Raw genomic sequence first — 72,089 nt, 5'->3', positions numbered from 1 at the left:
AGACCGTAAAAGGGTGGCAATCGGGGTGGTACTACATCACTGAGCCGCGCGGCGCCAACTGGGCGGCGGCCCCCGAGTTCCGATCCGGAGCCCCCATGCGGCTCACCTCCTGGGAAAGGAAGGGCCTAACTTGGGGCGAACCTACAGAGCTGACCGGACTCCAAACCTGCATCAAGAGCATGAAGGACAAGAACATCAAGCTCGTCAACATGATCCAGGTCATGCTCATTCGCCAGATTCTGCCGTGCCAAAGGCGGGCATTCAATCTTTGGGAGTTCGTCCCGGCCGAACACCAGACGCTCCAGAGGCTCTATGGCATGAAGCACAAAGATGCGTGGAAGGAGTTGTTTAAGGCCTCCGAAGTACCTCCTCCCACATCCGAGGACCGCGGACTTCATGCAGCGCGGCCCCCTCGTCCGGTGAGTTTTGGGACTACCACCGGGTTCGGTTTTTTCCAAATACATTCATGGGGGAGCCTTAAGTATTTGTGTATATTTGCCTCAGGATTATGTGGAGACAGCGGAGCAGGTTTACTGTCCGGCTCCGCTGCCAGAGGGCCCAGCTGACGCTCTCCTGACGGAGATGCTGGTCCCGGCACCGTACAAGGTACCGGAGAAGAAGGCCGAGAAGAAGGCCCCGGGGATCCAAAAGGGTCTCCGGCGTAAGGTTGCGCCAGAAGCCTCGTCCGAAGATGACGAGGCAGACTCCTCCCATGAAGGGGAGGAGGAGGAAGAAGAATACGCCCCATCCGAAAAGGATGAGGGGCCCGGAGAGGCGGGCCAAGGGGCCGGAAGAGGCCCTCGGCGCAAGGCCGTTATACCCCTGTCGTCTGATGACGATGAGACAGATTCCTCCCGCGGAGGCGGGGGGAATCAAGAAGAAATTCCGCCTCCCCGCACTAGGGGGGAGAAGAAGAGAAAAGCCGCCCCGGAGGGGGAGGCTGGGGCGTCCAAGAAGGGGAAAACATCCCTTCCGGACTACTCCACCACGGCCGCTCACAGCGATGAAGGGTGGCTGCCCAGGGGGAAGCCCCCGGCGCGATCATACGTGTCCGCGCTCTACCGTGGTTTTACGTCATAGCTGTTTAATAACGCCGAACATATATGCAGTCCGGCCAGGGATAATCCGGAGGTGTCGTCTTCGCATGGGTCTTTGAGCGTTTCAGAGATGAACTCGCTCCTGACGGCCACCACTCCTCCGCCTGCGGATGACATGGAGGTGTTGTCCCGAAGGTTCCCCGAGCAGGGGGAGGTGACCCTGGGGACTCCCAAAGGCGGACTTCCGAATGTCGGACATGCGGGGTTCAAGATCCCCGCGGATCGCGTCGATGAGAGCTGCAACAAGGCGGACTCTCGACCGAACACTGCTCCGGAACCTCCGACGGTTCCGGACTTAGGCGGGCAGCCTCTCGTTAGGGAGGGCGAGCCGCCCGTGCCGAGGACTTCCGTCGCATCAACGGCGCCGCATAGCCTGGTGGAAGCGCTTCAAGGCGCTTCCATGGAAGAAGAGCACCGTACTCTTATGAGTGCGGTGATTCAAAAGGTTTTGTCCGCCAAAAGCGGACTGACCGAAGCCTGCACAAGCCTCCTGACGGGCTTTGATGTAAGTAATAAAAATGTATGAAATTACCACCCGATTGGTAGTAGCCCTTGATACTCTGGTTGGTGTTCGGAAAGAAAAGCCAAACGGAGGGTCAATTGCAATCCGCAGGAGTCTAAAAAGCGTTTATGTGAATAAGCAGGCCGTGCTGCTTGCCGCTGCTGCCCGTACTGCCGAAGTTGCCGAACTGAAGCGGGATCTGGAGTAGGCGCAGGGAGAGCTCGGCCTCACGAAGAGGCAGCTCGAGGAGAATAAAGGTAAGTGATTCCCCGTTCGTATGTGTTTAAAGATAAGCAAAATTGGTCAATCTAATGCCAAAGCGTCGTGGCTGTGTAACAGGGGCCACCGCTGAAGTGGCATCCCTGAAGAAAGCGTTGTCCGAGGCCGAAACCAAAGCGGCCTTGGAATGCAAGGAGCGCGAAAAGCAAAGTGCTAGAGTGGGCGAGGTACATCAAGAGCTCCAGGACCTCGGCAAAAAGTGCGAGTCCGTGGAGCATGATCTAAAGATGAAGCAGGCCGAGCTTGCGAAGGCCCTTGTAAGTTTGAAAGATGCCAAGGCCGAAGCCGAGAAAGCACAGCAGGAGATCCAGGAGGCCAAAAGGATAGCAGCGGGTAAGAAATTCTTTATGCAAAGCAAACATGTGGAGGAGGCGTTTCTTTTACTTACTCGAATGCGGAGCTCTCCAGGGGCATTTGCAGATCTGCCACGCAGTGCCTCAGACGCTGCGGACTTCTACCGTGCCCAGGAGGGGAGCTCAATGGAGAAGCTGTTCTGGTCCCAGTATGCTGGGGCCGATCATCCGATGCCTCTGAGCGACCAACTGAAGCAGTTGATCGAACTCCACAGGGCGGCCGAACTGGCTATGAACGACTTCATAGTCAGGATGTGGCCTGGTGAGCTCCTGCCCAGTAGCTACTTTGGCCTGATCAAGCGGATGGTGGATGCCTGCCCGCGGCTTGAAGTGATCAAGCGATCCGTTTGTATCGAAGGTGCCCGCCGAGCCTTTGCCCGCGTCAAGGTGCATTGGGGCAAGCTGGATGCGGAGAAGCTGGTCAAGGACGGGCTGCCGGAGGGCAAGGCGCATCGCCATCCCGAAATGTACTATGATGGCGTGATGAAGGGTGTTCGTCTTGTCGCTGATGAGTGTACCAAGGACGCCATTTTGGAATGAATTCACTTCTATCATGTTTGTAATTAGAGACGAAGTTACTCGCGCTATGTAGTGCTTTTGTTATTTAAAATATTACCTTATGTGCGGCTGTTTATAAAATTCTGAAAGTAGGCAAGTCGTCGGCTTCCTCCCCCATGTAACTAGTACTGGGGTGTTCGTGGAAAACCCGGACACTCTTTATCCAAATGTTTGGTCCCTTAAGGAGGTGTCCGGCGCAGCGAACAAGGCAATCAGACTATGCGGCTTTATAACTTTCACTTAGCCATAGAAGTCTACAATTTTAAATTTCGGCGAAGCCCCTAGAATCCAGAAGGCCGAATCGGGGCGCTATACACGCCTAGATTGGACGAAGCCGATTTATCGCCTAAAGCGGAAAATCTTTAAGGATTTTATAACCTCTCGAACAGCGACCAGCTCTCGCCACATCATGCCGGCCACTTTCGGCTTTCTCTACTGAGGTGCTCGTCCGGAAGAACCGGGACACAATCGCAGTAGTTCTCCCTGCGCTACCTTAGCCAATATAACGGAACATAAGGCACCAAAACAAGGGAGCCGGGCTATCCCAACTGTAGACCCAAGACATGATTCGGAGCTGATGCATATAGTGCTATAATTTCGGGGTGCCGCACTGTTGAAAGTGTTCGGACTTTATTTGCCATATTACATGGCGCCGTGAGAAGCCCCTGGCAAACTGACCGCACCAAGGTGTACGGATGCAATATCAAATGAACATTTATAAAAGAAAAAATGCTCAAATAAGAATAATAAGCTGACGCTATAGATAATCTCCCATTGACGAAAAATACGTTTAAGCGTACGTTTACAATGAATGCGTTAAGCAGAGATAAAATAGGACTATTTAACATGTCCTATCCAGGAGCAGGCTGTGTTCAGATGATAAAGCAGGTATAATGATCGTAAATAGATTCCACCTGGGTATTTCCTTCTGTGCACAACGTCTGTTGCCTCCTTGGATGTCCCTCCCCTATAAGTCTGGCAATTCGGCTCTTTTGAGGATGCTGCACCAATGCGGTGTCCTGAAAGGTAAGAGGGAAAGAGTATGAAAGTATTTGGCGGTTACCCGCACTATTGACTGAGTCGTTGATGCGCCTCCGCCTATGCCCATGGTATTTTAAGTGCGTAATTGTGTGCACGTGGCACGAATGCTGCTTTGATGGGGCTTAAGCAGAGGCCGGACTGCTAGTCGCACTCTTGGCGTGCCTGATGATCCTATTGCGGGGTGCTCCGGACTCGCTTGACTGTGCTCAGAGTTGTTGTCGCCGGATTCGTTTGTCAGAGAAGGCCGCATTGTACTTCCGCCGCAAGGGTTGCGGTATGTTCTTCTGTTCGTAGAGAGCGGTCCATATTTTCGTTCACCGTTATGACCCCGCGTGGTCCTGGCATCTTGAGCTTGAGGTATGCGTAGTGTGGTACCGCATTGAATCTAGCGAATGCGGTTCGTCCGAGCAATGCATGGTAACCACTGCGGAAAGGGACGATATCGAAGATTAACTCTTCGCTTCGGAAGTTATCCGGAGATCCGAAGACCACTTCCAGTGTTATAGAGCCCGTACAGCGGGCCTCCACTCCAGGAATTACACCTTTAAAGGTGGTTTTAGTGGGCTTGATCCTTGAAGGGTCAATGCCAATTTTGCGCACTGTGTCCTGATAAAGCAGGTTCAGGCTGCTGCCACCATCTATAAGGACGCGTGTGAGGTGGAATCCATTGATGATTGGGTCTAAGACCAATGCGGCTGAGCTGCCATGACGGATGCTAGTAGGATGATCCTTACGATCAAAGGTGATCAGACAAGCTGACCATGGGTTGAATTTGGGGGCGACTGGCTCCATCGCATAGACGTCCCTTAGTGCCCGCTTCCGTTCCCGCTTGGGGATGTGCGTGGCATAGATCATGTTGACCGTTTTCACCTGGGGGGGGGGGATTTCTTCTGTCCCCCCGTGTTCGGACGTCGGGCTCCTCGTCGTCGTCACTGTGTAGCCCCTTGTCCTTGTCTTTGGCGTTTATCTTGCCGGCCTGTTTGAATACCCAGCAATCTCTATTGGTTTGGCTGGCTGGCTTGTCCGGGGTGCCATGAATTTGGCACGAGCGCTCCAGTATGCGGTCCAGACTGGACGGTCCCTGATTATTTCTTTTGAACGTCTTCTTCCGCTGACCGGGCTTGGATCCACTGAATCCGGCATTGACTGCCGTGTCTTCAGTGTTGTCGCCGTTGTTCCGTCGCTTATGTCTGTTATGTCGTGGCTTGCCGTTATTGTTGCGGCCATCCGAATTGCCAGAATGTGGCGTAGTGCTGCTGCGAGCCAACCAACTGTCCTCGCCCGCGCAAAAGCGGGTCATTAGTGTTGTGAGAGCTGCCATGGACTTGGGTTTTTCCTGGCCGAGGTGTCGAGCGAGCCACTCGTCACGGATATTATGCTTGAAAGCCACCAGGGCTTCGGCGTCCGGACAATCGACTATTTGGTTATTTTTAGTTAGGAACCGAGTCCAGAATTTCCTGCCTGACTCTCCGGGCTGTTTAGTAATGTGGCTCAAGTCATCGGCGTCAGGTGGTCGCACATATGTGCCCTAGAAGTTGTCGAGGAATGCGTCTTCCAGGTTTTCCTAACTGTCAATGGAATTTGCTGGCAGGCTGTTTAGCCAGTGCCAGGCTGGTCCTTTGAGCTTAAGGGGAAAATACTTGATGGCGTGTAGATCGTCTCCGCGGGCCATGTGAATGTGGAGAAGAAAATCTTCGATCCATACTACGGGGTCTGTTGTGCCATCGTATGATTCGATGTTTACGGGTTTGAACCCTTCTGGGAATTCATGATCCATTACTTCGTCAGTGAAGCAGAGGGGGTGCGCGGCGCCTCTGTGCCGGGCTATGTGGCTACACAGGTCGAATTGCTCTGGGTGGCTATATTCGTCCCGACTGGATTTGTTGAAGGTGTATCCAGCGTGGCAGTCGTCGTCGCGTGCCGAGGCGCTCCCCCGCGATCCGTAGATCGATCTTGGATGTCCCGTTTTTTTGCCCCGGGTCATAGTATGTTGGCGTGTGGGTGTTGGCTGGTATGCGGACTGGTATGCCGTTTTAGCCCGGCCACGAGGTGGCCGGTCAGCCGTATGGTGCTTGAGTCCGTATTCCTCGGTCGCCAGGACTTCAGTCCATCTGTCTGTGAGCAGGTCTTGATCAGCTTGGAGTTGCTGCTGCTTCTTTTTCAGGCTCCTCGCAGTGGCTATAAGCCGACGCTTGAAGCGCTCCTACTCTACGGGATCCTCAGGCACGCCAAACTCGTCGTCGCCGAGGCTAATCTCGTCTTCGGAGGGGGGCATGTAGCTGTCCTCCTCCGGGTATTCCTCTGTCGCCTGTTCTTCTGGGCTGACCTGCTCATCCTCCTGTTCGGCCTGCTCGAAGGCGGGCTGATCAGGGTTGTATTCTTCTTCGGCACCATTCGGATTATTTTCGTCTCCTGGGCCGGTATTGGTGTGGCGAGGCTTGGAGTGGCGCCGACGCCGCCCATTCTTTGCTTTTTTCCCTGAGGTTTTATCCTCCGTTGCCTCATCACCATTTGTTTCCTTCGGAGTGTCCAGCATATATATATATACATACATACACATATATATATATATATATATATATATATATATATATATATATATATATATATATATATATATCATAAGAAGAGGTGGCTGTCCACCGCCCAGTGAGCGGTGGTTCATGTTCTTCTCCTGCATCGTCGTCCATACCGTCAATGTCTTCGGAGTCGAAGTCCAGTACCTCAGTTAAATCATCGACCGTGGCAAATGAAGTGGGTGGTGGGTGGGCAACGAATTCCTTCATCGCCTGCTTCCCACTCGAGCCGGACATAGTTCGGCCCCGAGCCTCCTGACAAAGAGAGAGACTTTAATGAGTCTAGCATGTCGCCAAAGGGCGAGTGCTGGAAGATATCCGCAGCGGTGAACTCCATTACCGGAGCCCAACCTGGCTCGGCTGGCTCGGGAGTGCGCGGACTGGAACCCTCGTCTGGATACAACTCCAGGGGTCCGGAGTCACAGGTCACCACAGAGGTAAGACCCGTGTTCGGCTCCATCGCCGATGAGTGCGCGACCCGCGGGGCGGGGTCCATCCCTCCGTCCTTAGGCAGTGCAGCCCGCTCCAGATTTAGGTCCGGGGATACTACGGGGCTGATACCCCGAGCTTCGTCTGACGGCAGGTCTAAGCCATGCTCGTCGTGACTGTTCGGTGCTCCTGGCATAGGCCCAAATCCATCGAAGATCATGTCTCCGCGGATGTCCGCCGTATAGTTCAGGTTTCGAACCTGATCTGGTGGCCAGTGGCGTAGCTGTCGATCTGCTCCAGATGGCCAAGCGAGTTGGCCCGCAGTGCGAAGCCGCCGAACACGAAGATCTTTCCGGGGAGGAAAGTCTCGCCCTGGACATCGTCATTGATGATGATTAAAGGAGCCATCGAGCCTGACAGCGATGACACAGAGGAACTCTCAATGAAAGCACCAATGTCAGTGTCAAAACCGACGGATCTCGGGTAGGAGGTCCTGATCTATGCGTCAAGGCTGATGGTAACAGGAAGCAAGGGACACAGATGTTTACCCAGGTTCAGGCCCTCTCGATGGAGGTAAAACCCTATTTCCTGCTTGATTAATATTGATGATATGGGTAGTACAAGAGTAGATCTACCACGAGATCGTAGAGGCTAAACCCTAAGAGCTAGCCTATGATGGTATGATTGTAATTGTGATCGGCCTTCTAAGGACCAACCTCTCCGGTTTATATAGATGCCGGAGAGGGCTAGGGTTTACATGGAGTCAGTTACAAGGAAGGAAATATAATATCCGGATCGCCAAGCTTGCCTTCCACGCCAAGGAAAGTCCCATTTGGACACGGGCCGAAGTCTTGAGTCTTGTATCTTCACGCTTCAATAGTCCGGACATTGCACACAGTCCGGCTGTCCGGATACCCCCTAATCCAGGACTCCCTCACCAGCCCATATTGCTGTTTTCTTGCCTATTTCAGTGTTTCGAAGAAAAGGAATATCAAACGGAGTCCAAACGGAATGAAACATTCGGGAGCGTTATTTTTGGAACGAACATGATCTGGGAGACTTGGAGTACAAGCCAGGGAAGCTTCGAGGAGGCCAGGAGGTAGGAGGGCGTGCCCCCTGTCTCGTGGGCCCCTCGTGGCACCCCTGACCGACTTCTTTTGCCTATATATCTCTATATACCCTAAAAACATCGAAGCGAGAATAGATCGGGAGTTCCACCGCCGCAAGCCTCTATAGCCACCAAAAACCTCTCGGGAGCCCATTCCGACACCCTGCCAGAAGGGGGGGATCCCTCACCGGTGGCCATCTTCATCATCCTGGCGCTCTCCATGACGAGGAGGGAGTAGTTCACCCTCGAGGCTGAGGGTATGTACCAGTAGCTATGTGTTTGATCTCTCTCCCTCTCTCTCTCTCTCTCGTGTTCTTGAGGTGGTACGATCTTGATGTATCGTGAGCTTTGCTATTATAGTTGGATCTTATGACGTTTCTCCCCCTCTACTCTCTTGTAATGGATTGAGTTTCCCCTATGAAGTTATCTTATCGGATTGAGTCTTTTAATGATTTGAGAACACTTGATGTATGTCTTGCGTGGGATAACCGTAGTGACAATGGGTTATTCTATTGATTCACTTGATGTATGTTTTGGTGATCAACTTGCGGGTTCCGCCCATGAACCTATGCATAGGGGTTGGCACACGTTTTCGTCCTGACTCTCCGGTAGAAACTTTGGGGCACTCTTTGAGGTTCTATGTGTTGGTTGAATAGATGAATCTGAGATTGTGTGATGCATATCGCATAATCATACCCACGGATACTTGAGGTGACATTGGAGTATCTAGGTGACATTAGGGTTTTGGTTGATGTGTGTCTTAAGGTGTTATTTTACTACGAACTCTAGGGCTGTTTGTGTCACTTATAGGAATAGCCCAATGGATAGATCGGAAAGAATAACTTTGAGGTGGTTTCGTACCCTACAATAATCTCTTCGATTGTTCTCCGCTATTAGTGACTTTGGAGTGACTCTTTGTTGCATGTTGAGGGATAGTTATATGATCCAATTATGTTATTATTGTTGAGAGAACTTGCACTAGTGAAAGTATGAACCTTAGGCCTTGTTTCCTAGCATTGCAATACCATTTACGCTCACTTTTACCACTTGTTACCTTGCTGTTTTTATATTTTCAGATTACAAAAACCTATATCTGCTATCCATATTGCAGTTGTATCACCATCTCTTCGCCGAACTAGTGCACCTATACAGTTTACCATTGTATTGGGTGTGTTGGGGACACAAGAGACTCTTTGTTATTTGGTTGCATGGTTGCTTGAGAGATACCATCTTCATCCTACGCCTCCCGATTGATAAACCTTAGGTCATCCACTTGAGGGAAATTTGCTACTGTCCTACAAACCTCTACACTTGGAGGCCCAACAACGTCTACAAGAAGAAGGTTGCGTAGTAGACATCAAGCTCTTTTCTGGCGCCGTTGCCAGGGAGGCGAGGAAAGCGACACTCACACCCCGTCAACTAAGCTCTTTTCTGGCGCCTTTGCCGGGGAGGCGAGGAAAGCGGCACTCACACCCCGTCAACTAAGCATTTTCTGGCGCTGTTGCCGGGGAGGCTAGGTAAGCGGCACTCACACCCCATCAACTAAGCTCTTTTCTGGCGCCGTTGCCGGGGAGGTGAGTGCTTGAAGGTATATCTTTAGATCTTGCAATCGAATCTTTTTGTTTCTTGTTTTAGCACTAGTTTAGTTTATAAAAGAAAACTACAAAAAAATGGAATTGAGTTTGCCTCATATGCTTCATCTTTTTAATATCTTTCGTGAGTATGATGGAAAAGAAAATTGTGCCAAAGTATTAGAAGAAGAATGCATTAAAATATTTTGCACTAAATCTTTGAATGATGAGCATGGTTGCAATGTTGTTAGTATGAACTCTTTGAATATCCATAGTACTAATGATGATTGCACTAGTTACGATGAAAATGTCTCCTATAAACATGTCAATTTGTGGAGTGCATTGGGTTTGCAAGTACACACCAAATAGGGAAGATAGACATTGCAAGAGGCATAAGCATTTAGAAACTAAATTGTTGCAAGAAAGGCTAGATGTTTGTGGTGAAAATTTAAATTTTCTTGGCCATACTTGTGAACTTTGCAATGAACAGGGTCATTTAACTATCCGATGCAAATTGTTTCATGATCTAATCGTGCCCAAAAATTGTGATGACTTAATTTCCCTTGCACATTATAATGAACTTAGTTTGCTTATGGGTCACGAAGAAATGAAACGTATAACTAAGCATCTTCCAGAATTTGCCCGTTATAAACTTCTTGGTTTTGATCTAGAAGAAATTTATATGTATTGTGCGGTGAATTGCATTGAAAATCCCTATATTTCCAATTACGTAAAGAAAAGAAAACAAATAGAAGATGAAGAGAATACTAATGAAAGGGAAGAGACTTCCCAATATTCTCCTATTATTTCTTATGATGAATCAGGTAACGAGGAGGAGCCTTCTGTTCAACCAATCTCATTAATAAGGAGCTCCAAAAAGAGGATTGAACCCACACATGATGTGGAGAAGAAGAAGAAAAGAAAAAGTAGGAGAGGTAAAAAGATATCTCTCCAAAATAATGTTTCTGCTATTATTGTTGTGCCTCATGAAAATGAAGATGATGCACTTGATGATGACCTCGTTATGCCTATTGCTTGTTGTGATGATTATGATTGGGAATATAATGATACTTCTTATGATCTTGAAAATCTTTTTGGCACTTGCTTGGAAGAATATGATAATTGCTATACTATTGGTGCTATCCATACTATTAATGATGAGATTGATTATGCTTATGATATGAAAAGGCCCAAGCTTGGGGATGCTATGTTTGATGAAGATGGTGTTTTTGAGGATATATTTTCTGCAATTAATGTTTGTCCCAAGCTTGGGGATGCTATGTTTAGTGAAGATGATACTTTTAGTCTCCCAAGTTTTGATATGCAAAGTTATGATGATAGCATGCCTTCTACCTATGATGATTATATTGATGAAAGTGGGTTTGGAAGAGTGTCAACTTTAGGGAGTAGTGATCCCACTATTTTGGAGGATGTTGAATCTTATAATATTTATGAAAGTGGATTTGGAGAGGTCATGACTTTATTTAGTGATGAGTCCACTATCTTTGAAGAGGTTTCAATCGATTATGATGAGAACAAAGTTGCTACTTATGATGATTATTGTGATGAAACTTATGCTATAAAAAGTAGTGATGATTATATTTATAAAACTTGTCATGATTATGATTACCCTTTTTCTGAACATTACTCTTTTAATATGCAAACAATTTATAGTATTCAAGTCTCTTATGATACTCCCACTATTCCGAATGAGAAGAATTTTGCTTATGTGGGAAGTAGTAAATTTTCTATGCAAGTGGATCATGAAAAGAATGCTTTAGGTGCTGGTTATATTGTTGAATTCATTCATGATGCTACTGAAAATTATTATGATGGAGGAACATATGCTTGTAGGAATTGCAAGAATGTCAAGTTTCCTCTCTATGTGCTTAAAATTTTGAAGTTATGCTTGTTTAGCCTTCCTATGCTAATTGATTATTGTTCCCATAAGTTTTTTGCTCACAAAATACCTATGCATAGGAAGTGGGTTAGACTTAAATATGCTAGTCATATGCTTCATGATGCTCCCATTATGTTTCAATTCTTATCTTTTATGTGAGCATCATTGAAATCATCATGCCTAGCTAGGGGCGTTAAACGATAGCGCTTGTTGGGAGGCAACCCAATTTTATTTTGTTTCTTACTTTTTGGTTCTGTTTAGTAATAAATAATCCATCTAGCTTCTGTTTAGATGTGGTTTTATGCTTTAATTAGTGTTTGTGCCAAGAGAACCTTTGGGAAGACTTGGGTGAAGTTTATATGATCGTGCTGTAAAAAACAGAAACTTTCTATAGACACCAGAGGGGGCTAAGGTTACACAGAGTCGGTTACAAGGGAGGACATCCACACATCCGTATTGCCAAGCTTGCCTTCCATGCCAAGGAGAGTCCCATCCGGACACGGGACGAAGTCTTCAATCTTGTATCTTCATAGTCCAACAGTCCGGCCAAAGGATATAGTCCGGCTGTCCGAGGACCCCCTAATTCAGGACTCCCTCAGAGGGCATCACCATTCTCCAGTGTTCAGAGTGTATCTCCTTTTTTCAAGTTATATAATTTGAGCTCAGTGTCTTTTCGATGATGTACACTTGTTTGGGCCAGTGAGGTGTCGTTGAATATGGGCCGAGTAGTAACGCAATGCCAAACAGGTCAATTATGACTATCAGGCCGGGCTCTCAAAAGATCCTAAAAAAGGCTGGGCTCTCCAAAAAAGAAAAATAAGGACTCTTAGGCAGACATGTGGGTGCCACCGGTGTTTTCGTGCGCTTGCGCGCCGAGAGCATATTGGCGCGTGTTCGAAATTCAAGGTACCTTTTCATCCCCAATTTCCCGCCCCTCCCCCACATCTGGAATCTCGATTCCTACTCGAGTTCCCCCAAATCCCCCTCTTGTACTCCCTGTACTCAAGCTCACTATCATGTCGCCGGTCAATGCGGATCTTCGAGCCGGAGATCCTGAGGTCCGTCCTGCCTTCGGTCGCTGTGTGCCGTCGCTCAACAGTGGCATGGCAGCGTTTGACGACCAGTTTGCCAGCAAAGTGCTGATGGTAACCATCAACGGCGACCAGCCTCCCGTATCAACTGCTTCTTTGGGAGAAGAGGCAGGGCTGGCTGCCTGGATGTGCTCTAATTTGAGGTAATAACTGAATCTTGTCAGATAGTAGTTAAATCCGAGCTATGGGTGTGAAGCACTAATGTGCCAGTACATTTGATTGTGACCTGTTCTAATTTTGTACCTGAACTTTTTTAGAAAGGGTTGTACGTCAACTTAATGTGCTAGCAGAACTTATTGTGTTGTCTGTCTGTTTTCTTTGCACAACATTCAAGATATTTCCCTCTCATTGATAAAGACGATGAACCGTTATGTACGAGTTCGTTGGTTTCAACATAGCCCTACCCGTAGCGATCCACTGCGTCCATCCTGATTGTGCCGCCTGCGTGAAATTTTTGTATGCAAGTTTAGTGTGCTATGATGTTCTATATGATTGTGTCAACTATATAAGTTTTTACTGAGCATCAACAATGCATATGGCTGAAAGATGTATTTACGAGCATCGACCGATGGGTCTCTCTCTCTCTCTCTCTCTCTCTCACACACACACACACACGCAGACACACACACACGCACAAGTGGGACCCGTTGAATTATTTCTTTGCCCGTGACAGCTTTTAATTAGGTTTCACTGTAATCTAACTTTTTTCTTAAGTTATTAATTGAGCTCAGTGACTTCAAAAAGTTGTACAGAAGCCTTGTTTGGGCCTTTCCGGCGTCGCTGAATGTGGGCTGAGTAGCCATGTTAGGTTGTACTGTACTACACAGGCCTTTTTTTCAACATCAGCAATGCAACTGGGCCGACAGTTGTACACAATATCCGGGTCAACTTGTTCTCCGTCCAGCTGGGCTGCAAACTTTCCTAGGAAGTATGCATTAGGCTTAACAAGAAAATGGACTTCAATAAATAATAAATGGGATGTAATTATAATAACTAGGCAGTAACTAAAAAAATGCACTAAACGCGTAATTAGTTTAAAAAATATATTATTTTCGGAATTTGAAAATTTTAATTTCATTACTAGTTGCGCGCGTAATATTTCGTTGGATTTTAACATAATACAACTTTATTTTGAAATTATATTTAATCTGACTAGAAATTTCGGATAAAAATATTTCGGATCCCATAAAAATGTGGGAATTTTTTTTGAATTCTGTTTTGAGCGGTTGGTTGAAATTATTAATCGTTGTCCTAGCTAGAAAATGGGCTGTACTTTTAACAAACTGTAAATGGGCTGTACTAAATTCCATTAGAATTAAAAAATGGGTTGTACATTCTTACAAATCGCAAATGGGCTATATGTTCTCTGCAAGTTGACGCGTCCCCTAAAAAATTAAGTTGACGCGTATGCAAGGCTTTGTCAACAACACACGGTTCTGGCAGCTGTGGCCGTTGGATGTCAATCCAACGGATGTCATGCTTCTTCTTCAATCTCGGATATTCATCCTTCAGCCGCCCAAAAAATGATTCCTCCCCCTGACATCTGGGGCGCACCGTTTCGGAGGCTGGCCTGTGGGCCTACTAAGTTGACGCGTACCAAGGGCTTTGTCAACTTAGTCACGATTCTAGCTCTAGTGACCGTACGATGTCCATCCAACGGCCGTAGTGCTTCTTCAACTTCTGGTCTTCTTGCTCCAGCCGCCCAAAGCAGCACCGGTCGTGCCGAGTGCTCCTGCCTCCCATGGCCGGCTGTGATGCCGCGGAGGCCTCACCGCCCCCTACTACTCCCACCGCTGGCCAGGCCATCCCTCTACTCACCCACACCCCCTGTTATTCCGCGGCGACGACAGTCTCACACCACAGCTGAACCAGTGAACCCTCGTACTCCTCTCCGCGCGGGCTTCCGCTGCCGCATCTTCCCCGACTCCGCGTCGTCCCCTTCCTAGGCCTCGCCGTCGTCCACCGCCCTGGTGCTCTCGGCGCGGCATGGTCAATGTGGTCAAGGAACGACTTCCATCGGACGTGGACTGTACGTGGAGAGGCTGATAGCTGGGTCCACGGCAGCAGCAAGGAAGTGCCTCCTTATCACGCGGAAAATAATGATTCCTCCACTTAACAGCAGGGACCCACCGGACGGGCCACCGTATTTCATGAAAAAAATGTTTCCCCCCTGACTGCTGGGACCCACCGGACGGGCCACCGTATTGCACGAAAAAAACGTTCCCTCCGCTGTCAGCTCGGACCCACCGGAAGTGCCTCCTTATTACGCACAAAAAAATGAATACTCCCCCTGTTGCTTGGGACCCACCTTGGTGGGAGGCTGACTTGTGGGCCTACTAAGTTGACGGGGACGGAGTGCTTTGTCAACTTAGTCAATATGAACGATTCTAGCTCCAGTGACCGTACGATGTCCATCCAACGGCCGTAGTGCATCTTCAACCTCTAGTCTTGTTGCTCCAGCCGCCCAAAGCAGCGCCGGTCGTGCCGCATGCTCCTGCCTCCCGTGGCCGGCTGTGCTGCCGCGGAGGCCTCACCGCCTCCTACTATTCCCACCGCTGGCCATGCCATCCCTCTACTCATCCACACCCCCTGTTATTCTGCGGCGACGGCAGCCTCACACTGCAGCGAACTAGTGAACCCTCGTACTCCTCTATGCATGGGCATCCACTACCGCATCTTCCCTGGCTCCGCGTCGTCCCCTTCCTAGGACTCGCCGTCGTCCACCGCCCTGGTGCTCTTGGCGCGGCATAGTCAACGTGGTCAAGGAACGGCTTCCATCGGACGTGGATTGTACGTGGAGAGGCTGACATCTGGGTCCACGGCCGCAGCAAGGAAGTGCCTCCTTATTACGTGCAAAATAATTATTCCTCCACCTGACAGCGGGGACCCACCGGACGGGCCACCGTATTTCACAAAAAAACGTTTCCCCCTGACTGCTGGGACCCACCAGCTACATCTTTGCACGCAAGGACGTGCGTACGGGCAAAAAAGAGATTCCCCCCTGACTGCTGGGACCCACCAGCTACATCTTCGCATGCAAGGAAGTGCCTGACAGTCGGGACCCACCTGGTCGAAGCGTACGTAGCGTTGTCATTCTGGTCGCGAACGTGTACGTACATACTGTTCGATGTAGAGGCGCGTACGTATCGTAGTAGAGGCGCGCACGTAGCATGTACACATACGTACAACGGCCAGGGTGCAAGAAAGTAAATACGGCCACATACGTACATACGGGCGGGGTCTCGAATGCCTACTCGCGCGTACGTACGTCCAGGGCTCGTGTACATGGCTGGGTCGGAATGGAGAAACAGCGTCGTCGTCGTGTTCATGGGGAGCCAACCGGCTGGGTCGGAACCACTGTTGCAAAAGGCAGTGCCTAGGAGGCGCTTAGACACGCCTAGGCGCTAGGCGATGGCCAAACGCCTCGCTTAGGGCATAAATGGTAGTCTAGGCAGTGCATGCAACAAATTGTTTACCCAAGCGAGAAATCATGTCATATTGCACTGAAATGCCAAACATCACATATTCAAATGGTAGTAGATGGTAGTTAACTTATTTATCTTCCCTAAATTAACATCAATGCACATATAATAACCACAAATATACCCTGATTATAGAATCTACATTACCACCTAGGCTGCGCCTGGGGCGCTTAAGCACCGCCTAGGCACTAGGCGAAGGCCAACCGCCTTGCTTACGCCTAACGCTTTTTCCAACCTTGGTCGGAACGGAATGCGTCGTCGTGTTCATCGGGAGGGCTTGGACGGAACAACCAATGGAAACGAGGCCTGGTGTACTGAAGAGAGGAAATGGCCTTGTGTTCGACCGGCCACATTTAAAACGGGATCCTGTTCATCGGGAGGGGTCTGGTATACCGCACAACGGAGGAAACAGACCTCCTACGGTCGAAACGGGGGTCCTATTGATCGGGAGGGGTGTGGCGTACCGCAAAACGGAGGAAACGGACTTGTGTTGGAGCGCTACGGTCGAAACGGGGGTCCTGTTCATCGGAAGGGGTGTGGCATACCGCAAAATGGGACTCCACGGGATATTGTTCATCTCCACCGTCGACCCCCTCCAGCCTCCGCGGGCTACTGTTCATCCACGAGCTCTTGTTCATCCAGCCTCCACCGTGCGCTACTCCACCGGCTACTGTTCAACCAACCCTCTCCACGGGCTCTTGTTCAACCACCCCTCCACGGGCTACTGTTCATCCAGCCCTCCACCGTCTACTGTTCATCCAGCCCTCCACGGGGTGCTCCTGTTCATCCTGCCATCCACGGGGTCATGTTCATCCAGCCCCAACCGGCTCGATCGATCAGGGTCCTGTTCATCCAGAGGCAACACCACGGGGTCCTATTCATCCACCCCCACCGGGAACTGTTCATCCAAACCCCCAGCAATGCTCACTGTTCATCCAGAGGCAGCATCGATCAGCTTCAGTTAGCAGCAGTAGCGACGGAATCGCTCGATCGGGTTTAGTTAACAGCCATCGATCGATCGCTCGGGTTCAGTAACGCGTAGCCTGTAGTGCAAATGCTCGGGTTCAGTTAGAGCCCAACGCCTCGCACCCACGCGCGTACGTGTATGAGAGAAATGCGCATCGCTCGGCCCCGACAACCCACTGTAACCGGGAACACCTCAATGTTTTCCTCGCCCTCGCTTCTACCACAGTTTTTTCCGTCATGGACGACCCAAAGAATGTCATGCAGCTGCGTATCCGGCCCGCCCAGGACGAAAATCCCATTTTCTGTCATGATTTTTTGTCATATAAGTAGGACCCCACCACATCTATGATGATACCGGGTTTTGTCACAATTATCGTCATAGAAGTGTCATAAGTATGACAGAAAAAAAATTCGTTCGGCCCAAAATGTCACGGATGTGTCTTTTTTTTGTAGTGCCCTCTTCTTCTTTCCCTCCTCAGGGGGAGGGTTGTTCTCCTTCTCCTCCTCCTCTTCCTCGTCGTTGTTCTCAGGGATGGAGGAATGGGTCTCTTCGTCTTCGGACGTCACGTCCGAAGCGCCCTTGCGACGGGGGCCACTCTTGGCCCCTTGGCCTTCTTCTTGGCCTTCTTCTCCGGCGCCTTATAGGGTGCCGGCACCAACATCTTCGCTAAACGCGGGATGACTGGTTCTTCAGGCAGCAGAGCCGCACACTGGATCCGCTTCGCCCTCTCCATCCAGTCTTGAAGAGGCAATGATAAAGGCTCAGACATCATCCTCGAAACAGGCAAGTAGGGGATGCGTTAAAAATAACATACCTCGCTGGTGAGGTGGTTAATGTCGTGCCCACGGTCTGAATCTGTGGCCGGCGGTTTCTCGTTGCCCTTAAAGAGCAACTTCCAAGCACCTTCGTGAGTGGTCTCGAAGAGCCTCTTCAGGGTATGGTGCTTCTTCGGATTGAACTTCCATAGAGGGGGGCTTCGGCTTTGGCACAGGAGAATCCGGCGAACTAGCATCACCTAGATTATGTCAACAAGTTTGACATCCTTGTCCACCATGCTTTGAACGCGCGTCTGTAGCGCTATCAGCTCGTCTGGCGAACACCAGTTCAGTCTCTTCTCGACCTAGGAGGTGAGCCGCATTGGGGCACCGGGGTTGAATTTGGCAGCTGCGGCCCAGTTGGTGCCGCGGGGTTCTGTAATGTAGAACCATTGTTTCTGCCATTCCTTGACGGTCTCCACGAAAGTGCCTTTCGGCCAGGAGACATTGCACAGCTTACTCACCATAGCTCCTCCGCACTCCGCGTGCTGGCCATCCACCACATTCGGCTTCACGTTGAAGACCTTGAGCCACAGCCCGAAGTGGGGTTGGATGCGGAGGAAGGCCTCACACACGATGATGAACGCCGAGATGTTGAGGAAGGAGTTCGGAGATAGATCATGGAAGTCTATCCCGTAATAGTACATCAACCCGCGGACGAAAGGGTGAAGAGGAAACCCTAGCCCACGGAGGAAATGAGGGATGAATACCACCCTCTCGTTGGCTTCAGCATGGGGATGATTTGCCCCTAGGCTAGAAGGCGGTGGGCGATTTCCTTCGCCAAATACCCGGCCGCTCGAAGCTCAGTAATATCCTTCTCCTTAACGGAGGAGACCATCCACTTGCCCTGACATTGGTATCCGGACATGGTTGGGTGCTAGCTTGAGTGAGAAGAAGATGGAAACTTGGGCGCTGGAGCTTAAGATTGGAAGGACGGAGAAAGAGAGAAGGCGTGGAAGAAGAAGGGAATCCTTATCCCCTTATAAAGGCAGTGAATATTGAACGCCTCCCCATTTGCCTCGAACTCGCCTATTTCCAAGGGCTGTGTAAATGGCACGGTTGGGTTACCCACGCCCGTATTGATGAGAGTCCCGCAATAAGGGGACACAATCTCTGCTTTGACAAGACGTGCCAATGGCAACCGCGTCTCAAAACGTGGAGCGGCAGACGAAAACGGTTCAAAGTTTTGACCGGGTGGACATGATGTCATGTTGTAAAAGTTGTCAGCAGATTGGATTCATGAAATATTATATTCTCCCTACGGTTGTGTGGGGGGTGTGTGTTACAGATCCGGACACATCGATACGTCCGAAGACTACTTCGGGTACAGTTCGGAAGGAGGAACCCGCCTTGCAATGCCGAAGACAGATCTACGCGCCGGATACCTTGTCATTGAAGTCAGGTTCAGGGGCTACTGAGGGAGTCCTGGACTAAGGGGTCCTCAAGTGTCCGGTGAAAGGATCGATATGGTTGACTAGAGGGGGGGGGCGGTGAATAGGCAACTAACAATTTTTAAGCTTTTCTTTACCAAATTAAACTTTGCAACAAAATAGGTTGTCTAGATGTGCAACTAGGTGAGCAACCTATATGATGCAATATCAACTAGCACGCAAGCAAGCAAGAGATGTAACAACAAGTAAGCTTGCGAAAGTAAAGGCACAAAATAACCAAGAGTGGAGCCGGTGGAGACGAGGATGTGTTACCGGAGTTCCTTCCTTTTAAAGGGAAGTACGTCTCCGTTAGAGCGGTGTGGAGGCACAATGCTCCCCAAGAAGCCACTAGGGCCACCGTATTCTCCTCACGCCCTCACACGATGCGAGATGCCGTGATTCCACTATTGGTGCCCTTGAAGGTGGCGACCGAACCTTTACAAGCAAGGTTGGGGCAATCTCCACAACGATCGGAGGCTCCCAACAACAACAACACCACGAAGCTTCACCACAATGGAGTATGGCTTCGAGGTGACCTCAACCGTCTAGGGTGCTCAACACCCAAGAGTAACAAGATCCGCAAGGGATAAGTGGGGGGAATCAAATATCCTGTGGTGGAAGTGTAGATCGGGCCCTTGTCACCCAATCCCAAGCAAATCAATAAGTTTGATTGGCTAGGGAGAGAGATCGGGCGAAAATGGAGCTTGGAGCAACAATGGAGCTTAGAGGTGGAAGAGGTAGTCAACTAGAGGTAGAAGACACCCCTTATATAGTCGTGGGAAAAATCCAACCGTTATCCATATGTTCAGCCCGCGACGCACGGTACTACCGCTCCAAGGAAGCGGTACTACCGCGAGGCTGCGTGGTACTACCGTGGCCAACCACGGTACTACCGCGGCAGCAACACAGGCCGGAACTAGCCTGACTACGGGGCAGTACTACCGCTGGCGCGGTACTACCGCTCCCCCTTGCGGTACTACCGCAAGGCAGGAGAGTCACGGCCTGGGAAGGGTGCGGATGAAATAAATTACATCCGTGCCTACTTCCGCTGAAACTGGGGTGGTGTAAAAACCCGGCGCGGTACTACCGCTCACTAGGCGCGGTACTACCGTGGTAGGCGCGGATGTAAAAAATTACATCCGCGCCTACTACCGTGACTCTGCGGTACTAGGTCGAAGGACCACGGTACTACGACTCCAAGGGAGCGGTACTACCGTGTGCCACCGCGGTACTACCGCTCGGGCCGAGCGGTACTACCGTGGTGGGCGCAGATGTAAAAAATTACATCCGCCCCTACTACCGCACCGGAGCGGCACAAGGCCTGGGTGCCACGGTACTACCGCTCTGGAGGGGCGGTACTACCGTGACACCCAGCGGTACTACCGCTTGTACCTGCGGTACTACCGCAAGTACAGTAGTAGTCGCCAAGTTTTCGCACAACCAAGATAACGAAGGGCAGCTCCAAAGTGCATGGAAAGGAGGGACAAGTGTACGTGTTGATTCCACCCAAACCTTTCCGACGCGGACCCCCTCTTAATAGTACGGCTCTCCTACGACTCAACTCCACCAAAGAGAAACGTAGAACAACGCCAGCTTCAACAGTCTCCGAGGGGCACCGAATCGTCTTGTGCCTAATGTTGAAGTATCTGAGGGACTCAAGGCACACGATTAGTCCGCAAAGGCATTGTCATCAATCACCAAAACACTTAGGGATAAATATGCCCTTACAATCTCCCCCTTTTTGGTGGATTGATGACAACACGGGATTTGCACATAGATAAGATAATTTAGAGCAGGGGCAAACCCCACCTCTCTAAAATATAGATGGGCTCCCCCTAGATGTGTGCACTTTAGATGAATGCTTTGGACTACATGGCACACAAATTAGGATCAACACCCCCCCTATATTTTAGAGACCAAGACATGATAATAAGCATAGCATAGCATGAAGGTAGCACAATATAACACAAGCTTGCTAGGATAGATAGAGTGCATATGTCTTACACCATACGAAGTAAGATAACCAAGGTTCAAACGAGAAAAACAGCAAAGAGTTCAACTGAGAAAGCAGCAAACACACGACACACACGATTCACAAACTCGCAAATCCCTACACTCTCTCCCCCTTTGGCATCGAGACGCCAAAAAGGCAGAGAGGGCACCTACACACACAAGAGGTGGCTCAAGCAGAGAAGTCGTCCCAAGCCTCTTCGTCAGACGCCTCTGCAGCTGGAATGGACTCCTCGACATCCTCCTCAGAATCAGTCCACCTGTATCCTTGCTTCTCCATCCACTCGGTCTCAGGAGTGATGTGCTCCTCAGACCCGCCAGACACTTCCTCGCCATAGAGCTGCAAGACCTTGTTGTGCCGGCGACGACTCTCCTTGGACTCCACGTGAGCCCTGTACTGCCCCTTGGCTTGCATGCAGAAAAGAGACTTCATCTTATCCTTCAACTTCTTGGCCCATGATGGCCTAGGGACACTCTGAGAGGGCCTAGCAGAACGGCCCGCAGCAACATCCTCGGCGCCAGCATCCTCCTCATCAATAGCAGCTCTAGCAGCAGTCGCCTCGGCACGAGTAGTGGTGTTGGCCCAGTTAGACTTGATACAAAGACAAATGGGCTCATGGAGAATCCAGCCAGGAGCAAGGAACTCCTCCTCAGGGTACATCTTCTCCCAAGTCTTCGAAATTAGCAGGAACAGATAGGGCCCATAGATGGGCACCTTGCGGTTGAACACTGCAAACCGAAGCTCACACCACATGATGTGTGAGACATCAAGTGGCTGAGACTGAGTCGAACGAGCCTCCTGACAGATGAGCATCATATCCACCATATAGGCATGAACCTTGTCTTTGTCACCAATGCGAGGAAACAGGGAGTTGCGGAAGATGCGGTACATGATATCCAGAAAGGGGTTGAGTACCAAAGTTGTCTTGTCATTGGCAAGCGTCTTCTCAACCATGAACGGGGTGAGCTTGTCCTTGTTGGCAGAATCAGCATTGGCATGGGGACGAACACCAACTGGAGTGTTAAGTCCTTCATCAGGAACCTGAAGCAAATCCATGAACTCCTTCCAGGTAGCAGACAGTTGACGGCCATTGGTCATCCAGGTCATCCTTCTTTCTTCATTGGAGTGAAAGTACACAGAGGCAAAGAACTGACATATGATCTCAGGGTCATAGTCCAGGTGGAAAGTGATCACATGCTCAATGCCAAACTGCTCCACCAAGTCCAGAGCCTCCCCAAAGTAGTCACGGAACTTGTCCTTCCTCATGTGGTGCATATCAATCCACTTCACCTCCACATAGGTATTCTGCTTGTTCTTGATGACATCCAAATAGATTTGGGTTTGGGTCTTGTTCCAGAATAGCTCACAGCCTCTGACAGTGGAGCGCGGGTGCACATAGGGGTGAAGCTACCTGAGATGGACATACTCAGTAGGGGCTATCTCATCCATACCCCTGGCGGGCTCCTTGTGCTTGCTAGCTGCGGTCTTGACATTGCGCTTGGACGCAGATGATCCCTCTGGAACTTCTCCTGGGTTGCGCAGACGCTTGGAGCCAGTGTCACGAATGGGATTGGACCGGCGAGAGCCACCACCTGAGACACACACGCAAAGCACCAAAACAAAAAACGCGAAGAAGATTAATGCAAAGGCCAAGAAATAGCACAGGAAACTCATAGGATGCATACGAGTAAGTTGGCATGCGACAGAAGTGAGCCACGGTAGAACTGCCACTGTTTGCGGTACTAAAAGATTAGTACTGCTCCAGACGCGGTAGTACCGTGCGAGGTCACGGTAGTACCGTGGCTGGAGCAGTAGTAGACCCTTAGTACCGCACAGGGCGCGGTAGTACCGCTCCCGAGGGGCGGTAGTACCGTGCGAGCGGTAGTACCGCGCCCGACGGGCGGTAGTACCGCGTCACGTCAGATCTATCTTGTGATTTGAATCTGAAAAGAACCGCGAAACCATGGCGGTGCTACGGTGATCAGATCTAGCGCAAGACAACAATACAAGTGTAAATCCTATGCAATACCACACTCCTTCATCCTACTCTTGCGGAGATTTAGACTAGGAATCCCAAGAACACACAAGTCTCCCCCAAAACCTAAAAGCACCAAATACAATCAAAAGGAGAGGGATTTGGGGAAAAACCTTGGTCCATAGCAATAGCACGTGGTGGGGAACGATCCCACCGGACGGAATCACGGGAGGGCAGCCGGTGAAGGAGATCCGGCGACGAACGCCGGTTCCGTTCATGAGCACGGGAGAGGAAGAGACGACGTGGAGAGAGAGGACACGAATGGGTATGGGGAGTTAGAACTCCCCCTACCCGTCCTTATCCCCACGCGCTCGAACCGGTGCGGTAGTACCGCGGGTCATCGCGGTAGTACCGCTCGGGCGGAAGTACCGCGCCGAGGCGGTAGTACCGCTCAACCAGGCGGCAGTAAAAAATTACTGCCGCGTGGGGACGGTAGTACCGTGCTCCCATCTGTGATAGTACCGTGGCAGGCCGCGGTACTACCGTGGCCAACCGCGGTAGTACCGTGAGCTCACGACACCGAAGGTTTCAAACAAGAGAGAAAAACGCCTTTGCACGAAGAGGACACACACACGAAACCACAAGAAGAACATCAAGAAACCACCAAGTGACAAATCCTCTCGAGGAGAGAGAGCGGTGGCCGAAGCCACCTATGTTTGAGTTGAATGGTATGGCACCGCGAAGAATTATCCTTGGGCCCATGACCAAAACTCGTCTTTGAAACACAAGTACCATAAAAAATGGCTAATGTGAAAGAGGTGATCTATTTATGCATAATGGGGGGAGGGAGAGTTCATTGAGAGAACAACACTCCCCCTATGTCCATGCCTACACCTAAACGAGACAACAAGTTGAGTGTGGTGGGGGGTGCACGGTTTCAAGTCACATTGCTCAAATCAATGATATTTAGCTCATGCCTTAACTCGCGAAATCTTGCTTAATCCAAGGGCTTCGTGAAAATATCTGCAAGGTTATCATGAGTGTTGACATACTTGAGCTCGATCTCCCCTCGCCTAATGTGATCCCGGATGAAGTGATACCGAATCTCAATGTGCTTCGTCTTGAAGTGTTGCACCGGGTTGAGAGAAATCTTGATGGCACTTTCAATATCACACCAAAGAGGCACTTTGTCACAAATGACACCGTACTCCTTTAAAGTTTGCCTCATCCATAGGAGTTGAGCACAACAACTACCGGCCGCCACATACTCCGCTTCGGTGGACGAGAGAGACACACAACTTTGCTTCTTGGAAGACCAACTTACCAAAGAGCAACCAAGAAATTGGCACCCTCCGGAAGTGGACTTCCTATCCACTTTGTCTCTCGCCCAATCGGAATCCGTGAAACCTTCAAGCTTGAAGTTTGCTCCTCTTGGGTACCATAAGCCAAAGTTTGGGGTATGAGCCAAATATCGAAAGATTCGCTTGACCGCCACAAAGTGACTTTCCTTTGGTGCGGCTTGAAAACGTGCACACATCCCCACACTCAACATGATATCCGGTCAAGATGCACAAAGGTAAAGCAAGGAGCCAATCATGGAGCGATATACCTTTTGATCCACCGCTTTACCATTGGGATCGATGTCAAGTTGGCACTTGGTAGGCATTGGTGTAGTAGCCGGCTTGACATCACTTAGCTTGAATCTTTTAAGCATGTCTTGAGTGTATTTGGCTTGGTTGATGAAGGTTCCTTCTCTTCTTTGTTTGATGTCGAAACCAAGAAAGAACTTCAACTCTCCCATCGAAGACATCTTAAACTTGGAGGTCATGAGGGTGGCAAATTCTTCATTGAAAGCTTTGTTAGGAGAACCAAAGATAATATCATCAACATATAGTTGGCATACAAACAACTCCCCGTTAACCTTCTTAGTAAAAAGAGTGGGGTTGATTAGCCCCACCTCAAATCCACGATCTTGTAACAACTCGGTAAGGTGGTCATACCATGCACGTGGGGCTTGTTTAAGGCCATAGAGTGCCTTATCGAGTTGATACACATGATCCGGAAAGTAGGGATCCTCGAACCCGGGGGGTTGCTTGACATAGACCAACTCATTTATAGGACCATTAAGAAAAGCACTTTTCACATCCATTTGTTGCAACTTAAAGTTGTGATGGGAATCATAAGCAATCAACAAATGAATGGATTCAAGACGAGCAATGGGAGCAAAGGTTTCACCGTAGTCGATACCCTCGACTTGGGAGTAGCCTTGTGCTACCAATCTTGCCTTGTTGCGAATGATGTTCCCATGAGCATCTTACTTGTTCTTGAAGATCCACTTGGTTCCAATGACGTTGTGGTTCCCAGATGGTCTTGGCACCAATCTCCACACCTTGTTGTACTCGAAGTTGTTGAGTTCTTCATGCATGGCATTGAGCCAATCCGAGTCTTCGAGCGCCTCATAGACCTTTTGGGGTTCAACAGAAGAGACAAACGCGTGATGTTCACAATAGTTTGCCAATTGTCTACGAGTGCTTACCCCCTTTCTTAGGCTTCCAACCACATTTTCCATGAGATGGCCTTGGGTGGTGAGCTTGGAAGCAATCTTCACGGCACGACGCTCTAATTCCTCCTCGGGTGTGGAAGGAGGAGGGTTGACTTGATCATCTTGAGCGCCGCCTTGAGCTCGTTCTTGATCTTGAGGTTGCTCTTGATCTTGAACTTGCTCAAGGGGGAGAACTTGACCTTGGGCATCATCTAGAGATTCATCACCGTCTTGAGGTTGATCTTGCCCTTGGTTTTGTTCACGAGGTTGAGGGCCTTCACTTTGTTCTTCGGAAGCGTGTGGGTCTTGATGAGGTGATGGCTCTACTTGAGTAGAGCATTGTCCTTCTCCTTCGGCCACAAGGGGTTCCTCAATGGGTAGGATTTGACCAATACCCATTCTTCTTATGGCTTGGGGAGGAATTTCATCACCTACATCACAAGTACCACTTTGCTCCACTTGGGAGCCGTTATTTTCGTCAAACTCCACGTTACACGTCTCCTCAATGAGTCCGGTGGACTTGTTGAGAACACGGTAAGCATGAGAGTTTGTAGCATAACCAACAAATATGCCCTCATGATCTCTAGCCTCAAATTTAGACAAACGAACACCTTTCTTGAGAATGAAACACTTACAACCGAACACCCGGAAGTACTTGAGGTTGGGCTTGTTGCCGGTGAGAATCTCATAAGGAGTCTTGTTCAAGCCTTTGCAAAGATAGAGCCGATTGGATGCATGACATGCGGTGTTGATGGCTTCGGCCCAAAAGTTGTACGGAGACTTGAATTCCGCCATCATGGTCCTTGCCGCATCCATCAACGTCCAGTTCTTCCTCTCCGCAACACCATTTTGTTGAGGGGTATAAGGTGCCGCATATTGATGCTTGATTCCCTCATCACTAAGAAACTCATCCAAGGTGTAGTTCTTGAATTCGGTGCCGTTGTCGCTTCTTATTGTCAAGATCTTTGCATCATGTTGACGTTGAGCTTCATTTGCAAAGTTGATGACGTTTTGTTGGGTCTCACTCTTCCTCTTGAAGAAGTATACCCAAGTGTATCTTGAATAATCATCCACAATCACCAAGCAATACTTCCTTCCTCCAAGACTATCAAAAGATGGAGGCCCGAAGAGGTCCATGTGAAGGAGCTCCAAGGGTCTCTTCGAGTAGATGATGGTTGAAGGAGGGTGAGCCTTTTCATGAAGCTTTCCTTCGATACAAGCACTGCAAGCACGATCTTTGGCAAAACTAACATTTGTTAGTCCACGAACATGGTCCCCCTTGAGAAGGCTTTGCAAAGATCTCATATTGACGTGGGCTAAACGGCGATGCCAAAGCCATCCCACGTCAACTTTAGCCATTAGGCATGTCGCGGTCTTAGTGGGTCGCTCCGAAAAGTTAACCACATAGAGACCGTTCTCGACATGCCCAACAAAGGCTACTTTAAGAGTCTTGCTCCACAAGAGGGCCACGGTATCAACATCAAAGAATGTAGCAAAGCCCATGAGTGCAAGTTGACGAACGGAAAGTAAATTGAATGCAAGGGACTCAACAAGCATGACTTTCTCAATCGTTAGATCATGAGAAATGACAACCTTGCCGAGGCCCAATACTTTAGAATGTGATGCATCACCCCACTCGACATTGGTGGGCATAGATGGAATCTCTTGCACGTCCACCACCAAGTCCTTGCTCCCGGTCATATGATTTGTTGCTCCACTATTGAGCAACCATGATCCCCCACCGGAAGCAAACACCTACACGAGATCAATGCTTGGTTTTAGGTACCCATTTAGTAATGGGTCCTTTGATGTTAGTAACAAGGGTCTTGGGAACCCAAATAGACCATTCAATGTACTCATAAGAAGAACCAACAAATTTAGCATAAACATGTCCATCACTAGCACGGCACAACACATATGACGGGTTAAAGTCGCTGGCTTTGTTTGAGGAAATGCTTTTGCCCTTTTGGACATCAACTCCCTTCACTTTCTCCTTCTTCTTCTTAGGACCACCCTCTCCCTCTTTCACAAACGTTTGTTTGAGAGGGGGAGGACGTTTGGTCTTGTTGTTCTTCTTATTCTTGCTCTTGGACTTGGGTGCAAACCCAATTCCTTCTTTGGCCACAACTTACTTTTGATTGCTCAAAAGGTCGTTGAGGTTCTTCTCACCTTGAATGCAAGTCACAAGGCCTTTCTCAAGTTGGTCCTTCAACTTGGCATTCTCCTCCACAAGATGCACATGCTCACAACAAGGGTTAGTAGCACATGCATTATCAATTAATACCATATGAGGAAAGGTGGCCTTTTCCTTGATTAGCTTAACTTGGAGTTGAGCATGAGACTCTTTGAGGCTAGCATGAGTACCCTTCAAGACCTTGTGGGCCTTGTCAAGTATCTCAAACTCCTCTTTGAGTCTAGCATGATCAACCCCAAGTTTAGCCTTCTCGGAGGTTAGCACACGAGACATGACAAGAGCATGATCAAGATCTTTCTTTAACTTAGCATGGTCATCATTGTGTGACTCCTCAAGAGTCAAACGATGCACACGCTCTTCCTCAAGAGCATTAGAGAGATCCGATATCTCATCGGCATAGTCACGACTATGACCTTACATCTTGGAGATGGTTTCTTCGTGAGCCTCGATCATGTCATTGGCCTCACCAAGTTGTTCCAAGAGAGCAACAAAGTGCTTCTTGGACTTTCCCTTGAGCTTACTCATAAAAGACTCAAATTCATTCACTTCCTCATTAGACTCAACATGTTCATCAACGCAATCCTCCAAGGAGGGATTAGTAATGATGGTGGTTGTGATGTTGGGGGTTACCTTGTTTGAAGCTTTAGCCATGAGGCATCTAGCAGTGATGTTTTCGTTGGGTGACTCGAAGAGAGACACCCGGGGAGTAGCAATGGCAATGGACGCCATGGCCGTTGCTTCTTCGTTTTCATCATCATCGTCATCCTCTTGGTATTCTTCTTGAACCACCAACCCACGAGTGGGAGTCTTCTTGGCGAAGTTGTTCTTGTTGGGGAAGGACTTGGCTTTGTCTTTCCGAATGAACTTGCCACCATTGTCTTCCCGCTTCTCGTAAGGACAATCCGCAACGAAATGGCTCACATTGCCACAGTTGAAGCAAGTTCTAACTCGTTGCTTGCCCTTGACGCCACTTGAGTTGTTCTTGTTGAAGTTGGGTCTTGAGCTCTTCTTGCTCCAAAATTGTCTTGAAGCAAGGGCCATGTGCTCATGGTAGTCAAACTTGGTGTCTTCGGGGTTGCTTTCCTCATCTTCCACTTCTTCCTCTTCTTCCATAATAACCTTGGCCTTCAAAGCAAGGTTAGGCTTCTTTGCTCTTTGAGAACGGAGCACCACATTGTCGGCGGTCTTGTCCAAGATGCTCATTGCAACGAACTCATCCAACACTTCACTTGAGGTCATGGTGTGGAAGTCCGGTCGTTGACGAATGACGGAGGACATGGCTTTGTTGTTGGGCATCATGGCCTTGAGGAACTTCCGCTTGATCCAATTGTCATCCGTATCCTTGCTTCCATGATCTCGAAGTGCCACCGCAAGTTTGGTCACTCTTCGAAAGAGCTCACGAGGTTCTTCATCTTTTTTCATTGCAAACTCATCGGCTTCATCATACACCACTTCATAGTTGGAGCGTTGAATGCTAGCACTTCCACGATAGAGACCCTCGACACATTTCCATGCTTCTTTAGCCACGACGTGGGGTCGAAGGTGAGGGAGATCTTTGGGAAGGATTGCATCTTGGATGATGAAGAGAGCACTCTCATTGAATTGATTGTCCACGTCTTCTCGAGGGGTGAAGTTTCTTGGGTCATGAGGATAAAAACCTTCTTCAATGATTCTCCAAAGGTTAGTGTTCACATGTTTCAAATGACGCTTAAAGCGATAGACCCAATTATCAAAATCTTCATGTTTCTCATATTTAGGAGGTGGACCGGCATGATTCAAATGAGTGGAGGGGATTGGCCCTCCATAAACCGGGGGTTCCACATGGGCAAAGATGCCGGTGCCATTTCTACCACTAGTAGAAGGACTCTTTTCATTGTTAGCTTCCCCCTTGTCGGAGAAAGCATCCGACACCTTGTTAGTAGGATCACCCACTTTCATAGGCGCGGTAGATAGTTTAAGTCCCTCTAGAAAATCATTAAACATGCTTTTAACCTCGGCCGTCATGGAGGTTTTCAATGTGTCTAGAGCCACATTGAATTCCTCACGAGAGACCGAGGTTCCCCCTTCGGCCGAAGACGAGACGGGATTCACACCGGAGTGTTCCTCCACACCATTGTTGGTGTCAACGATACTCTTCAGACGGCAAAGTCCTTAATAAAGAGACGAGGCTCTGTTACCAATTGAAAGGATCGATATGGTTGACTAGAGGGGGGGGGTGAATAGGCAACTAACAATTTTTAAGCTTTTCTTTACCAAATTAAACTTTGCAACAAAATAGGTTGTCTAGATGTGCAACTAGGTGAGCAACCTATATGATGCAATATCAACTAGCACGCAAGCAAGCAAGAGATGTAACAACAAGTAAGCTTGCGAAAGTAAAGGCACGAAATAACCAAGAGTGGAGCCGGTGGAGACGAGGATGTGTTATCGGAGTTCCTTCCTTTTAAAGGGAAGTACGTCTCCGTTAGAGCGGTGTGGAGGCACAATGCTCCCCAAGAAGCCACTAGGGCCACCGTATTCTCCTCACGCCCTCACACGATGCGAGATGCCGTGATTCCACTATTGGTGCCCTTGAAGGCGGCGACCGAACCTTTACAAGCAAGGTTGGGGCAATCTCCACAACGATCGGAGGCTCCCAACAACAACAACACCACGAAGCTTCACCACAATGGAGTATGGCTTCGAGGTGACCTCAACCGTCTAGGGTGCTCAACACCCAAGAGTAACAAGATCCGCAAGGGATAAGTGGGGGGAATCAAATATCCTGTGGTGGAAGTGTAGATCGGGCCCTTGTCACCCAATCCCGAGCAAATCAACAAGTTTGATTGGCTAGGGAGAGAGATCGGGCGAAAATGGAGCTTGGAGCAACAATGGAGCTTAGAGGTGGAAGAGGTAGTCAACTAGAGGTAGAAGACACCCCTTATATAGTCGTGGGAAAAATCCAACCGTTATCCATATGTTCAGCCCGCGACACACGGTACTACCACTCCAAGGAAGCGGTACTACCGCGAGGCTGCGCGGTACTACCGTGGCCGACCACGGTACTACCGCGGCAGCAACACAGGCCGGAACTAGCCTGACTACGGGGCAGTACTACCGCTAGCGCGGTACTACCGCTCCCCCTTGCGGTACTACCGCAAGGCGGGAGAGTCACGGCCTGGGAAGGGCGCGGATGAAATAAATTACATCCGTGCCTACTTCCGCTGAAACTGGGGTGGTGCAAAAACCCGGCGCGGTACTACCGCTCACTAGGCGCGGTACTACCGTGGTAGGCGCGGATGTAAAAAATTACATCCGCGCCTACTACCGTGACTCTGCGGTACTAGGTCGAAGGACCACGGTACTACGACTCCAAGGGAGCGGTACTACCGTGTGCCACCGCGGTACTACCGCTCGGGCCGAGCGGTACTACCGTGGTGGGCGCGGATGTAAAGAATTACATCCGCCCCTACTACCGCACCGGAGCGGCACAAGGCCTGGGTGCTGCGGTACTACCGCTCTGGAGGGGCGGTACTACCGTGACACCCAGCGGTACTACCGCTTGTACCTGCGGTACTACCGCAAGTACAGCAGTAGTCGCCAAGTTTTCGCACAACCAAGATAACGAAGGGCAGCTCCAACGTGCATGGAAAGGAGGGACAAGTGTATGTGTTGATTCCACCCAAACCTTTCCGACGCGGACCCCCTCTTAATAGTACGGCTCTCCTACGACTCAACTCCACCAAAGAGAAACGTAGAACAACGCCGGCTTCAACAGTCTCCGAGGGGCACCGAATCGTCTTGTGCCTAATGATGAAGTATCTGAGGGACTCAAGGCACACGATTAGTCCGCAAAGGCATTGTCATCAATCACCAAAACACTTAGGGATAAATATGCCCTTACATCCGGCCTGTTAGCTATGGGCCGGACTGATGGGCCGTGAAGATGCGAAGACCGAAGACTACACCCACGTCCGGATGGGACTCTCCTTGGCGTGGAAGGCAAGCTTGGCGACCAAATATGTAGATTCCTTTCTTTGTAACTGACCTTGTGTAACCCTAGATCCTCCCGGTGTCTATATAAACCAGAGGACTTAGTCCGGAAGGAGAGACTCATTACCATAGTCATACAGGCTAGACTTCTAGGGTTTAGCCATTACGATCCCATGGTAGATCAACTCTTGTAATACTCATATTCATCAAAATCAATCAAGCAGGAAGTAGGGTATTACCTCCATAGAGAGGGCCCGAACCTGGGTAAACATCGTGTCCCCTGTCTCCGATTACCATCGAGCTTAGACGCACATTTCGGGACCCCCTACCCGAGATCCGCCGATTTTGACACCGACACCTGGTACTCCTGCCACTCCATTGTGAAGTGCCCAACATGCCCTACGAAAGCCGCTTGTTCCCATGATTTGCTTTGTTCCTTTCAGTCCACCACAACCACAGCAGGCACACCGTGCGCATACGGGACACCAACGGGAGCTTTAGAATGGCCCTGACCATCTCCTTCACCGACGAGCAAGCTAGCAGGGCCTGGTGTGTCCACTCCAATTGGGATGAGCGCCAACACTTCTTCACCTCCTTACAACGGAGGTAGAGATGGCCCCCGTCCTCCGGCAGAAGCTTACAGACCACACACCTGTTATCAAGCTGCACTCCAGTCGTTCCACGTTCCTCCGAGTCGGATGACTATCATGCGCAAGCCGCCACATGAAGTGTTGCACTTTGGCCGGGCAATCCAGCTTCCAAATCTCCTTCCACATGCGTTCATCCGGGTACCCGCCCGAGCTTTCTCCCTTGCTTCTGATTTGTTGGTGTGCGAGCAGATTGGTATAGACTCTGTAGGCCGATCGGACCGAAAATAAGCCCTTATTGTCAAATTGCCAAGCCACAAAGTCATCATACTGCTCACAGATAGGAATGGCCAGGATCGTCGCCGCATCCGCTGCATCAAAGGTCTGGTGCACAAGCTGTGGATCCCAATTGTTGGTGGTCGGGTTGATCAGCTCATCCACTGTGGTAAGCAGGCTCCTACCCGGTAGCGTTCTCGGTCTCCTAGTATCATTTGATGGTATCCACGGGTCCGCCCAGATCCGGACCTGAGAGCCCGAGCCAATTCGCCAGATCATTCCAGCCCTGACGACCTCCACACCCTGCAGGATGCTCCGCCACACGTAGCTCATCCCCGGCTGAGGTTCTGCTGTCAGTATATCTCCACTGGGAAATAGAGAGCTCTTAGGACTTGGGCGCAGAGAGAGTCCGGTGCCTGCAGCAGCCTCCAGACCTGCCAGGCCAACATTGCCACATTGAACACATGCGGATCTCTGAAGCACAGACCGCCTTGCTCCTTTGGTAGCATCATTTGCTCCCAACTGACCCATTGATGTTTCTTATCATCTTCCTGACTCGCCTACCAGAATTTTGCCACCATCTTGCTGATGCTCTCACAAAGTGACTTCGTCAAATCAAAGCACGCCATGGCGTAAGCGGGAATGGCCTGAATGACCGCTTTGACGAGGATTTCCTTCGCTGCCCTCGATAATAGCTTGATTTTCCAGCCCTTCAAAATTTCCCAAATCATGTCCCTTAGGTACTCAAAGCACTTCTGACGTGATTGTCCAACATAGCTAGGACGGCCAAGGTACTTCCCCTGAAGGCTCCCGGACCGCAGCCCAAGGAGAGCAAGAAGCTCCAGTTTCCTCGAATTGGGAGTGTTTTTACTTAAGAGGACAACCGACTTATCCCTGTTAATCACCTGCCCCGAGCCAAGTTCATACACCTTCAAAATGTTATCCACCACCGCTATGCTCTCTGGTGTGGCCTCCATAAGCAGAAGGGAGTCATCTGCGAATAGTAGGTGACTAATCGAGGGCGCCGTCGGTGCGATTTGGATCCCTCTTAACTGACCCATTTCTTCAGCGTGCTGGAGCATGGTCGATTGTCCTTCAGCGCAGATGAGGAACAGGTAGGGCGATATGGGGTCCCCCTGGCATAGGCCACGGCCCGGTAACACCTGATCCATGCACGTCCCATTCACCTTGAAACAGAACTTGACTGTGCGGATGCACTTGCTGATGAGGCTCACAAATTCTTGTGCAAAACCCAGCTGCACCATCACCTTCTCCAGGAAACCCCATTCGCCACGGTCGTACGCTTTGCTCATATCCAGCTTCAATGCTGCATAGTTAACCCTCCCAGTCGTCTTCCTCTTTAGGAAATGTGTCATCTCATATGGAAGAATGGTGTTGTTTGAGATCAGTCGGCCGGGCACAAAAGCACTCTGATTTGGGGATATCACCTCGCCAAGGATGTTCTTCAGCCGGTTGGCAAGCACCTTGGAGACAAGCTTGTACACAACGTTACGGAGGCTAATAGGGTGAGTATCCTTCAAAGTTTCTGGATTCTGCACCTTTGGGATTAGCATTACTAGAGTGTCGTTCCATCCCTTAGGCATACTGCCGCCTCGCAACACATGCAACACCTCATCTACCATAGAGTCACCAATTAAGTGCCAATAATGTTTATAAAACACAGCTGGAATCCCATCCATGCCGGGAGCCTTCAAATCACCAATGCTGTCAAGAGCCGCTTTCACTTCCTCAGCGGTGAATTCAGCAGTGAGCTCCTCATTCATCTGGCTGGTTACCTTCGGGTTTAATTATATGCTGCAGAATATTGCCCACGTCTGCACACAGCCATAGAAGTAAAAAGATTGGAAAAATAGTTAGTCAGTAGTTCCTTGATGCCCTTCTCTCCAACCACCTCCGTGCCATCATCTCTCCTCAACTTGTGTACCCAGTTCCTCTTCTTCCTTTCCGACGCATAAGCCTGGAAATACTTGGTGTTCCGGTCCCCATACATGAGCCAGCCCTCTGCCTCCATACTAGGTCTTCCTGCTCCTCCAACTTTTCTAACTTATATGCCACGGTTTGCTCTCTACGCACTTGACTTTTCGAAATGGGGAGCCGCCGCACAGTTTCCAGCTCGTCCCTGAGCTTTCTGATCCTCTTCTGCAAATCACCCAGCACCTCCCTACTCCACGTATCTAGAGACTTAAGCACCTGGGCTAGCTTGGAACTAACCTCGCCATCGCTCGCCTTCTCCCAAGCCTCCTGAACGATGCCATCACAATTCTCCTCCAGCAACCACCGTGCTTCAAACCGTGGCAGCCTCTCCCCTCTGCACCCGCGGGCTGCCATCCTGCATTAACATCACTGGCCTGTGGTCAGATTTCTACGGGTTATCATTAATCACTTTGTAGGCTGGGAATCGAACACACCACTCCGGGATAGCCACCACACGATCAAGTCTTTCACGGATGTACCCTTCAACACGATGGTTTTTATTCCTCCACATGAATACATCACCCTCAAAACCAAGGTCATGCAAATGTACATCACCCTCGGACTGAATTCTGACAAGGCTGAACCTGCTGTTGTGCGCGTCAAGAGTTATGTCATCTACTGCAGTTTCAACCATTGCAACATGAGGATTCAGAGCGTCATCCCCAACAGGGGAAGTGGCGCACGTCCGGGGTCAGGATAGGAATCATGCAGATCGCTAACTGTATCAGCCGAACGCTTGAGTCGCCAGATTGTTTTCCCCAAGTTACGGACCATCCCACCAGAAAAGATATCCTCCTTTTTATTTTTCCATATCCATTTAACCTTCTTGACTTTCCTTACATGCGAAATTGGTGTCCGCGTAACCTTGACAGTGTCGGATTTAGATTTCCAAAAGAAGCTCGAATCACGTGCATATCCACACTTCCAGGAATTATGGCCTAAAAAAGAGCACCGTGAGCATTTCAGTCTAGCCGGGCATTAGATTGATTCATGGGCCAGAGAGTTACAAATAGTGCAGCGAAATCCAACTGGATCATTATTATTCCGTAAACACATAAGCAGGCTGGAAGGAAACATTTGCACTTATCACAGATCTTGGGACCTCCTAATCCGCGCATTCAGCGCCGGCTAACCAAACTGGCGCTCACAGCAGCGCCCTGGTGGGCCTGACTAACCAATAGAGCCACCACGTGCTACTCATCTCTACTCCTAATGTCTCAGTTGGTAGGTTGCGTTCTGGGTTTTATTTTCGTCCCACCTCACCCGGTCTTTTTTGGTACTTCTTTGGTACTTCCTCCCACCTCCCATCCGTTTTATTTCGCTGGTTTTTTTGCGTCCCTCCCCCACCCCACCGGTTTAGTTTCGCGTCACCCTCTCACACAACGAAAAAAATCTTAACGGATCATAACTTTCCATGCTGGTGCAAGTTATTTTTAGTAATGTCTTTATGTGAAAGAATCAATCACGATTAATCTCTAAATATCAAATCTAAATTAATTAACCTTACCTTAAATTGCTCAATCACATTAATTAGGAAACAAAATAACCGATTTTAAGAAAATATCTACTCTTAATGGAGGGTATTACATACTAAACATAGATACGTCATTAGCTCGCTTCCTTCCCTTCTCTTCCCTTCGTCCCTCAGTCCCATGCACGTGGCGCTGAAGTGGCATCAACAGGCGATGGCGGCGAGGGCAGCACGTGGCAGCCGAGCACGAACACGACTGCACCTCGGGTCTGCCGTCTCCGAAGATATGGGTGAGTTCTCGTGATGCCCACCCTAAACCCTCACGTCCTACAAATTCCTCAACCTCTACAATCTCGATTTCGTCCATGCTCTGATCCAAATGACGATGCAGCTCCGGCCGATTGACAATGGAGGTTTGCCATCCTTCCTCTCAGCACCCACTCCTGGAGGAACGACACGCCATGCCGATCGAACCCGGTCGAGATCACTCGCCAAGATTGTTATTCGAAAGTTTTTTGTCAAAAAGTGAAGAGTGGGACGGGATCTGCACTTTTGTTGATATCTCTACTCCTAATGTCTCAGTTGGTAGGTCGCGTTCCGGGTTTTATTTTTGTCCCACCTCACCCGGTCTTTTTTGGTACTTGCTCCCACCTCCCGCTCAGCCGAGACGGTTTATTTTCGTACTCCCTCCCACCTCCCAGGTAGTTCCCTCCACGCAAAAAAATCGAACCAACCAATCTCTACTCCTAATGGAGCAGTTGGTAGTCTCCGCCGGTCAATTTTCGTCCCACCACTTTCGTCCGGTTTTTTTCATAGGTTAACCATCGTAGATTTTTTTCGTCGCCTCCCCCACTTCATCGGTTTATTTTCACTTCACCCTCTCACACAACGAAAAAAACTGAACGGATCAGAACTTTCCATATTGACGCAAATTATTTAGTAATGTCTTTATGTAAAAGAATCAATCACAATCAATCTCTAAAGATCAAATCTAAATTAATTAATCTTCATAACGTTTGTTTTCTTCCGAATCACGTCCATAACTTTCCTTCCTTGTTTGGGCAGAAACTGTTTGGTAGCAGAGATTAGGAAGCTTCCTATGAGTGTAGTAATAGGAAGTATTCTTTTTCTTGATGATTCGTTTCCATGCATGATGATAGTAAATTATGCGAACATTCACCACTATTTATCAACGTCATCAATCGTATCCATTTCTACCAGTTTTAAGGGAATCTGCTCGCCTGCATGGCTGGACGCCGCCGTCTCCACCGCCACGTATAAGAAAACGGTGGGCAGAACCATCCATTCAAATCGCACACCCCCACCCTCCTCCGCAATCCCTAGCCCCGCATCACCCTATCGCTTTCTCGCCTCTCTTTCCCCTCGATGCAGATGGTGCCGAGCGGCGGCCTCGAGCACCGGCAGTGCCGCCCTCTCTATCTTCGCTGCGTCGAGAGATGGGCCGAGGCTATCGTCGGTTCGCCGCCCATGATTGGGCCGCCTCCGGTTGTCGCGCACCACCGGCTCCACCTAACGTGCCCGACCCTCTCCGCTTTCGACCTTCCGGTGACCACATCCCTCCGCGCCTCCATCCATCATCCACAAGGCCACTCCCTGCACCCACCCTCCTAAATTCTCCATACCGGCGGACAATCACCAAAGATCCAAGCTGGCCCGATATCAATTTTCTTACATGCTTTCTTTATCAGTTGGTGATGGGAATGGGTTCCAATTTCTCTCTCTGACTGTGGATTCGCAGGCAAGAAGCGCTTCTACATGCATCCTCCTGTCGGTCCCTAAAGTACCAAGGTAAATGGTTGATGTTGCGTTTGTCTAGGATGATATATGTTGGCTCTGTTCCGGTTCATCCGAGCAGTTTGGTGACTAATTTACTGATAATTTAATTATATTAATTAAATGCGTCGGGTGTATCGTCGTGCATTTATCTTGCCAGTAATGTTCTGTGATGCTCTGATGCACTTTGGGAATTGTTTATCTTGTCTTCAGTGCAGAACATTTGTTTATTAATGCATGAGAAGAATCCTTGTTACTACCTTGAACCTGTTTTATAATCCATATTGTTATGCACTAGCGCGTGTGCGTGTGAAATAGATGGATTATGGTCCCGTACCCAATAAGATGGATATATATGTGTGTGTGTTAGAGAGAGAGAGAGAGGGAGAGGGGGAAAGAGAGTGAGGAGGAGGGAGGGAGAGAGTGTGTGTGAGAATTTGATGGTAAAAAGGTCGTCAATGTCACTTGATATGTATGAGAATATTAAATGTAATATTAACATAATTGATATTGAACTCTTAAAGTTAATGTGGCCCCGTTGCAACGCACGGGTGTTCTTCTAGTCCAAATAACCACGCAGTTTTTATGGACAATTGTCGCCGCCTATCCCAAAATTTCCAAGTTCATAGTTTAAGAAAAAGTTAACGAATTTGTTTTTAAAAAGAAAAGGTTCACGTATTCAAAAAAGCTCACGAAAATTTGAAAAAAGTTCATGGAATTTGGAAAAGTTCATGGAATTTGGAAAAGTTCATAAATTTGAAAAAAGTTCATAGAATCTGGAAAAGTTCACTAATTTCAGAAAAGTCGCAGGATTTTAAAAAGTTCACGAGTTTGAGAAAAGTTCACAGATCGAAGAAGTTCATGATTTTTTTAAAAAAGTTCATGAAATACAAAATAGTTCAAGAAAAATTGAAAAAAATGCGTCCAAGTTGAAAAAGTTCATCGAATTTGAAAAAAGTCCATCAAAATTAAAAAATGTTCATCGATTTGAGTTCATCAAAAATTGATTTTTTTATCCAATACTAAAACAAGTTCATCGATTCGAAGAAATCGTTCACGTATTTGTGAACAATTCATCGAATGAGGAAGAAGGAAAATAAACATAAAAAAAAAAGTTCATCCATTTCAAAAAAAGTTCACCGAAGTTATAAATAAGTTGATCAATTTTCAAAAAAGATCACTGTGAAAAAAGTTAATCGATATGGAAAAAATTCACAAATTTGAAAAATAAGTTCATCGAATTTCAAAAGAATCAATGAATTAAAAGAAAAGTTCACGAATTTGCAAACAAATCACCGAACCAGAATGAAAAAAAAAGAAAAAACTGAATACGAAAAATAAAAATGGCAAATGAAATAAAAGAAAAAAGAAAAAGGGAAAGGAAAAAGGAAAAATGAAAGAACGAGAAAGTTCCTTTTTACCAGCTCCCGTTAGGGTGGCGTGGTGGTTGCTCCGGGTTCGAATCATGCGCAGCGCGGCAGTTTGTTTTTGCTGTTTTAAATACAGAGAGAGAAAACTAGATGGGCCGGCCCAGCTAACGCGCCTGCAGGCGCATAGTAACCGGCACCTGCAGCGCCAAATAGGGTTTGGCACAGATCTCAGCAGAGCATTTAGCGGCATCATGACCAAGCGCTAGAATATTTAGAGTATTCCTAATAGTCGTGTCAGAATATCCCGCGTGCCGAAGGTCAAGTATATGAAACAATGCCTCCGATGTACTCCCTCCGTCCCATAATATAAAACGTTTTTTAACACTACACTAGTGTCAAAAAAATCTTACATTATGAGACGGAGGGAGTAATAGAATCCCATAAATATTGCTTGTGATTCTTACCCCAGAAAATATCAGTCTTCTTTAATTGCATGCCCGAGGAAATAGTGAAACCCAAACAACCAAATCGCAAAATATCCTGCTCCGAATGCGCCGGAAATTTCGGATCCACGAGCTGAGCTCGTAATTGCTGGAGAGGTTGCACCGGTGAGGTTAGATGATCAGGAAGAACAACATTTGAACTGACCGGAATATGATCGAAGATCTCTCCTTCTTCCTGATCAATGGAAGCATTAAACTAATTGAAAAGATTTCCTGTGGCCTGCTTGCAGAACCCGAATTTTGCTAACTCACGTTCAGATGAAGAGTCATTGACAGCACTCTTTTGAAGGAACTTGAGGCTCGATTTAATCGCTGGCGATGATCTAGAAGAAATACCATTAATCAACTTGTCTACATGCCAGCCATGATCACCCTTAATAGGAGAAAACCAACGATCCTTGAAAAGACTAAAGTGGCACACGAAATCCGGCCAAATTATATCCGTAGGGCGTAGATGAAGTGTCCAACTTTATTCGAAGCCACAGAAAACCGAAAGCTTCGATCACCAAGATCTAACACGTTGATCCAGAAGCAATACCCCCAATGCAACATTGGAGGGCCAATCCAACCGAAGAGCACGACAAAGGAAAAGAAGCCGAAGAGAAATGGACCGCCAAGAAAAATACCTTGGAGGTAGAGCCTGTGGGAAATGAACCGTGCATTTGAAGCGGCGACGAACCTGATCCTCGACCGCAAGGCCGGGGTTGAAGTCTCAGTGCAGCAAGGCCTCCATGATGGCGATCTAGAGGAGGCCATGAGCGGCAGTGAGGTGCCTGGTGGAGAGGTGGGAGAGAGATGGGAGAGACGCCATGGTCAATGTGGACTTATGCTTCTTACCAACTTGGACACATCGCTCGCCTTCTTTATCTAGCAAGACGGGTGAAGTAGTAGATGAGTTCCGACAGCACGGCGGCGTGGTGACGATGGTGATGCAACTATCTCGGCAGGGCTTCGCGGAGCACTACGGAAAATATGACCGAGGGTGTAACCGGGGAGGGGGGCGCCGCAGATGGCTAAGAGATTGTCGTGGTCTTGTGTGGCACCCCCTTCTCATATATATATAGGTGGGGGGAGAGGGAAGGTAGCCAGGAGGCACCCCAAGGGGAGGCCGAATCCCTCTTGAGGTCCTTCCCTAGCCGCCCCCCCCCTTCCATATTTGTGCCAGAGGGAAAGGAAAGGGGGGAGGAGGGAAGGAAGCGGGAGGCCGAATCCCCCTACTTTCCTTTCTCCCATGGGCCGGCGGCCATAGGGGGGGTGCGCCGGCCCCTTGTGGGCTGCTGTACTCCCCTTTAATGGCCCATAAGGCCCATTACCCTCCCGGTACTTCCCGGAACCCCTGCCGGTGATCCGATGACTACCCGATACGCTTCCAAACCTTTCTAGTGACCAAATAGTATCGTCCTATATATCAATCTTTACCTGCAGACCATTCCGGAGCTCCTCGTCATGTCCGTGATCTTATCTGGGACTCCGAACAACATTCGGTCACCAATTCACATAACTCATATAACACTATATCGTCAACGAACGTTAAGTGTGCGCACCCTACGGGTTCGAGAATGATGTAGACATGACCGAGATGACTCTCCGGTCAACAACCAATAGCGGGACGTGGATGCCCATATTGGTTCCTACATATTCTACAAAGATTTTTATCGGTCGAACCGTCATGACAACATACGTAATTCCCTTTGTCGGTCGGTATGTTACTTGCCCGAGATTCGATCGTCGGTATCTCCATACCTAGTTCAATCTCGTTACTGGAAAGTCTCTTTACTCGTTCTGTAATAAATCATATCGTAACTAACTCCTTAGTCATTTTTCTTGCAAGCTTCTTATGATGTGTATTATCGAGAGGGCCCAGGGATACCTCTCATTCATACGAGTGACAAATCCCAGTCTCCATCCATCTCAACTCAATAGACACCTTCAGAGATACCTGTAGAGCATCTTTATGATCATCCAGTTATGTTGTGACGTTTGATAGCACACAAGGTATTCCTCCGGTATCCGGGAGTTGCATGATCTCATGGTCGAAGGAACATGTATTTGACATTAAGAAAGCAGTAGCAATAAACTGAACGATCATATGCTAAGCTAACGGATGGGTCTTGTCCATCACATCATTCTCGTAATGATGTGATCCAGTTATAAAATGACAACCCATGTCTATGGTTACGAAACCTTAACCATCTTTGATCAACAAGCTAATCTAGTAGAGGCTCACTAAGGACATGGTATTTGTTTAAGTATTCACACATGTATTTAAGTTTCCGGTCAATACAATTCTAGCATGAATAATAAACCTTTATCATGAACAAGGAAATATAAAATAATAACAACTTTATTATTGCCTCTAGGGCATATTTCCATCAATGGTGTGCATGTGACACAGATGGAACCGAGGAAAAGCACATGCGCCGTCACCTCTCCACCAGCCTCCAATGCAAGAATGACCAAGATAAAATGTGGATGATAATCACCCAGATCAAGCTTATTTACTTCTAGCCAAATTACCCAGATAAAATGTGGATCGTAATTCTGGTAAAGTAGATCAGGCTTATAGCAATTAGCATTGAACTATTTATTGGGTATCCATAACTTTTCCTATTCAAGGAGCACATTTGAATTTCAAACAATTTATATTAAGGCCCAAAATATACATGACCCAACGAAATCATTACCCGGTTATGGTCTAAAATAGAATAGGGAAATTAATAAAGAATTAATTGGATAACATTTGAGCTTGTACTCCACCACTCTCGTGGGAAATGTTGGCATGTGCGAAAATCTCAAATCCTCTATGCATTTATCCAAAAAGCATCGATCTCTCAAACAATCTACAAAATCAACAATGTGGTAGATTATTGTTTGTATGTTAGAAGCACACATCATCCCTTGGTGGTGTTGTTGAACAGTACACATAGTAATGAGTCCTAGATCAGAGGAAATAATTAAACTCATGATGGAACCCGAGTGGAACCTGGCTGATCTTGTATCGCACCACTGCTGTGCGTGGATAGGGCCTCGAAGCGTCATGACACAAGGCAGAACGGCGACCAGGTGCAATGATGGCGGGGTGGCGAAAGGAGATATAGGGTGAGGAGCAAAAGGGGGTAGTGTAGGGGGTTTGTACAAGGTGATGTGGAGAAGTGGAAACGGATGACACTGACGGGGTGTGGCCCTCAGGTGTGACGGCGGCAGGGTGGTGGAAAGCGGTGTAGGATGAGGAGGAGAAAGGGCTGCGCAAGCAAGAAGACGATATGATGTGACCAGGCTAGGGAGGCCGAGCCCATCGAGGGTCGGTCGGGCCCTCGGTGACCTGTGGGAGCTCAGCTTCGGTGAAGGCCTGACGAAGGCTGGGGTTTGTGGCCTGGGGGAGGTCAGCGTAGTCGTTGTCGGTAACAACACCGGTGAGCGGCGGCTGACCATGGGAACCTTGTGCTCGTTGGTGTACTGTGATCCAATTCGATGAATGGAAGGACAACGAGAAGATGGTTCGGTTGCTCCTACTGGAATATTCCATTTATTTAATACTCCGACTCGCGTAACCCCGAATGGCAATGTTGTTATTGCGGTTGGTTAGATCAATAAGACAACAAGGGAGTCAGAATATTCTGATAATAGCAAACAGGGCTTTGGAATCTATGGAAGGAGCCTTCAATGCTTCTCCAGTGTCAACCATTAGTCGATAACAGAATAAAATGCCACAATTAAGTTGAAAAAGAGAGTCATTAAAAAGAGGCATGCTTGAAAAAGAGTACAGATAATAGGGAAACTGAATGGAAAGGAAGTAGACGGGCCGCCACGTTTTGCCTGAAATTGCGCTCAAACGGGCCACATGAAGTCGCTGAGCAAAACCTCGACACACCATCGGCTCTTATTTCCTCGGAGCTTAGAATCTGTGCTGATTTTGTAACGTCTTCCAATTTTACCCCTTGAACAAAAATATACTACTTATTTTTTCTACTAGTATTGGCGGATCTAATTCATTGAGTTACTGGAAATGGATGACTCATATCATTTTAATGTACCGTAGAAAGAGTGTGGCGATGGTCATCGGGCGGGTGGTGTGGACAGGTTGCAGTGCACCCGGCTGCAGATGTGATTGGCGACGACGACCGGGCAATCGGATATGGCGAACTTGAAGTTTCCATTGATCGATTGAACAATGGGTGCACGGCGAGTGGATATACCCAAGCCTCTATTCCAGGCCAAATTTTTGCATCAAGGTTGTGCCATTTGTTTGAAAATGATGTATGATGAATGATGCATGTGACACGTGTTATTAATTTGGTACCTGGTGATTTAGAAATGGTTTGTGGATTTGGGGTTTTGTTCCAAATTTTTTGAACGTGAGTGGCGTTCATTTCGGTTGGTTTAGCGTTTTTCTATCCAATGTGGGGCAGGGTGGTGTGTTTATATTTTTTGTACGGGTCGTCTCAATCTACTTGTGTTCTTGTGTTTGTACGTGCAGTCGATTTTCTTTGTTTCGACGTGATCGTGTTTTGCCTTTCGTTTTTGCACCGCTGTTGTGTGGAGGCGTTGTACGTACGTGCCTGGCTTGCATGCATGCAGGCTGATCGTGTGTCGCCGCGTGGTTGATCAGTTCTATCATGCAGTGGGATTGATGTACTCAGTGGACAAGAAGCGGTGGACCAATTGGAACTGATCGGGGGTGTTGCACTTGCATCCAGGCGCAAGATGACAAGGTGCATGGGCGGTACCATGCAGCCGAACGACCAATTGGACTGATTAGAAGATTTTCACTTGCTTCCAGGAGCGAAGCGACAGGAAAATCTGAGTGGAGCCATGCAGCGTGGACAGCGGTGATTGGGACAGGATAGAAGAACTGTACTTGCTTCCAGTAGCAAAGCGACAGGAAATTTGAGTGGAACCATGCAGCGAGTTGGTTGTATGAATGGACAACGGCGATCGTGTGAAGCGGTTTGCTTCCGCCGTCCGGATTTCTCGCGCGGTGTTCAACCTGTCGTTTTCGCCGTGCAACTTGTCGCTGCCGCTTTGGTCGTTCTTTCCAGAGCGTGTGCGTTTCGCGTGCTTTCTGGAGTTGTGCCGCACGATACGGGCCTATAAATATGCAGGTTTTCCTCTTGTGCTGTTGTGTGTGGTTCCATTTCTCTCTTAGTGCTCGATGGTTGCTCCTCTATCCAGTCGTGATGGTTTGCGTCGTCCTGGCCGGCCTCGTGGTTCGCGTGGTCTTACGGTTGTTCGTCGCGGTGGTTCCGGTCGGCGTGGTGCTTCTACTGATTTGTCGGATAGGCCTATGCTTGCTCATCGTCGTCCGTTTTGTCGGCTTGGTCGTCGGGCGCGTGGGTCGCCTTGTTCGTCTGCTTGCTCTGTGCCGTCTTCTGTTCCGGTGGATGTTGATGTGCCATCTGGTGTGTCTCCTTTCTTTTTCGTTCGTTTGGTTTTTGTTGATATTGTGTACTAAATGTTGTGTTTTGTTGTTGAAAGCAGGTGGTCGTGCCTCTGTTGCTTCTCGTTGTTAAGCTAAATGTTGAAGCAAGCTACCTGGCTGATGATCATTGTGCAAGCAATGGTGTTGTGGCTAGTGATCATAGAGGTGTGGTCAGTCTTTGTTCCTGGGACTTCCACCGTTTCTGTTCAAGTGTGGAGGAAGGAGAGCTTCAATCTTGCCTCACGGTTCTTCATATTGCTTTGGTTCTACAAAATCCTATCATTATGGAAATGGACTGTCTATCCATGAAGAACTACTTATCTAACCATGTCCTGGACATTTGATCAGCCTTTGTGGACTTGAAGAAAGAGGCGTTAGGAATAGTTCACCTTCTGTAGCAATTTTCTCCAGGAAGATCAATAGAGATGCCAATGAGGTAGCGCATGAAATCGCTAAATTTTGAATGACATCCAAGTCAAACGGTTTAGTATTTGGTGATGTTCTGTTCCGCATGACGTATTTTGCAACAAATGATAGTATGACTCTTGATTAATTAGCATTGGGGCTCCCCTGCTAGGGTTCCCCCCCCCCCCCCCCCCGCCGCCCTCCTCCTCGCCTGCTCCAGCTGCCGCCGGCCGCCGGGCGAGCGCCTCCAGGCCCGCCCCGCTCCCCCCCTCTCCTCCCCCCAGCCCCGTGGCGCGCCCGCGCGAGCCGGAGGGGGGGGGGGACCTTAGCTGCTGCAGCCTCGGCCCCACCTACCTCCACCCCCCCCCCCCCCCCCCCCCCCCCCGCCGGCGTGCTCCGCGGACAAAGCCCGATGGGCGTGGCAGCGGCGGTGCCCTTCTCCCCCTGCTCGTGGGACGCTGGCGCGCGGCGGCTTCCTGGAGCTGTGGCACTGGACTTCGCGGGGTTCAGCAGCTCGGCAGCGGGCTCGCGGGGCGGCGGGCTAGTCTTGTTACTAATACAAGGGCAGTTTAGTCCTGTCACCAACCTCGTCATGTGAAAAGAAAAGAAAAGGAAACACTATACGACTACAGTTGCAGAATCTATCTGGATTGCATCCCAACTTGTTAATTGACTCCCAATTATTTTGTTTGGGCTGTGACTTGCGAACTCAGACCATCCTAATAGTGGGGGACTCGACACTGGACCCTCTACCTTGTATTTCTTCCTTGGGAAAGCGTACGATCTACGATTTGTGAAGGACACCATTCACAAACAATGCATCAATGCTACTAGGTGGGAAATTAAATGTAGGACATCCCAATCTTACATACTTCTATTAAGCAGCTGAGCCGAATATTTGCGATGGCACACAACAAGCAAACATAATGTCAGTACAAGCAAACTTGGCTTTCAAGACTATTTCCTGAATATTTCACACAACACGACTGCTCATTAACACATACTCCCTCCGTTTCAAATTACCCACGACGAGTAATTTGGAACGGAGGGAGTAAGAGTCAAATAATATAATATAGACTTCATACATACTACTTGCCGACATACAAAATATAGAGGCAACATACAAAATAATAATATATATAGTTGATACTTGCCAACATACAATTACCACTCCTGATTACAGACAGATAGCACACTACACCTGGGTGGCGTATCCCTCCAGCAACATCTCCATCTTGTCTCTCACAACCCGGGACCATGCAACCGTAATCTCCACCTCAGAACCACAGATGAAACATCTATCCTGACTAATGTTGCACCACTTGGAAGGGAAGTGGACACGATCAGAGATAGAACCAGAATCAGCATAGGCTGTTACCTCAACAGTCACTCCTTTTTCGAACTCTACTGAAACGGCGTTTCTTGACAAAGGAACATAACCATCCAAAACTACTTGGTCTTCTCTAGTAATTTTTTCAGTAGAATCAAACAGCACAACCCTCTCACGGCCAGAAACAATACAAGCAACCTGACCCCCAGAGCTAAAAGGGAACTCCCCTCCAACAACACGAACGGACAATACAGTGAGCTGGACCGTCGTAGGAATAAGCTCAAACCTCGACTCCGCAGTGCAGAATGGGCTATCGAAGAGTAAAGGTTGCTCACCGTCACCATCTGCTTCTTTATACCGCTTGCTAACACACATCAACTGTGTATCATTGTGCTCATTATCTCCATCACGTACTTTTAGTTCAACTTCAAAGTCAACATAATCCCCAACTAGAATTGCTCGAGACGGGCCAGTCAAGCGCAGATAAGAGTCCTGCAATCATTAGATTAAATCATCATTATAGTGTTTGGCTGAAGAGGAAGAAAAATAGTACTTAAAAGAACCAGTGGACAAAGAAGTATATATTACTTAAAAGAAACAGAGGACAAAGAAGTATGTATTACTTAAAAGAAGAAGAGGACAATGAAGAGAAAGTGAATATACAACAGTACATACATGTCCAGAGAGTAATTGACCCCTGATCCTCGACCGAGAGAAGAGAAGGTTGCGGTTGCGGTCTACGGTGTCTCGGGCAGCAACCACGCCATAAACACAGAGTGGCCACTTCAGCTGCTCCGTTAGTCCAACAAGTTTGAATGAGTAGATTTGCAACGTTCTTTCAGTGACAGCGGCACGGGGCAGAAGGATACCGGGTGTGCAGTGCGTAAATTGGAGAGGACTTAATGTCGCTGCAACACAAATTAAACAAAGACCATCAGTTCACTTTTCATTTTGAAATGCTTCAAGAGTTAGTAGTACAAAGAGATCTCAAGCAGATACCACTCCCCCCCCCCCCCCCCCCCCCCCCTGTTTTGTTGAACCGTGTAAGTGTGAATACTTGCATTTACCCAGATATTCCTCAGTCCTTATACCACATTAAAGCTGCTGCTAAGCAACTTCAGCTGGCTAATTAAATTTTAACACTTTCCTATACTATAAATATGACAATGTGAGTATCCTTGAGTTGCAGATTATTTCCTAATTTAACTGTGCCCAATTGTCCATACTCAATGGGTCTTACTTCACACTTTTTAATCAGACCAATACTATAAATAAATGACTTATTGCAGATTCAGTTTTATGTTGTAGCAAGTCCCATAGTTAACTTGCCTCTTACTGGAATTTAGTAGGTCAAGCCATATATTTATTATGGTACGGTCAGATCTTCAGACTCATTTGCATCCCGTTTGTCCATCCGCACCTTATGACACACTGGAATAAAGTTGAGCGTGGACATTTTACTTACTTTTATCTTCGAAGCCGCCGCACCGCCCGGCCTTGCTGCCACTAGAGCGTTCCCAGATGCTACGGTGGCCTGCGAAAAATTCCAGCTCATCATCCATCCACTCCTTGAGTTGCTCCGTTTGAGATTTTGTTTCCTGCTCGTCAGCAGCGTGCTCCACCTCCACAATCAGAGGCTTCTTCGGGGGCCTCTTCTTTCTTCTCCGCCGCCTGCAGTTCTCCCTCTGCCTCTCCATCTCCCTCTCCGCCTCCATCACCCTCTCATACTCCTCCTCTTCCTCCACCGTAAACAGCATGGCCAACTCATTCTTGTAGCAGTAGGGTCTATCCAGGACACTGGAGGAGAGTTGCAAGAATTCGTTGGACAGAGAAAGCTTGCTCAGCTCATCATCATTCCTCATCTTCTTCTCCCGAGTCTGCTTCGTCTTCTTTATCTCCATCTCTTCATCCAACTCCTCAGCAGTACCTTCTCCTTCTGTCTTCCGAATCTCCATCATCCTATACCTCTCCTCCTCGGCTGCCTCCTCCATTGGCGCCTCGGTAGAATTGCAGAAATCCAGCGAGATCCTCTCTAATTTGGATGCTGTGCTAACCAGCTCGTCCGCCTTGTACAAGGAGATGGGGGCATGGGAGGTCGAAAGAGAATGTGCCAAAGATAGCATCCGCTGGCCCAAATCCTCGACGTCCTCCAGGATATCGAAGTCGTCTGTCAAGTATACCTGCTGCTGCTGCTGCTGTGAGTCCATCTTATGGAAGGACGAGATTGCCGCTCCAGAGATCTGATCCCTCCAGCAAGAAATCTTGGGAGTAAGAGACTCCATGAGGTCTTTCCGCTCTCTCCGCAGGGAGATGATCTCCTCCATCAGCATCTCCATGTCCGACGAGATCGACCCGCTGCCCATCGGCGCCACTTGCCGCCGCCGCCGCCGCCTGGGGTTTACTTTTTCTTTGGGGCGAATAACCTAGCAGCGTTTCTACAACGATGCGGCCGGGCTGGGATGGTTGTATAAAGGCAACAAGCAAGCTCAGTCCGGCCCGGTCTCTCCTCGGAGGGACTGGCCCAAGAACCTATTCTTCTCCACAACTAGTTGTGGCCCAGTTCTCCGCTTGCCGACCCATCCATTAACATCCGCGCCCCTTATTTTTTATTTATTTTTGCCAAAAAAAGAAAAAAAGATGATTTTTTTCTTAAACAATGCAGGTGCTTTCCTATTTTATTCAAAAATCAAACTTCGTAAACTAGAAAAAATATCCACATTAAAAACATTGTTAGTTATGTCGTGACTTACATTTTTCTATTGTATTTACTTGCTATATTTTGTTGTTGACATTCCCCATGGCATCACTCCGTAACTCTTTTCTACCCGCGGCCACATGTCTTCTCTTCTGCACTCGTGTTGAATTGTTACGTGATTTACATAACATTGTGTTCCGGGGATTGACAACGGACCCCCAACCACGGCGCCATGGCACTACTACAGAGCCGCGCCTTGGGGTTAACATCTCTTCTCTTCTATACTCATGTTGAATCGTTATGTAATTTACATAAGATTTGTTGCCCCCAACACTACTACAAAACCAAACACAAATGTGAAGGAAATATGCCCTAGAGGCAATAATAAAGTTATTATTTATTTCCTTATATCATGATAAATGTTTATTATTCATGCTAGAATTGTATTAACCGGAAACATAATACATGTGTGAATATATAGACAAACAGAGTGTCACTAGTATGCCTCTACTTGACTAGCTTGTTAATCAAAGATGGTTATGTTTCCTAACCATGAACAAAGAGTTGTTATTTGATTAACAAGGTCACATCATTAGTTGAATGATCTGATTGACATGACCCATTCCATTAGCTTAGCACACGATCGTTTAGTATGTTGCTACTGCTTTTATCCATGACTTATACATGTTCCTATAACTATGAGATTATGCAACTCCCGTTTACCGGAGGAACACTTTGGGTACTACCAAACGTCACAACGTAACTGGGTGATTATAAAGGAGTACTACAGGTGTCTCCAAAGGCAGATGTTGGGTTGGCGTATTTCGAGATTAGGATTTGTCACTCCATTTATCGGAGAGGTATCTCTGGGCCCTCTCGGTAATACACATCACTTAAGCCTTGCAAGCATTACAACTAATGAGTTAGCTGTGAGATGATGTATTACGAAACGAGTAAAGAGACTTGCCGGTAACGAGATTGAACTAGGTATTGGATACCGACAATCGAATCTCGGGCAAGTAACATACCGATGACAAAGGGAACAACGTATGTTGTTATGCGGTCTGACCGATAAAGATCTTCGTAGAATATGTAGGAGCCAATATGGGCATCCAGGTCCCGCTATTGGTTATTGACCGGAGACGTGTCTCGGTCATGTCTACATTGTTCTCGAACCGTAGGGTCCGCACGCTTAAGGTTTCGATGACGGTTATATTATGAGTTTGTGTATTTTGATGTACCGAAGAAGTTCGGAGTCCCGGATGTGATCACGGACATGACGAGGAGTCTCGAAATGGTCGAGACATAAAGATTGATATATTGGAAGCCTATATTTGGAGTTCGGAATGGTTCCGGGTGAAATCGGGATTTTTCCGGAACACCGGGGGGTTACCGGAACCCTCCCGGGGGTTATTGGGCCTTAGTGGGCCATGAGGGAGAAGAGGAAGGGCCGGCCAGGGCTGGCCGCGCGCCCCCTCCCCCCCTAGTCCGAATAGGACAAGGAGAGGGAGGCGGCGCCCCCCCTTCCCTCTTTCCCTCCCCCCAATCCTAATCCAACTAGGAAAGGGGGGGAGTCCTACTCCCGGTGGGAGTAGGACTCCTCCGGCGCGCCTCCTCCAAGGGCCGGCCGCACCCCCCCTTGCTCCTTTATATACGGGGGCAGGGGGGCACCCTAGGACACACAAGTTGATCTACGGATCGTTCCTTAGCCGTGTGCGGTGCCCCCTCCACCATATTCCACCTCGGTCATATCGTCGCAAAGCTTAGGCGAAGCCCTGCGCCGGTAGAACATCAAGATCGTCACCACGCCGTCGTGCTGACGGAATTCTCCCTCCCCGAAGCTCTACTGGATTGGAGCCCGAGGAGCGTCATCGAGCTGTACGTGTGTCAAGAACTCGGGGGCGCTGGAGTAACGGCGCTAGGATCGGTTGGATCGCGAGGAGATCGTACGACTACTTCCTCTACGTTGTGATCGCTTCCGCTTCGGTCTACGAGGGTACGTAGACAACACTCTCCCCTCTCGTTGCTATGCATCACCATGATCTTGCGTGTGCGTAGGAAATTTTTTGAAATTACTACGTTCCCCAACAGTGGCATCCGAGCCTAGGTTTTTATGGTTTGATGTTTTGCACGAGTAGAACACAAGTGAGTTGTGGGCGATACAAGTCATACTACCTACCAGCATGTCATACTTTGGTTCAGCGGTATTGTGAGATGAAGCGGCCCGGACCGACATTACGCGTACGCTTACGCGAGACTGGTTTCACCGCTACGAGCACTCGTTGCTTAAAGGTGACTGGCGGGTGTCTGTCTCTCTCACTTTAGTTGAACCGAGTACGGCTACGCCCGGTCCTTGAGAAGGTTAAAACGGAGTCTATTTGACGAAGTATCGTTGTGGTTTTGATGCGTAGGTGAGATTGGTTCTTGCTTAAGCCCGTAGCAGCCACGTAAAATTTGCAACAACAAAGTAGAGGACGTCTAACTTGTTTTTGCAGGGCATGTTGTGATGTGATATGGTCAAGACGTGATGCTATATTTTATTGTATGAGATGATCATGTTTTGTAACCGAAGTTATCGGCAACTGGCTGGAGCCATATGGTTGTCGCTTTATTGTATGAAATGCAAACGCCCTGTAATTGCTTTACTTTATCACTAAGCGGTAGCGATAGTCGTAGAAGCAATAGGTGGCGTAGACGACAACGATGCTACGATGGAGATCAAGGTGTCGCGCCGGTGACGATGGTGATCACGACGGTGCTTTGGAGATGGAGATCACAAGCACAAGATGATGATGGCCATATCATATCACTTATATTGATTGCATGTGATGTTTATCCTTTATACATCTTATCTTGCTTTGATTGACGGTAGCATTTTAAGATGATCTCTCACTAAAAATTATCAAGTAGTGTTCTCCCTGAGTATGCACCGTTGCCAAAGTTCGTCGTGCCGAGACACCACGTGATGATCGGGTGTGATAAGCTCTACGTCCATCTACAACGGGTGCAAGCCAGTTTTGCACACGCAGAATACTCAGGTTATACTTGACGAGCCTAGCATATGCAGATATGGCCTCGGAACACGGAGATCGAAAGGTCGAGCGTGAATCATATAGTAGATATGATCAACATAAGATGTTCACCATTGAAAACTACTCCATCTCACGTGATGATCGGTTATGGTTTAGTTGATTTGGATCGCGTGATCACTTAGATGACTAGAGAGATGTCTGTCTAAGTGGGAGTTCTTAAGTAATATGATTAATTGAACTTAAATTTATCATGAACTTAGTCCTGGTAGTATTTTGCAAATTATGTTGTAGATCAATAGCTCGCGTTGTTGCTTTCATATGTTTGTTTTTGATATGTTCCTAGAGAAAATTGTGTTGAAAAAATGTTAGTAGCAATGATGCGGATTCGATCCGTGATCGGAGGTTTATCCTCATTGCTGCACAGAAGAATTATGTCCTTAATGCACCGCTAGGTGACAGACCTATTGCAGGAGCAGATGCAAACGTTATGAACGTTTGGCTAGCTCAATATGATGACTACTTGATAGTTTAAGTGCACCATGCTTAACAGCTTAGAATCGGGACTTCAAAGACGTTTTGAAACGTCATGGACAATATGAGATGTTCCAGGAGTTGAAGTTAATATTTCAAGCAAATACCCGAGTTGAGAGATATGAAGTCTTCAACAAGTTCTATAGCTAAAAGATGGAGGAGAATCGCTCAACTAGTGAGCATGTGCTCAAATTGTCTGGGTACTTCAATTGCTTGAATCAAGTGGGAGTTAATCTTCCAGATAAGATAGTGATTGACAGAATTCTCTAGTCACCATCACCAAGTTAGTAGAACTTCGTGATGAACTATAGTATGCAAGGGATGATGAAAATGATTCCCGAGTTCTTCGTGATATTGAAATCGACGAATGTAGAAATCAAGAAAGAGCATCAAGTGTTGATGATTGACAAGACCACTAGTTTCAAGAAAAGGGCAAAGGGAAAGAAAGGGAACTTCAAGTGGAAAGACAAGCAAGTTGTCACTCCCGCAAAGAAGCTCCAAGCTGGACCAAAGCCTGAAACTGAGTGCTTACACTGCAAAGGAAATGGTCACTGGAAGCGGAAATGCCCTGAATATTTGGTGGATAAGAAGGATGGCAAAGTAAACAAAGGTATATTTGATATACATGTTATTGATGTGTACTTTACTAGTGTTTATAGCAACCCCTCGGTATTTGGTACTGGTTCAGTTGCTAAGAGTAGTAACTCGAAGCAGGAGTTGCAGAATAAACAGAAACTAGTTAAGGGTGAAGTGACGATGGACGTTGAAAGTAGTTTCAAGATTGATATGATCATCATCGCACACTCCCTATACTTTCGGGATTAGTGTTGAACCTAAATAAATGTTATTTGTTGTTTGCGTTGAGCATGAATATGATTTGATCATGTTTATTGCAATAACGGTTATTCATTTAAGTAAGAGAATAAACTGTTATTCTGTTTACATGAATAAAACCTTTTATGGTTACACACCCAATGAAAATGGTTCATTGGATCTCGATCGTAGTGATACACATATTCATAATATTGAAACCAAAAGATGCAAAGTTAATAATGATAGTGCAACTTATTTGTGGCACTGCCGTTTAGGTCATATTGGTGTAAAGCGCATGAAGAAACTCCATGCTGATGGGATTTTGGAATCACTTGATTATGAATCACTTGATGCTTGCGAACCGTGCCTTTTGGGCAAGATGACTAAAACTCCGTTCTCCGGAACAATGGAACAAGCTACTGACTTATTGGAAATAATACATACCGATGTATGCGATCCAATGAGTGTTGATGCTCGTGGCAAGTATCGTTATTTTCTGACCTTCACAGGATGATTTGAGCAGATATGGGTATATCTACTTGATGAAACATAAGTCTGAATTAGTTGAAATGTTCAAAGAATTTCAGAGTGAAGTGGAAAATCATCGTAACAAGAAAATAAAGTTTCTGCAATCTGATCGTGGAGATGAATATTTGAGTTACGAGTTTGGTCTTCAATTAAAACAATGTGGAATAGTTTCACAGCTCACGCCACCTGGAACACCGCAATGTTATGGTGTGTTCCAAACATCGTAACCGCACTTTATTGGATATAGTGCAATCTATGATGTTTCTTACTGATTTACCAATATCGTTTTGGGATCATGCATTAGAGACAGCTGCATTCACGTTAAATTGGGCACCATCTAAATCCGTTGAGACGACACTATATGAACTGTGGTTTAGCAAGAAACCCAAGTTATCGTTTCTTAAAGTTTGGAGTTGCGATGCTTATGTGAAAAGTTTCATCCTGATAAGCTCAAACCCAAATCGGAGAAGTGCGTCTTCATAGAATACCCAAAGGAAATTGTTGGGTACACCTTCTATCACAGATCCGAAGGCAAGATATTCGTTGCTTAAAATGGATCCTTTCTAGAGAAGAAGTTTCTCTCGAAAGAAGTGAGTGGGAGGAAAGTAGAACTTGATGAGGTAACTGTACCTGTTCCCTTATTGGAAAGTAGTTCATCACAGAAATCTGTTCTTGTGACTACTATACCAATTCGTGAGGAAGTTAATGATGATGATCATGTAACTTCAGATCAAGTTACTACCGAACCTCGTAGGTAAAACAGAGTGAGATTCGCACCAGAGTGGTACGGTAATCCTGTTCTGGAGGTCGTGTTACTTGACCATGACAAACCTACGAACTATGAGGAAGCGATGATGAGCCCAGATTCCGCAAAATGGTTTGAGGCCATGAAATCTGAGATATGATCCATGTATGAGAACAAAGTATGGACTTTGATGGATTTGCCCGATGATCGGCAAACCATAGAAAATAAATGGATCTTCAAGAGGAAGACGGACGTTGATAGTAGTGTTACTATCTACGAAGCTCGACTTGTTGCAAAAAGGTTTTCGACAAAGTTCAAGATGTTGACTACAATGAGATTTTCTCAACTGTAGCGATGCTTAAGTCTGTCCGAATCATGTTAGCAATTGCCACAATTTATGAAATTTGGCAAATGGATGTAAAGACTGCATTCCTGAATGGATTTCTGGAAGAAGAGTTGTATATGATGCAACCAGAAGGTTTTATCGATCCAAAGGGAGCTAACAAAGTGTGCAAGCTCCAGCAATCCATTTATGGACTGGTGCAAGCATCTCGGAGTTGGAATAAATGCTTTGATAGTGTGATCAAAGCATTTGGGTTTATACAGACTTTTGGAGAAGCCTGTATTTACAAGAAAGTGAGTGGGAGCTCTGTAGCATTTCTGATATTATATGTAGATGACATATTACTAATCGGAAATGATATAGAATTTCTGGATAGCATAAAGGGATACTTGAATAAGAGTTTTTCAATGAAAGACCTCGGTGAAGCTGCTTACATATTGAGCATCAAGATCTATAGAGATAGATCAAGATGCTTGATAAGTTTTTTCAATGAGTACATACCTTGACAAGATTTTGAAGTAGTTCAAAATGGAACAGTCAAAGAAAGAGTTCTTACCTGTGTTACAAGGTGTGAAATTGAGTAAGACTCAAAACCCGACCACGGCAGAAGATAGAAAGAGAATGAAAGTCATTCCCTATACCTTGGCCATAGGTTCTATAAAGTATGCCATGCTGTGTACCAGATCTATTGTATACCCTGCACTGAGTTTGGCAAGGGAGTACAATAGTTATCTAGGAGTAGATCACTGGACAGCGGTCAATATTATCCTTAGTGGAATAAGGATATGTTTCTCGATTATGGAAGTGACAAAAGGTTCGTCGTAAAGGGTTATGTCGATGCAAGTTTTGACACTGATCTGGATGACTCTAAGTCTCGATCTAGATATATATTGAAAGTGGGAGCAATTAGCTAGAGTAGCTTCGTGCAGAGCATTGTAGACATAGAAAAATTGCAAAATACATAACGGATCTGAATGTGAAAGACCCGTTGACTAAGACTCTCTCACAAGCAAAACATGATCACACTTTAGTACTCTTTGGGTATTAATCACATAGCGATGTGAACTAGATTACTGAATCTAGTAAACCCTTTGGGTGTTGGTCACATGGTGATGTGAACTATGGGTGTTAATCACATGATGATGTGAACTATCGATGTTAATCACATGGTGATGTGATCTAGATTATTGACTCTAGTGCAAGTGGAAGACTGAAGGAAATATGCCCTAGAGGCAATAATAAAGTTATTATTTATTTCCTTATATCATGATAAATGTTTATTATTCATGCTAGAATTGTATTAACCGGAAACATAATATATGTGTGAATATATAGACAAACAGAGTGTCACTAGTATGCCTCTACTTGACTAGCTTGTTAATCAAAGATGGTTATGTTTCCTAACCATGAACAAAGAGTTGTTATTTGATTAACAAGGTCACATCATTAGTTGAATGATCTGATTGACATGACCCATTCCATTAGCTTAGCACACGATCGTTTAGTATGTTGCTACTGCTTTTATCCATGACTTATACATGTTCCTATAACTATGAGATTATGCAACTCCCGTTTACCGGAGGAACACTTTGGGTACTACCAAACGTCACAACGTAACTGGGTGATTATAAAGGAGTACTGCAGGTGTCTCCAAAGGCAGATGTTGGGTTGGCGTATTTCGAGATTAGGATTTGTCACTCCATTTGTCGGAGAGGTATCTCTGGGCCCTCTCGGTAATACACATCACTTAAGCCTTGCAAGCATTACAACTAATGAGTTAGCTGTGAGATGATGTATTACGGAACGAGTAAAGAGACTTGCCGGTAACGAGATTGAACTAGGTATTGGATACCGACGATCGAATCTCGGGCAAGTAACATACCGATGACAAAGGGAACAACGTATGTTGTTATGCGGTCTGACCGATAAAGATCTTCGTAGAATATGTAGGAGCCAATATGGGCATCCAGGTCCCGCTATTGGTTATTGACCGGAGACGTGTCTCGGTCATGTCTACATTGTTCTCGAACCGTAGGGTCCGCACGCTTAAGGTTTCGATGACGGTTATATTATGAGTTTGTGTATTTTGATGTATCGAAGAAGTTCGGAGTCCCGGATGTGATCACGGACATGACGAGGAGTCTCGAAATGGTCGAGACATAAAGATTGATATATTGGAAGCCTATATTTGGAGTTCAGAATGGTTCCGGGTGAAATCGGGATTTTTCCGGAACACCGGGGGGTTACCGGAACCCTCCCGGGGGTTATTGGGCCTTAGTGGGCCATGAGGGAGAAGAGGAAGGGCCGGCCAGGGCTGGCCGCGCGCCCCCTCCCCCCCTAGTCCGAATAGGACAAGGAGAGGGGGGCGGCGCCCCCCCTTCCCTCTTTCCCTCCCCCCAATCCTAATCCAACTAGGAAAGGGGGGGAGTCCTACTCCCGGTGGGAGTAGGACTCCTCCGGCGCGCCTCCTCCAAGGGCCGGCCGCACCCCCCCTTGCTCCTTTATATACGGGGGCAGGGGGGCACCCTAGGACACACAAGTTGATCTACGGATCGTTCCTTAGCCGTGTGCGGTGCCCCCTCCACCATATTCCACCTCGGTCATATCGTCGCAAAGCTTAGGCGAAGCCCTGCGCCGGTAGAACATCAAGATCGTCACCACGCCGTCGTGCTGACGGAATTCTCCCTCCCCGAAGCTCTACTGGATTGGAGCCCGAGGAGCGTCATCGAGCTGTACGTGTGTCAAGAACTCGGGGGCGCTGGAGTAACGGCGCTAGGATCGGTTGGATCGCGAGGAGATCGTACGACTACTTCCTCTACGTTGTGATCGCTTCCGCTTCGGTCTACGAGGGTACGTAGACAACACTCTCCCCTCTCGTTGCTATGCATCACCATGATCTTGCATGTGCGTAGGAAATTTTTTGAAATTACTACGTTCCCCAACAGTGGCATCCGAGCCTAGGTTTTTATGGTTTGATGTTTTGCACGAGTAGAACACAAGTGAGTTGTGGGCGATACAAGTCATACTACCTACCAGCATGTCATACTTTGGTTCAGCGGTATTGTGAGATGAAGCGGCCCGGACCGACATTACGCGTACGCTTACGCGAGATTGGTTTCACCACTACGAGCACTCGTTGCTTAAAGGTGACTGGCGGGTGTCTGTCTCTCTCACTTTAGTTGAACCGAGTACGGCTACGCCCGGTCCTTGAGAAGGTTAAAACGGAGTCTATTTGACGAAGTATCGTTGTGGTTTTGATGCGTAGGTGAGATTGGCTAAAATTAGGTCGGTCTATATTATTGTCCTCCTCAACTGTAGTGAGGTCGATTGTTCATCACAGACCGATGTCAAAATGGACCGTCAGTGCTGCTACTACTTTATCACTGGCTACCCCTAGTGGCTTGTCAGTGATGTTTTTCAAACTTTGTCCTCTTCTTTCCGTGGTGAGAAATATGTGAAATAGAGTATTGACGCATTCATGACTCCTCGTTTACCATCACCATCGTCTGGGCACCGGTGTGTGGGTTCACATGAGCATGCATTGAACCGGCGATGATTCCCACGACAACGACAGGTCGGCTCTCAATGTGCATTTCCATTGCAAAAGCACCTCCTCCCATGGCAAGAAAAATCGATCTAGTTGTCCTAACTAAACCAAAGATTCGAAGAAAAATACGAGCATATTAGTAATCATGCATATATGAGATCAAAGAAGACTCCAATAACATTCATGGATAAAAACTGATCATAAACTCCAAATTCATCGGATCCCAGCAAACACACCGCAAAAGTCATTACATCAAATAGATCTTCAAGAGACCATTATATTGAGAATCAAAAAAAAAAAGAATCCATCTAGCTACTGCCTACGAACCCATAGGTCTATGGTGGACTACTCACGCATCATCGGAGAGGCACCAATGAGGATGATAAACCCCCTCCGTGATGGTGTTAGATTGGATCTCATGGTTCTGGAACTTGCAACGACTGAAATTGTGTTTCGTCTGCTCCCCTAGGGTTTTTGGAATTTCTGAAAATTTATAGAGCGAAGAGGTTGTGCAGGAGACCACCGCGGGCCCCACAATCCATCAGGGTGCGCCAGGGGCCTCTGGTGCGCCCTGGTGTCTTGTGGGCCCCATAGGCCTCCCCCAGGTGCTTCCTTGGCTCCCAAGTTGTCTTCTGGTCCAAAAAAATCTTCAAAAAGTTTCGCTGCATTTGGACTCCCTTTGATAGGGATATTCTGTGAAGTAAAAAACAAGCAAAAAACAACAACTGACACTTGGCACTATGTCAATGGGTTAGTCCCAAAAAATGATATAAAGTTGATATAAAACGATTGTAAAACATCCAAGAATGATAATATAACAACATGAAACAATCAAAAATTATAGATACGTTGGAGACGTATCAACCTGCAACCTTAAATAATCCACAAATTTCATCCATATAGATTAGGTGCATATCATGAGGTAATGTTCCTTCTCCTGCGTAAGGATTAGCTAGCAGTTTATCATACCCAAATGAATCTAATAATAAATATTTTCAGTAGGTACAGTAGGTTAAGGAGCAACTCTTTGTGCTTCCGGTCGAGGTGAAGATAACCCGAACAAACCCCTCAAAGGATTGTTTTCCATAGTAACAAGTAACAATAAATTTGAACACGTAATATAAATGTTTCCCTATCAAATCCCACCTACCAAAGGCGCTTCACTCCTCGGCAATGGCGCTAGAAAAGAGTTTTGATGACCTTCAAGTATAGGGGATCTATCGTAGTCCTTTTGATAAGTAAGAGTGTCGAACCCAACAAGGAGCAGAAGAAAATGACAAGCGATTCTCGGCAAGGTATTTTCTGCAAGCACTAAAATTATCGGTAACGAGTACTTTGATAGCAAGATAATTTGTAACAAGTAGCAATAGTAACTAAGGTGCCGCAAGGTAGCCCAATCCTTTTTGTTGAAAAGGACTGGCCGAAACAGTCTCTTATAATAAGCTAAGCATTCTTGAGGACACACAGGAAATTCATCTAGTCACTTTCATCATGTATGTTTGATTCGCGTTCGCTACTTTGATAATTTGATATGTAGGTGGACCGGTGCTTGGGTGTTGTTCTTAATTGAAAAAGCTTCCCGCTTATGATTAACTACCCTCGCAAGCATCCGCAACTACGAAAGAAGAACTAAGATAAATCTAACCATAGCACTAAACATATGGGTCTAAATCACCCCCTTACAGAATAGAGCATAAGAAAAAACAGAAAATGCAGCGTATTTGTCGTCTGCCACCGACGGCAAAGGGTTGACCATTTGGTTACTTTGCCGTCCGCCAGCGGACGGCAAAGGCTGCCATTAGCCACCTAACGTGGCTAACGCCTATTAGTTGTTGTCTGTTTTCTTTGCCGTCCACAACTGACGGCAAAGGTTCTTTGCCGTCCGCTTTGATGAAGCAGTTGACAAAGAACCTCAGTTCAGTTTCTACTATCTCTATGTATTCACAGTTGATCTCAGAACCTTGATATTATGATGATTGAGTTGTTATGCCACCATTTTGCAGGATGTCTTAAAACCTTTCGAGCATTTACAACCGTTATGTTGTCCGAGTCGTCCCAGGTTTCTAAACAATCTGATGCATTTCCAAAATCCTTTCCATCTGGTTTCGATGTTCCTTTAGGCCAGGTTAATCACATTAATTGTTGAGTTGAGGTATTCTATTGCCTCGACATATATGTTGGAATTATTATTATGACCCTAGGTGTCTTAGGGGATCATCTAGTAATCTAGCCATGTTTTGTGTTCCCAGTGTGATGATTCTGGCCATCATTCTCTAAAGCATCCCGTGATGCCACTTAGTTAGTAGGCATTCTACCCCTGGGTTTCTGAACCCGAGATTCACCCTACCTACTTCTTGTTGGTAGTATTTGCTAGTTCCTTTAGGTTGTTAGTAACCTTTGCGATAGTCCTCGAGGTCCGTGGCATTTCCTTCTTCCAATACCATGAACCAATATGGAAGAAGTTCGGGAACCAAAAGATCACAACAAGAGTGCCCTCGATGAGTTCCCCCTTCTATATTACGATTCTGCCAAACCTACCTCTCTGTATGGGTTATCCGGAAGAAACCTGTTGAACTTGGTTCGACATACTAATCTATGCATCCACAACTCAGAAAATCGTATGTTCTTTTGAGTTGTCCCCCTTTAGTTGTATTCTGATCCTCGTCTATCAATTGATAGTAAGGAGTAGTTGTGCAATGGTGTTTATCGATGCCTATTACTCTTGTGGTCCGTCAAGCCATTCTATTCCAGAATGACTAGGAGAAACAAACTCCAGTACCTTATCCATTTCTAGGATTGGGTCAAAACAGTTGTGTTCCGCAGATCAAAATGCTAATCCAGCTTTTGTTCTGTTCCACCTTGGAGTGTTACCCTCTTTACGTCGGGATTGCCATGAGAATTGCACCATCTCTCGTGAATTCTTGACATAGTGATACTTCTCGCCATCATTATTCATTCCTCGGTTCCGTGTTGTTGCAGCCGGAGTGCCGACAAGTGAATCGTGATGTGTGAACTCAATACTCCTAGCAACTCTGTTGCTTGGTAGTTAAAGGACAATAATTTCATTCTTAGCATGTTGGTTATTGAATCATCATTCTAAGATTGATCGTGCTACCTAGTCCATTCTACTGGTGCACTCCTCGATCGATGAGTTAGGATTATCTCAAACCTTCGCTCTATTGATCATATCGTCTTGCCCTGAAAAGCAAGATTGTTCTCGAGCTTAGTAACATATCGGTGGTTCGTGATTTCCCGAATATCTTCTCGGAAGTATTACCAGGTTGTCCCCTCATCCTTATGTTGAGTTCATGATCAAGTTAGTTTATTCCTGTAAACCACCCTTTCTCCAAGAATCCGTGTTGGATACCCTGAACTAGTTGGTTGAGCTAAACAACAACTTGGAGAGTTGGAAGATAAAAGCTTTGCCTAACTTAGTTCATTTCAAAGGGATATCTTTTGTATATGTGTGTTGAAGAAAGATGATATCTTCATCGATTGATCCCCGTGACCAATTGCTGGATCTATTGTCTTATCAAAACTTTGATTTGAGTGTGGGCTATCCTCAAATCAAATCAGAACCAACGATGTTCTTAATGTTGTCTTACTCGTGGTTGATCCCTCAAGCATACACCATTATATCCTTTGGTCTGACCAATACTATCACTTGTTCTCATAATTATGGAATTCCATTTTTATGGAAACCTGGATGAGTTGTTGTTGATTGAGCCCATCGACAACATCCTTGCCTTCTCCATAATTTTGTTGACCATTAAGCTAGTGTTGGAAACCTTTGAAAGCATTTCTTCATGCTAGCTCATGAAGCATATGTTCAGATGGAAGAAGTGGCTTCCTCTAATTCATGTGCATTTGATGCAAGTTGCCGCCGTGGATTCGAGAAAGTTAATGTTGCTTCCTTTGGAATCATCCCAAGTCGGTCATGCATACGTGCGAAGTATTATGTGGTTTGGAGACTTGCAACCTTCATTCTATATGTATCCTTAGCACACCAAGCCACTGACTGATTTGTTCCAGGAGAAGGAGTTCCTTTTAAGAGCTAACCCGGGCTTAATCAAGGACTCCGTTATCCGCAATGATGGTTTTCCACCTGAACTCGGTAGTGTTTCGTTGTAAGACTACCAGGTGACCACGCCTGTTTGGGACAGCGTGTTCACATGTGTGTAGCAGAACCGGCTCATCTTTTGGAGCTTGCTATCGTAGTTCATTTCCTGAGAATCTCGCAGCACCATCTATTGGGGAACGTAGTAATTTCAAAAAATTTCCTACGCACACGCAAGATCATGGTGATGCATAGCAACGAGAGGGGAGAGTGTTGTCCACGTACCCTCGTAGACCGAAAGCGGAAGCGTTATGACAACGTGGTAGATGTAGTCGTACGTCTTCACGATCCGACCGATCCAAGTACCGAACGTACGGCACCTCCGAGTTCAGCACACGTTCAGCTCAATGACGATCCCCGGGCTCCGATCCAGCAAAGCGTCGGGGATGAGTTCCGTCAGCACGACGGCGTGGTGACGATGATGATGTTCTACCGGCGCAGGGCTTCGCCTAAACTCCGCGACGATATGACCGAGGTGGAATATGGTGGAGGGGGGCACCGCACACGGCTAAGGAACGATCCGTAGATCAACTTGTGTGTCATGGGGTGCCCCCTGCCCCCGTATATAAAGGAGCAAGGGAGGGGGTGGCCGGCCTAGGAGGAGGCGCACCAAGGAGGAGTCCTACTCCCACCGGGAGTAGGATTCCCCCCTTCCAAGTAGTAGGAGTAGGAGTCAAGGAAAGGGGGAAGAGAAGAGAAGGAAGGAGGGGGCGCAGCCCCTCCCCCTAGTCCAATTCGGACTAGGCCTTGGGGGGGCGCCCAACCTCTCCTCTCTCTTTCCCCTAAAGCCCAATAAGGCCCATATACTCCCCGGCGAATTCCCGTAACTCTTCGGTACTCCGAAAAATACCCGAATCACTCGGAACCTTTCCGAACTCCGAATATAGTCGTCCAATATATCAATCTTTACGTCTCGACCATTTCGAGACTCCTCGTCATGTCCCCGATCTCATCCGGGACTCCGAACTCCTTCGGTACATCAAAACTCATAATATAACTGTCATCGAAACCTTAAGCGTGCGGACCCTACGGGTTCGAGAACTATGTAGACATGACCTAGAACTATTCTTGGTCAATAACCAATAGCGGGACCTGGATGCCCATATTGGCTCCCACATATTCTACGAAGATCTTTATCGGCCAAACCGCATAACAACATACGTTGTTCCCTTTGTCATCGGTATGTTACTTGCCCGAGATTCGATCGTCGGTATCCAATACCTAGTTCAATCTCGTTACCGGCAAGTCTCTTTACTCGTTATGTAATGCATCATCCCGCAACTAACTCATTAGTCACATTACTTGCAAGGCTTATAGTGATGTGCATTACCGAGAGGGCCTAGAGATACCTCTCCGACAATCGGAGTGATAAAACCTAATCTCGAAATACGCCAACCCAACATGTACCTTTGGAGACACCTGTAGTACTCCTTTATAATCACCCAGTTACGTTGTGACGTTTGGTAGCACCCAAAGTGTTCCTCCGGTAAATGGGAGTTGCATAATCTCATAGTTACAGGAACATGTATAAGTCATGAAGAAAGCAATAGCAACATAACGATCAAGTGCTAGGCTAACGGAATGGGTCATGTCAATCACATCATTCTCCTAATGATGTGATCCCGTTAATCAAATGACAACTCTTTTGTCCATGGCTAGGAAACATAACCATCTTTGATAAACGAGCTAGTCAAGTAGAGGCATACTAGTGACACTATGTTTGTCTATGTATTTACACATGTATTATGTTTCCGGTTAATACAATTCTAGCATGAATAATAAACATTTATCATGAAATAAGGAAATAAATAATAACTTTATTATTGCCTCTAGGGAATATTTCCTTCAGTCTCCCACTTGCACTAGAGTCAATAATCTAGTTCACATCACCATGTGATTTAACATCAATATTCATATCTGTATATGATTAACAGCCATAGTTCACATCATCATGTGACCAACACCCAAAGGGTTTACTAGAGTCAATAATCTAGTTCACATCGCTATGTGATTAACACCCAAAGAGTACTAAGGTGTGATCATGTTTTGCTCGTGAGAGAAGCTTAGTCAACGGTTCTGTCACATTCAGAGCCGCATGTATTTTGCAAATATTCTATGTCTACAATGCTCTGCACGGAGTTACTCTAGCTAATTGCTCCCACTTTCAGTATGTATCCAGATTGAGACTTAGAGTCATCTGGATCGATGTAAAAACTTGCACCGATGTAACTCTTTACGACGGGCTCTTTAATCACCTCCATAATCGAGAAATATTTCCTTAGTCCTCACTAAGGATATTCTTGACCAATGTCCAGTGATCTACTCCTAGATCACTATTGTACTCCCTTGCCAAATAAAGAGCAAGGTATACAATAGGTCTGGTACATAGCATAGCATACTTTATAGAACCTATGACTGAGGCATAGTTAATGACTTTTCATTCTCTTTCTATTTTCTGCCATGGTCGGGTCTTGAGTCTTACTCAACTTCACACCTTTGCATCACAGGCAAGAACTCCTTCTTTGACTGTTCTATTTTGAACTATTTCAAAAATTTATCAAGGTATGTACTCATTGAAATTTTTTATCAAGCATCTTGATCTATCTATATAGATCTTGACGCTCAATGTGTAAGCAGCTTCACCGAGGTCTTTCATTGAAAAACTTTTATTCAAGTATCCCTTTATGCTATCCAGAAATTCTATATCATTTCCGATCAACAATATGTCATCTACATGTAGTATCAGAAATGCTATAGAGCTCCCACTCACTTTCTTGTAAATACAGGCTTCACCGCAAGTCTGTATAATACTATATGCTTTGATCAACTTATCAAAGTGTATATTCCAACTCTGAGATGCTTGCACCAGTCCATAGATGGATCGCTGGAGCTTGCACATTTCGTTAGCACCTTTAGGATTGACAAAACCTTCTGGTTGTATCATATACAACTCTTCTTTAATAAACCCATTAAGGAATGTAGTTTTGACATCCATTTGCCAAATTTCATAAAATGTGGAAATTGCTAACATGATTCGGACAGACTTTTAAGCATCGATACAAGTGAGAAAATCTCATTGTATTCAACACCTTGAACTTTGTCAAAAACCTTTTTCGACAAGTCTAGCTTTGTAGATAGTAACACTACTATCAGCGTCCGTCTTCCTCTTGAAGATCCATTTATTTTCTATGGCTTGCCGATCATTGGGAAAGTCCACCAAAGTCCACACTTTGTTCTCATACATGGATCCCACCTCAGATTTCATGGCCTCAAACCATTTTGCGGAATCTGGGTTCATCATCGCTTCCTCATAGTTCGTAGGTTCATCATGGTCTAGTAACATGACTTCCAGAATAGGATTACCGTACTACTCTGGTGCGGATCTTAATCTGGAAGATCTACAAAGTTCGGTAGTAACTTGATCTGAAGCTTTATGATCATCATCATTAGCTTCCTCACTAATTGGAGTAGGAATCACTGGAACTGATTTCTGTGATGAACTACTTTCCAATTCGGGAGAAGGTACAAATTACATCAAGCTCTACTTTCCTCCCACTCACTTCTTTCGAGAGAAACTCCTTCTCTAGAAAGGATCCATTCTTAGCAACGAATGTTTTGCCTTCGGATCTGTGATAGAAGGTGTACCCAACAGTTTCCTTTGGGTATTCTATGAAGACGCACTTCTCCGATTTGGGTTCGAGCTTATCAGGTTGAAACTTTTTCACATAAGCATCGTAGCCCCAAACTTTAAGAAACGACAACTTGGGTTTCTTGCTAAACCACAATTCATATAGTGTCATCTCAATGGATTTAGATGGTGCCCTTTTAACGTGAATGCAGCTGTCTCTAATGCATAACCCCAAAACAATAGTGGTAAATCAGTAGGAGACATCATAGATCGCACCATATCCAATAAAGTGCGGTTACGATGTTCGGACACACCATAACGTTTTGGTGTTCCAGGTGGCATGAGCTGTGAAACTATTCCACATTGTTTTAATTGAAGACCAAACTCGTAACTCAAATATTCGTCTCCGCGATCAGATCGCAGAAACTTTATTTTCTTGTTACGATGATTTTTCCACTTCACTCTAAAATTCTTTGAACCTTTCAACTATTTCAGACTTATGTTTCATCAAGTAGATATACCCATATCTGCCCAAATCATCCGTGAAGGTCAGAAAATAACGATACTCGCCACGAGCCTTAATACTCATTGGTCTGCATACATCAGTATGTATTATTTCCAAACAAGTTTGTTGCTCATTCCATTGTTCCGAAGAACGGAGTTTTAGTCATCTTGCCCAAAAGGCACGATTCGCAAGCATCAAATGATTCATAACCAAGTGATTCCGAAAATCCATCTTTATGGAGTTTCTTCATGCGCTTTATACCGATATGACCCAAACGGCAGTGTCACAATAAAGTTGCACTATCATTATTAACTTTGCATCTTTTGGCATCAATATTATGAATATGTGTATCACTACGATCGAGATCCAATAAACTATTTTCATTGGGTGTATGACCATTGAAGGTTTTATTCATGTAAACAGAACAACAAGTATTCTCTGACTTTAAATGAATAACCGTATTGCAATAAAGACGATCAAATCATATTCATGCTCAGCAAACACTAAATAACATTTATTTAGGTTTAACACTTATCCCGAAAGTTTAGGGAGTGTGCGATGATGATCATATCAATCTTGGAACTACTTCCAACACTCATCGTCACTTCCCCTTCAACTAGTCTATGTTTATTCTGTAACTCCTGTTTCGAGTTACTAATCTTAGCAACCGAACAAGTATCAAATACTCAGGGGCTACTATAAACACTAGTAACACACATATATCAATAACTTGTATATCAAATATACCTTTGTTCACTTTGCCATCCTTCTTATCCACCAAATGTTTAGGGCATTTTCGCTTCCAGTGACCATTTCCTTTGCAGTGTAAGCACTCAGTTTCAGGCTATGGTCCAGATTTGGGCTTCTTCGCAGGAGTGACAATCTTGCTTGTCTTTCCACTTGAAGTTCCCTTTCTTTCCCTTTGCCCTTTTCTTGAAACTAGTGGTCTTGTCAATCATCAACACTTGATGCTCTTTCTTGATTTCTACCTTCGTCGATTTCAATATCACGAAGAGCTCGGGAATCATTTTCGTCATCCCTTGCATACTATAGTTCATCACGAAGTTCTAGTAACTTAGTGATGGTGACTAGAGAATTCTGTCAATCACTATCTTATCTGGAAGATTAACTCCCACTTGATTCAAGCGATTGAAGTACCCAAACAATCTGAGCACATGCTCACTAGTTGAGCGATTCTCCTCCATCTTTTAGCTATAGAACTTGTTGGAGACTTCATATCTCTCAACTTGGGTATTTGCTTGAAATATTTAACTTCAATTCCTGGAACATCTCGTATGGTCCATGACGTTCAAAACGTCTTTGAAGTCCCGATTCTAAGCCGTTAAGCATGGTGCACTAAACTATCAAGTAGTCATCATATTGTGCTAGCTAAATGTTCATAACGTCTGCATCTGCTTCTGCAATAGGTCTGTCACATAGCGGTGCATCAAGGACATAATTCTTCTGTGCATCAATGAGGATAAACCTCAGATCACGGATCCAATCCGCATCATTGCTACTAACATTTTTCAACACAATTTTCTCTAGGAACATATTAAAATAAACATATGAAAGCAACAACGCAAGCTATTGATCTACAACATAATTTGCAAAATACTACCAGGACTAAGTTCATGATAAATTTAAGTTCAATTAATCATATTACTTAAGAACTCCCACTTAGACAAACATCTCTCTAGTCATCTAAGTGATCACGTGATCCAAATCAACTAAACCATGTCCGATCATCACGTGACATGGAGTAGTTTCAATGGTGAACATCACTATGTTGATCATATCTACTATATGATTCACGCTCAACCTTTCGGTCTCCGTGTTCCGAGGCCATATCTGTATATGCTAGGCTCGTCAAGTTTAACCTGAGTATTCCGCGTGTGCAACTGTTTTGCACCCGTTGTATTTGAACGTAGAGCCTATCACACCCGATCATCACGTGGTGTCTCAGCACGAAGAACTTTCGCAACGGTGCATACTCAGGGAGAACACTTCTTGATAATTAGTGAGAGATCATCTTAAAATGTTACCGTCAATCAAAACAGAATAAGATGTATAACATTATATGCAATCAAAATATGTGACATGATATGGCCATGATCATCTTGCGCCTTTGATCTCCATCTCCAAACTACTGTCATGATCTCTATCGTCTCCGGCACGACACCATGATCTTCATCATCTTGATCTATATCAATGTGTTGTCACATGGTCGTCTCGCCAACTATTGCTCTTGCAACTATTGCTATCGCATAGCGATAAAGTAAAGCAATTATTTGGCACTTGCATCTTTATGCAACAAAGAGACAACCATAAGGCTATTGCCAGTTGCCGATAAATTCAACAAAACATGATCATGTCATACAACAACTTATATCTCATCACGTCTTGACCATATCACATCACAACATGCCCTGCAAAAACAAGTTAGACGTCCTCTACTTTGTTGTTGCAAGTTTTACGTGGCTGCTACGGGCTGAGCAAGAACCGTTCTTACCTACGCATCAAAACCACAACGATAGTTTGTCAAGTTGGTGCTGTTTTAACCTTCGCAAGGACCTGGCGTAGCCACACTCGGTTCAACTAAAGTTGGAGAAACTGACACCCGCTAGTCACCTGTGTGCAAAGCACGACGGTAAAACCAGTCTCGCGTAAGCGTACACGTAATGTCGGTCCGGGCCGCTTCATCCAACAATACCGCCGAACCAAAGTATGACATGCTGGTATGCAGTATGACTTGTATCGCCCACAACTCACTTGTGTTCTACTCGTGCATATAACATCAACGCATAAAACCTAGGCTCGGATGCCACTGTTGGGGAACGTAATAATTTCAAAAAATTTCCTACGCACACGCAAGATCATGGTGATGCATAGCAACGAGAGGGGAGAGTGTTGTCCACGTACCCTCGTAGACCGAAAGCGGAAGCGTTATGACAACACGGTTGATGTAGTCGTACGTCTTCACGATCCGATCGATCCAAGTACCGAACGTATGGCACCTCCGAGTTCAGCACGCGTTCAGCTCGATGACGATCCCTGGGCTCCGATCCAGCAAAGCGTCGGGGATGAGTTCCGTCAGCACGACGGCGTGGTGACGATGATGATGTTCTACCGGCGCAGGGCTTCGCCTAAACTCCGCGACGATATGACCGAGGTGGAATATGGTGGAGGGGGGCACCGCACACGGCTAAGGAACGATCCGTAGATCAACTTGTGTGTCATGGGGTGCCCCCTGCCCCCGTATATAAAGGAGCAAGGGAGGGGGTGGCCGGCCTAGGAGGAGGCGCACCAAGGAGGAGTCCTACTCCCACCGGGAGTAGGATTCCCCCCTTCCAAGTAGTAGGAGTAGGAGTCAAGGAAAGGGGGAAGAGAAGAGAAGGAAGGAGGGGGCGCAGCCCCTCCCCCTAGTCCAATTCGGACTAGGCCTTGGGGGGGCGCCCAACCACTCCTCTCTCTTTCCCCTAAAGCCCAATAAGGCCCATATACTCCCCGGCAAATTCCCGTAACTCTCCGGTACTCCGAAAAATACCCGAATCACTCGGAACCTTTCCGAACTCCGAATATAGTCGTACAATATATCGATCTTTACGTCTCGACCATTTCGAGACTCCTCGTCATGTCCCCGATCTCATCCGGGATTCCGAACTCCTTCGGTACATCAAAACTCATAATATAACTGTCATCGAAACCTTAAGCGTGCGGACCCTACGGGTTCGAGAACTATGTAGACATGACCTAGAACTATTCTTGGTCAATAACCAATAGCGGGACCTGGATGCCCATATTGGCTCCCACATATTCTACGAAGATCTTTATCGGTCAAACCGCATAACAACATACGTTGTTCCCTTTGTCATCGGTATGTTACTTGCCCGAGATTCGATCGTCGGTATCCAATACCTAGTTCAATCTCGTTACTGGCAAGTCTCTTTACTCGTTATGTAATGCATCATCCCGCAACTAACTCATTAGTCACATTGCTTGCAAGGCTTATAGTGATGTGCATTACCGAGAGGGCCCAGAGATACCTCTCCGACAACCGGAGTGACAAAACCTAATCTCGAAATACGCCAACCCAACATGTACCTTTGGAGACACCTGTTGTACTCCTTTATAATCACCCAGTTACGTTGTGACGTTTGGTAGCACCCAAAGTGTTCCTCCGGTAAACGGGAGTTGCATAATCTCATAGTTACAGGAACATGTATAAGTCATGAAGAAAGCAATAGCAACATACTAAACGATCAAGTGCTAGGCTAACGGATTGGGTCATGTCAATCACATCATTCTCCTAATGATGTGATCCCGTTAATCAAATGACAACTCTTTTGTCCATGGCTAGGAAACATAACCATCTTTGATAAACGAGCTAGTCAAGTAGAGGCATACTAGTGACACTATGTTTGTCTATGTATTCACACATGTATTATGTTTCCGGTTAATACAATTCTAGCATGAATAATAAACATTTATCATGAAATAAGGAAATAAATAATAACTTTATTATTGCCTCTAGGGCATATTTCCTTCACCATCTCGTCGAT

General features: G+C 46.9%; 1 protein-coding gene across 1 annotated transcript; it reads right to left on the bottom strand.

The window, feature by feature from the left end:
- Positions 1-46,834: 46,834 nt before the first annotated feature.
- Positions 46,835-49,477, bottom strand: LOC123047573 (uncharacterized). Its single transcript, XM_044471159.1, has 3 exons — positions 48,509-49,477; positions 47,719-47,951; positions 46,835-47,535 (listed from the first exon to the last, which is right to left on the bottom strand). The coding sequence occupies exons 1-3, from the start codon at positions 49,404-49,406 to the stop codon at positions 46,909-46,911; spliced, it is 1,758 nt and encodes a 585-aa protein (XP_044327094.1). The 5' UTR covers positions 49,407-49,477; the 3' UTR covers positions 46,835-46,908.
- Positions 49,478-72,089: the final 22,612 nt, after the last annotated feature.

Source organism: Triticum aestivum, chromosome 2B, assembly GCF_018294505.1.
Source record: "Triticum aestivum cultivar Chinese Spring chromosome 2B, IWGSC CS RefSeq v2.1, whole genome shotgun sequence".
NCBI classification, from domain to species: Eukaryota; Viridiplantae; Streptophyta; class Magnoliopsida; order Poales; family Poaceae; genus Triticum; species Triticum aestivum.
This window is presented reverse-complemented; position numbering and strand designations above follow the sequence as displayed.

Coding starts and splice junctions, on each gene's coding strand:
- LOC123047573 (XM_044471159.1), bottom strand. CDS start 49,406: ATGGGCAGCGGGTCGATCTCGTCGGACATGGAGATGCTGATGGAGGAG. Junction 47,952..48,508: donor CGGCGGCTTCGAAGATAAAA/GTAAGTAAAATG, acceptor TTTGTGTTGCAG/CGACATTAAGTCCTCTCCAA. Junction 47,536..47,718: donor GTCAATTACTCTCTGGACAT/GTATGTACTGTT, acceptor TAATGATTGCAG/GACTCTTATCTGCGCTTGAC.